General features: G+C 42.9%; 3 non-coding genes across 3 annotated transcripts; 1 reads left to right on the forward strand and 2 right to left on the reverse strand.

Annotated features, from left to right (window-relative positions):
- Positions 1–12147: 12147 nt before the first annotated feature.
- Trnap-agg lies at positions 12148–12219 on the forward strand. The gene has a single exon. It is a non-coding gene; the product is annotated as a tRNA-Pro (tRNA).
- A 13358-nt stretch (positions 12220–25577) lies between these two features.
- Trnav-aac lies at positions 25578–25650 on the reverse strand. Its single transcript has one exon. It is a non-coding gene; the product is annotated as a tRNA-Val (tRNA).
- A 158-nt stretch (positions 25651–25808) lies between these two features.
- On the reverse strand, positions 25809–25881 carry Trnav-cac. Its single transcript has one exon. It is a non-coding gene; the product is annotated as a tRNA-Val (tRNA).
- Between the last annotated feature and the right edge of the window lie 46208 nt (positions 25882–72089).

A 72089-nucleotide genomic window follows, 5' to 3' on the forward strand; every position in this document is an offset into this window, starting at 1 on the left:
ATAATTGCGATCCGTAACATGCAACTTACAGTTGATTTTCTTGTGAACATACAAATGCAAGAGATAGGTAAACTCTGCTTCGTTTATTGATTTTTCCCGTCATTCATTATTAATAGAATTTTGGTTAGCGTTTAGCTTGTATTATATTGTATCTAAATTTAGTAAAAGTCAGTTCAAAAAATGGTTCAAATGGCTCTGAGCACTATGCGACTTAACTTCTGAGGTCATCAGTCCCATAGACCTTAGAGCTAATTAAACCTAACTAACCTAAGGACATCACACACATCCATGCCCGAGGCAGGATTCGAACTTGCGACCGTAGCGGTCACGCGGTTCCAGACTGAAGCGCCTAGAACCGCACGGTCACACCGGCCGGCCAAAGTCAGTTCTTAGAGACTGGTAATTTGAAAAAAAGTATTTACATGTATAGTGTTAAAGAGTCTGCATTAGGCTTTACTGTAACTGTGATTATTTTACGCCGGCCACTGTGGCCGAGCGGTTCTAGGCGCTTCAGTCCGGAACCGCGCTGTTGCTACGGTCGCAGGTTCAAATCCTGCATCGGACATGGATGTGTATGATGAGCTTAAGTTAGTTAGGTTTAAGTAGTTCTAAGTCTAGGGGACTGATGACCTCAGATGTTAAGTCCCATAGTGCTTAGAGCCATTTGAACCATTTTTTTGATTATTTTACTCCTTGTAAATATGGTTGCAAATTTTTATACAGTTGTATGCCAAGAATAACATCGATCCAGTATTGATCTCTGTACTTCACACATACTGCTTAACTCCCACTCTGGAGACGCTAATTCACTACGTACACTGACCGAGTTTCGCAATCCAACGCTCTACATTCTTCTAGTTCAGGCCTGGCCAGGATTTGCGCTCCCACAGAACACTCGCGCTGCTAGAGCGCAGATGAGGCTGTTTGCTCAACACTCCGGCTTCCCCCACCACTGCGCTATTCCCAGCAGCTGCGTGAGTGAGACTCCCCTATGGGGAAGGATACACGCGCGCGGAACTTACGAAGACGTGTTTGCAATGCGATGCAACGCAACTACTTTTAAAAGGCGAATATTGCAGCACTCTTTTATAAGCAGGGGTTTATCATGTGTGTTTATTTTCAACTTTCGTTTTTTCTGCTAAAACAATAACTTTTATTACTTGATTAAATAAGAACAGTAGATAATGTTAATATGGTGATTGTAACTGCAAAACCCTACACATACAGGCATTTAACATTAAATTACGATGCTCATATATATACATTTCAATTTTAGAAATATGAAATATATCTGGAACTATGCTTCATGTTACAAAGAAATGGAGTTATGCAAATTACAATCTTAAAATCTGTTAAACCCTAACGTTAGCTGCGCTTTGTCAGTTTCGTAACAGAAAAAAATACCTTCGTACACATGTGTTGAAACAAACATTGAAATAAGTTTAGCAGTTTTTTTGTGCAGTCGAGGATTTTGCTCTTAGGGTCACATTTTATGAAAGTCTTGCAAATTCTTGGATTGGACAAACAGGTCATTTAGTTGGATGCTCAATTGTGTGTGTGTCAGCTCAAGATGGAAGTAATGAGGTACTTCAGCACCCAAAAGTGAGAACAGTCTGACAAATAAATTGAAATCCAGTCCCAGTCGTGCAGTGTGTTGGAATCTCTTTGACAAATCACGACGAAATGTTTCAGTTACTGAGAGATAGTCATGTCTGGCCCACAAATGTTTGATTCGAATTCCAGGAAACGTCCCATGTCATGAACTTGAAGCTGGGTTTTCTATAGGGTTACTTTTTGTTCGATAGCGTCACACTTATACGCCATATCTGCTACCAAATAGTTCTCCCGTTGGCCTAAGGCCCTTGATGAATTCATATAATTGATGATGTCGACCACAAAAGATTTGTCACCATTCTACTTGCTGTTCACTGAGATATTTCCCTAATGGCCACCTTTCTCTGTTGATCGTCAGAAAACAAGCGCGTATACCGTTTTTATGGCTGGTGTTGTAATGATTTTACAGTAAGTTTTCCAGATTGTAATGGTGTGATGGCATATTTAGCAGTTTTCATGCCATTTAAATGATACAGGATGCAAGGAAATTCCCGTTCTGCATTGAATTATGTGGCTGCTATTTTTTACTTTTTTTGGCCAAGTGTATAGACTCCATTCTGTTCCTAACGCAGAACGTAAATCTAATATAATACGTGTAGTATTGCCAGCAAACTGCTTTGAATGAGTCTGGCTGCAGCCTCCATTTGCCTGTTCCTCTTCAACCCTCAGCTGCAGTGGCCACTGCTCTCGGAGCCCTAGACAGGGGCGCGGCGGGGAGCCCCTGCGCTCGCGAAACGCTGTTTGGCCATGCCTGTTCTAGCTAGAATGGAATCAGTTAGTAACCAGGTTCCTAACACTATCTTATTTGATTTTCTCGCTGACATTACCGTGAATTACACAACTGAATGCCTTAGAAAAGTCCAGAAAATACACTTCACCATGACTGTGACATTTAAATTTTGATTTTTCCTATTTTAAACAAAAAATCGGATGTTCCAACTTTCTATCCGAAAATAAAATTGGGAGCAACTAAGTATCCCAGTTTGGCAGATGTTTGTTTCTGTTCTTCGGTACATTGTCTTGGAGAAAGGAATAAGCAACTACTGATTGAATCAAATATGTGTTTCACAAAATTGATTGTACAGGATCCTGTCATGCTCAACATATTTTGACAATTACAGCTTTGAAATGATCATATCTTATTATCCAGATTTGTGACGTTTCCAAACTCAGAACAGGACTCACACTTGGACTGCAACACGTGGAAGTGCCAAGCACAGTCATCACGAACAAGTAAGAACACGCTCTTAATCTAACGTTTTAGTGGTTCAAATGGCTCTGAGCACTATGGGACTCAACTGCTGAGGTCATTAGTCCCCTAGAACTTAGAACTAGTTAAACCTAACTAACCTAAAGACATCACACACATCCATGCCCGAGGCAGGATTCGAACCTGCGACCGTAGCGGTCTCGCGGTTTCAGACTGCAGCGCCTAGAACCGCACAGCCACTTCGGCCGGCTAGCGTTTTATTCAGCTCTCACTAACTCGCACTCTGTTCAAGGTACAAAGATGAAAGTAATATTAGTGCGTTCTTGCGGCAAAGCATTTGTAATGGCATTACCGGAATTCCTCCTGCTGTAAACTATACTAAAAGTAAGTGAATTCATCATTGTAATTATGTCTTAAGAATAAACCACATTTTCATCTGTTACAAAACGGAAGTCTGTTACATCTTTAATACAGTATGATTAGGATCCAAGCTTAAGCTAATGCTCTGTTTACGAGCTCAAGAGCTAGACGAACACGGGCACTGTTTTATTAAGCGAAAAAGATTGCTGGTGTTATTTACTAGTTCTTACTTTTTAATAAGACTGCTTATTTCTAAAGTAATAAATATTGCCTAAAATTTCAGTCTATTAATTAAAGGCAGACAAAGTATCTCTAAAGTTCTCAGCGATAAAAAGGCGAACAGCAACACAAAAGAGTACCACACAGTATATCAGCTGTGACGTTTCAAGCAGAGTGGGAGGTTTGTTTGGTTGTGCTTATGGTATAACACCAGGAGTAGTTTTCTGTCAACAATAGTCACGTGTGATCTTGAGTCTTCTCGCCGAACCAGCTGTTTGTGTTACTCTCGGGTGACGAGCCGGTTGACGTCGTCTGTGTAAAACGATAGTTCGACAGTGTACTTTGCATCATCTTCAAGTGACACCTGAAGTCTGAGTGTTTGTGCTAGATCGTGCCTCCATTAAGGCGTCCCACTCCTTCCCTCACCACGTGGCCGCACGGCGCCTTCGGGGGCGGCGCTTTCGCCGGAAGCCGGGCGCGAATTCCAGTCCCTCAGTGCTTCTGCCGCTGCTTCGGGCGCGGAAGTGTCTCCCGACCCACGATGTGATTTCAGGTGGCTACGTGCTGACTCTCACGCTTCACGGACAGTGAAGCAACTTACAGTGGAGCTACTGTCTACTGATCAGGCCATCGGCTACTCGTACTTCAGCAGTCTCCTTTAGAACACAATGTCAAAGCTACGAGATCTTTTGATCATACTTCACTGGTCCCCTGTAGCTATGCGATGCTCTGCGGTGGCGGAATTCATTGGACGCTTCAGTTTGGTGTGCCGCCTAAGCTCCTGGCACCTTTCTTCGACTGTCCAAACAATATGCCCGACGTATGCCTTACGGCATTTCCACGGAATACGGTAAACATCTCGTTTACGGAGGTCGAAGGCATCGTTCACTGTACCTAATAGTGCAACTGGTTTCGGAGGTTCAAATGGTTCAAATGGCTCTGAGCACTATGGGACTTAACATCTGTGGTCATCAGTCTCCTAGAACTTAGAACTATTTAAACCTAACCAACCTAAGGACATCATGCACATCCATGCCCGAGGCAAGATTCGAACCTGCGACCGTAGCGGTAACGCGGTTCCAGACTGAAGCGCCTAGAACCGCACGGCCACACCGGCCGGTGGTTTCGGAGGTGAACAAACAATGCGTTTAATGTCACATCTAACGAAGATTCTGCTGGTTTTGTTCAGTATTTTACTGTTGTATGACACGTTATTATCTTATCATCCTCGTAGTGTTCTACACTCCTGGAAATTGAAATAAGAACACCGTGAATTCATTGTCCCAGGAAGGGGAAACTTTATTGACACATTCCTGGGGTCAGATACATCACATGATCACACTGACAGAACCACAGGCACATAGGCACAGGCAACAGAGCATGCACAATGTCGGCACTAGTACAGTGTATATCCACCTTTCGCAGCAATGCAGGCTGCTATTCTCCCATGGAGACGATCGTAGAGATGCTGGATGTAGTCCTGTGGAACGGCTTGCCATGCCATTTCCACCTGGCGCCTCAGTTGGACCAGCGTTCGTGCTGGACGTGCAGACCGCGTGAGACGACGCTTCATCCAGTCCCAAACATGCTCAATGGGGGACAGATCCGGAGATCTTGCTGGCCAGGGTAGTTGACTTACACCTTCTAGAGCACGTTGGGTGGCACGGGATACATGCGGACGTGCATTGTCCTGTTGGAACAGCAAGTTCCCTTGCCGGTCTAGGAATGGTAGAACGATGGGTTCGATGACGGTTTGGATGTACCGTGCACTATTCAGTGTCCCCTCGACGATCACCAGTGGTGTACGGCCAGTGTAGGAGATCGCTCCCCACACCATGATGCTGGGTGTTGGCCCTGTGTGCCTCGGTCGTATGCAGTCCTGATTGTGGCGCTCACCTGCACGGCGCCAAACACGCATACGACGATCATTGGCACCAAGGCAGAAGCGACTCTCATCGCTGAAGAAGACACGTCTCCATTCGTCCCTCCATTCACGCCTGCCGCGACACCACTGGGGGCGGGCTGCACGATGTTGGGGCGTGAGCGGAAGACGGCCTAACGGTGTGCGGGACCGTAGCCCAGCTTCATGGAGACGGTTGCGAATGGTCCTCGCCGACACCCCAGGAGCAACAGTGTCCCTAATTTGCTGGGAAGTGGCGGTGCGGTCCCCTACGGCACTGCGTAGGATCCTACGGTCTTGGCGTGCATCCGTGCGTCGCTGCGGTCCGGTCCCAGGTCGACGGGCACGTGCACCTTCCGCCGACCACTGGCGACAACATCGATGTACTGTGGAGACCTCACGCCCCACGTGTTGAGCAATTCGGCGGTACGTCCACCTGGCCTCCCGCATGCCCACTATACGCCCTCGCTCAAAGTCCGTCAACTGCACATACGGTTCACGTCCACGCTGTCGCGGCATGCTACCAGTGTTAAAGACTGCGATGGAGCTCCGTATGCCACGGCAAACTGGCTGACACTGACGGCGGCGGTGCACAAATGCTGCGCAGCTAGCGCCATTCGACGGCCAACACCGCGGTTCCTGGTGTGTCCGCTGTGCCGTGCGTGTGATCATTGCTTGTACAGCCCTCTCGCAGTGTCCGGAGCAAGTATGGTGGGTCTGACACACCGGTGTCAATGTGTTCTTTTTTCCATTTCCAGGAGTGTATTTTCTGGACCTGTACCTTCCGCCTGAAAGCACATCGGGTTTGCCTCTCGTCGTATACGTTCCTCCTGAATAAGTCCTTAAGGTGATAGAGCTCCCTAGGTCCATTTGCCCAATTTTGCACGGCCTTGTGGACTAGGATAAGTGGCACACCCTCACGCTATGAACGATGAGGCAACTGAACACGTGGAGATACAAATCAGAGTGGGTGGATTTCCTGTACACTCTGTGTCCCATAGTGCCGTACGATTTGCACATGACTAGTACAGCTTAATGACAGGTAGAAGGGGAAGGCGGCCACAGTGATCGTCACTAAACTAACAACCAAATGTGACGAACGCAGTCAGTGGCCAGTGCAGCACATGCACTCCTCCTTCGTACATTTCCTCCTTTGTGTTAGCACAGATGACATGTACAGGACTATTACAAATGATTGAAGCGATTTCATAAATTCACTGTAGCTCCATTCATTGACATATGGTCACGACACACTACAGATACGTAGAAAAACTCATAAAGTTTTGTTCGGCTGAAGCCGCACTTAAGGTTTCTGCTGCCAGAGCGCTCGAGAGCGCAGTGAGACAAAATGGCGACAGGAGCCGAGAAAGCGTATGTCGTGCTGGAAATGCACTCACATCAGTCAGTCATAACAGTGCAACAACACTTCAGGACGAAGTTCAACAAAGATCCACCAACTGCTAACTCCATTCGGCGATAGCATCCGCAGTTTAAAGCTTCTGGATGCCTCTGTAAGGGGAAATCAACGGGTCGGCCTGCAGTGAGCGAAGAAACGGTTGAACGCGTGCGGGCAAGTTTCACGCGTAGCCCGCGGAAAATTGGCTCATGCCAGAACTGGAGACCGACAGCGCCGACTTCATCTTTCAACAGGATGGTGCTCCACCGCACTTCCATCATGATGTTCGGCATTTTTTAAACAGGAGTTTGGAAAACCGATGGATCGGTCGTGGTGGAGATCATGATCAGCAATTCATGTCATGGCTTCCACGCCCTCCCGACTTAACCCCATGCGATTTCTTTCTGTGGGGTTATGTGAAAGATTCAGTGTTTAAACCTCCTCTACCAAGAAACGTGCCAGAACTGCGAGCTCGCATCAACGATGTTTTCGAACTCATTGATGGGGACATGCTGCGCCGAGTGTGGGAGGAACTTGATTATCGGCTTGATGTCTGCCGAATCACTAAAGGGGCACATATCGAACATTTGTGAATCCCTAAAAAAAACTTTTTGAGCTTTTGTATGCGTGTGCAAAGCATTGTGAAAATATCTCAAATAATAAAGTTATTGTAGAGCTGTGAAATCGCTTCAATCATTTATAATAACCTGTAACTGTGCGCATTTCTACCGGAATGCATGCGAGGGGCCTATGTACATGCTGTGTGCCAAGTCAGAACACCGACATTCTGTAATAGTTTGAAATGGTTCAAATGGCTCTGAACACTGTGGGACTTAACATCTGAGGTCATCAGTCCCATAGACTTAGAACACCGACATTCTGTAATAGTTTGAAATGGTTCAAATGGCTCTGAACACTGTGGGACTTAACATCTGAGGTCATCAGTCCCATAGACTTAGAACTACTTAAACGTAACTAACCTATGGACATCACACACATCGATGCCCGAGACAGGATTCGAACCTGCGACCGTAGCAGCAGCGCGGTTCCGGCCTAGAACCGCTGGGCCACAGCGGCCGGCTGTAATGATTTCACCAACCCGATGTCTTGTAAAGATGTCCTTGTCCCAGTGCGGGTTTAGCCCTCAGGTCGTGAATAGGTTTTTCTTGAGATGAGACTGTAAGAAATTAATGAGATACCTAAGGCTCTGAACTCTAAGAAATAATCTGTCAAATTTCAGTTCAGGATATCATATGCTTTTCTATTTGTCACACGAATCACGTTGCATACAAAGTAACGAATTATAGACAATGTATTTTCAAAACGCGTAACTACAAAATCACATGTATCCTACTCCACACTAGAAACATTAATAAGTCTTGTACATTAAGTAACTTGGAGAAATTACAGCCACAAAAATAAGGTACTATGTACTCTGGTGTTCTCTGCTGTACACGCAAAGTCGCTATTATTTAATATCATTCTATACCTCGCGCGACTGAGTATTAATCGTGTGGAATACAACGCGAAATGTACCTTATGGCCCCTCCTGACATACTAAAGAGGTCAGCCCGGATCACTTTAGTTGACGCGAACTTTTGGCGGGAGCCGAAAATGCAGGAAGGGCTCCCTGAGAATATTGTTATTCTAAAGTTAATGAAAACCGTTTTACAAGTATCTGAAATGAGTGGATGATAGCTTATTACTGATAGGTCAGTTGGCACGATTGATAATTAAATTTGAATAATGCTTTATAGAAGGTTAATAAATGAGATAAAGAGATTTGGCATGCCGGCCGTTTTGGCCGAGCGGTTCTAGGCGCTTCAGTCTGGAACCGCGCTGCTGCTACGGCCGCAGGTTCGAATCCTGCCTCGGGCATGGATGTGTGTGATGTCCTTAGGTTAGTTAGGTTTAAGTAGTTCTAAGTCTAGGCGACTAATGACCTCAGATGTTAAATCCCATAGTGCTAAGAGCCATTTAAACCATTTGAAGATTTGGCAAACTGCTCTGTGGTGCCAGCCAGTCAGCTTATCCTCCTACTAAACAGGAGCAAATTCTCACGAATATGGTGTTCCATGTACCATATCCGTTGTCTGTCTCTCATTCCACTTCTGAAGTCGTACCTCAGCTGTTACACTTTCAACCCAACTATGAAGTGAAGCTTCGGATATAATCTTATGGCTCTAAACTAGAAATGTCACACTACTATATCCAAAAAGGGATTTCCCCAATTTCTTCGATCTCCATAGAGAAACTGATTCTGGGATACAGACAGTTCAGAGGTTAGAGAAACACTGGAAGTCTTTCAGTCCCTTGTAGGCACAGCTGAACTGTGTCATCACCATATCTGAAAATAGCATATGAGCCTCCGTACAACTTTCTCAGAGCTTTCTCTTCGAAATCCTACATGACTGAGTGTGCCACAACCAGTGACAGTGGGAATCTCATGCCGAAGAAAACCGTTTGCTCGTAACAGTCGGTATTGCCGAGAAAGAACGCAGATGTGAGGACGAATTCGAAGAGGTTAGTCACTGTTCGGTTGAATTTTTCCCTTATCAGCTAGAAGAATCAGCATGGGGCACCTTCGTGAAAAGGAAAACGACATTGAAGCTCCAGTTGAATGAAATGAGGTGCTGAGAACCATAAGGGCATAAAGTACACCATTATCGTTTTTAGATTGTAGTATGTATGCATACTCCTGACATTTGTTGGTCTGATGATGAACCAACTTGCTCTATATCTGTAGCCCCACACTGTACATATGAACATTAATGAAACGCTGTGTCATCAATTTCATGAATATTCATTTTCATATGGGCCCAAAGCACAAAGCATAATTTTGTTGCCCTGCTCAATTGTAATCTAGGTTTGACAGCATAATTTAGTGTCTACATCAGGTACGTAGCCCAAATATTTTATAATCGGAGGTGTAACGATAGTTTTATCTGAATCTCCAGCAGCCACAGAATGTTCTTAATGAAAAGGTGATAACGAGGACCATGAAGTGTTTCAATAGGTCATAACTGTGTGTGTGTGTGTGTGTGTGTGTGTGTGTGTGTGTGTGGCATCTAGTATCTGTTCTTTATGTTCTGCTTTAAGTTAATTACAAACTTTACAACTGTCAAAAGACACTATTTTCAACAGTCTTTATATGTAAATTTTGTGAATTAACATTGTTAATAAATACAGTTTAAATATTAATTAATATTTCATAACATAAAGTGAGAATATTATTTTTTCATAGTATCATAGTAATTATGGGACACAGACACTTCGCAAAAAAAAAAAAAAAAAAAAAGAAAGAAAGAAATAGGTTCAGGCGTATGGGGACGATGGTTTGTCTGTAAGTTTGATTTTCAAAAACATTTATTTTTCTCGAAACTTTCTGTGCTTTGAACCTTTATGGTTCTCAGTGCCTCAAATGTATAGAGTTTCTGATGTGGTGCTCACATTTTCACATTTGCCCAAGAGGCGTTAATACTGTCGCTAGATGTTTGACCAACTGGTACGTAGGTATGCATATTGCGGTTAAAATATACTGTGGTCGAAGCTTCTCTATGATTTCCTTCTGCAGGGACTAGCGTTGAAGCTCGATCGTCTTCCATTTTACACTGTTGTCCGGGTTTCCTTTTAACTACCTCTATGCTGTATCCTCGAGTAAGTTGTACATTTTGTGATTTTACTCCGACAGCGGAACTTCCTTCGTCCACAGGCAAAATACCTATTGCAGGATCATTCTGTAGTACTCGAATGGCAGTCCTTTCCGCTTTTAGGATGTGTATCTTCGGTAGAATGGAGGCGCATTTCCCGACATATCCCTTCCCCTCTCTGCTGCACCACCAAGGCTGTACGATTTGAAATGATAATTAAATGGACACCCTCGCTGCAAACAGGCGTTGATGTACTTCATTGGGGACATGTTGAAAATGTGTGCCCCGACAGGGACTCGAACCCGGTCGAGGCACACATTTTCAACACGTCCCCAATGAAGTACATCAACGCCTGTTTGCAGCGAGGGTGTACATTTAATTATCATTTCATTTCTAGCAAAGCTGCATGGTCATCCATGGTAACTGTTCTTTCGGGAACAGATACTACCGTCATATATAGCTGTACGATTTACCAAAAATTCGCAAATAACTTATCGCTCCACGGCCCATTGCTGCGTGGCCTACAGAGATGCATTGGCTTCAAATTGCAGTTTCATTCGCCGTTATCGGTTACCGATGAAGCGTCTCGTAAAGATAAAGGTAGGTATCTGTCTGTCAGTAATGGAGTTAATTAACTGCATTTATCAACACCGAAAAAGATGCACCACGATGTCTATATCTACATACAAAAGCGTAATCTGCAGACCACTGTTAACTGTATGGCAGAGAGTACTTAGCTCTTTAGCAGCATTTCTGTGTCGCTCCCTCGTGAATCAAACCTCTGAGCACTCGGACCGGCATTCTTTGTATTCATTCAGTATCCCTTGTTTTTCCTAGCTGTATCTGATGTGAGTCTATCACACTAGGGCAACATTCTAAGATAGGGCACACAGCTGTTTCATAAACAGTCTCCTTTAGAGACTACAAATTCCCAGTATCCTGCCAGTGACCTGAAGTCAACAGCTTACTTTACCTACATCTGAGCCTATGTGATCGTTTCATTATCCATATCAATTATTACATCCAAATATTTGTAGGAGTTGACTGGTTCCAACTATGAGTGATACTGTAGTCATAGGATACTACCTTTCCGTACTTTGTAAAGGGCACACTTTTACGTTTCTGTACATTTAAAGCAAGTTGCAAAACCTTAAGCATAGAATGTAGGCTTTCACAGCCGGTGTTTGCGTTATTGCTGATATTTGTTTTATGTGCATTACGCTGTAATCCAAGGCATAATTTTCTGCCAATCTTTGTACCACTTTGAAATCTACATGAACAACAAGGATACTAACACACTTCCTTCGAGCACGCCTAAATTTATTTCTACATCTGTCGTTGACTGTCTATCGAGGGTAACGGGCTGCGTCCTTCCTAGCAATATGTTGTCAGTCGAGTCACAAATTTTGTTTATTACGCCATATGACCATAGTTATGTTAATAAATGTTGGTGTGATAAAGAGTCAAGTGCTCTTAAGAAGTCAGGGAATGTTTCATACGCCTTAATCCATGACCTTCAGGATGTTCAGCGAGTTGGGAACCGCACAATTAACGTTTTCGGAGCTCATGCTGGTTGGCATGGGCTGTGCTACACTAGCCGCTCTGTGTCGAAATCTCGCTGATGTCCTTGCAACGTCGATCAACAAGGAGGCCCGGTGCTTTGGATAAGGCGCAGCGTGTCTCTCCGTGTAGCATGTGCAGCGAGCTTGGCTTTTATCGCCAGTAACACGTGCGGTCGACCAACCGGACTGAACCGGTTCCGCTGAGAAAACACTCAGCAAAAGCCCACCCACATCGTGGCTCGTTGGTCTAGGGGTATGATTCTCGCTTAGGGTGCGAGAGGTCCCGGGTTCAAATCCCGGACGAGCCCACTTTTTATTGAATCATACTTATGTTAAACAATTATAATGTATGTTACGTATTTCTTCTCGTATACGTATAATCATAAAACACCTTGTGACAGGAAATCTTTGTATATGGTTTCTTTAACTGTTTAGCCAGGATTGGTCTGACACAGTTGTAATATTCCAGGCGCTGATGAAAGCGTATTATCGCACGATACTGCACTTCGTTTTGGCTCCTCTGCGGTGTGCTACGGTACTGCGATACGTGGATTTAGGGGAGAGGTAGAAGTAGATAGATAGATAGAGAGAGAGAGAGAGAGAAACGGATGTTAGAAGTAACAGAGAGATGAGAGGAAGTTGATGCGTTAGAGGAAAAAGACACCGCCAGTATGGGTAAACTAGAAGCTACTTCGTAACTTCTGGTTTCAGGAACAGCATGGTTTTATTACAGAACGTTGTCGAACGAGCAGAGCTACCTTTCCTTCTCTGAGACCGTTTTGTTTCTGTTTTGTTAAGCATTTACATGTTGTTACAATGTGTTACTGTATTTCTACTGCATGACCTATCGTTGATTCAATATCCAGGATGATTCAAAATGAGCATACGGGTTTTAAGACTCTGTAGTGTTTATTACATTCAACTCGCAATTATAAATGTTACGTCAAATGAAAGAGCAACTAAAACAGCTTTTATGACAAGAGTTCAATGTGAGCACCATTCGCCACACATCGAATCGACGGGCTTGTTCAAAAATCTTGATCAGTGTGTCTGGAATAATTGTTGCAAGAATACTGTTTCTAAAGTCGGATTGCCCAATTCCTTGCGGAGGCACACACACGTGATCCTTTATGAAACCCCAAAGGCAGAAATTGCGTGGTGTCGGATCGTGTGTGAACATGGAGGTCATGCAAAACAAGCTCTGTCATCCGGCCCCTTGCTGCCAATACGGCGGTCGGGTGCAACATCGTTGCGTGTGTTCACGTTTCCACTTAGATGAAATGTCGATTCGTCACTGAAGACGATACGATCCAGTCAATCTTCATCGTCATGCAGCAACATTTCGTTTGCAAAGTTGGCACGGAAATTCTAGTGTGTATGCTTTACAGGTTGTAACAACTGGAAACAATAAGGGCGTAGTTGTAAGTGTATTCTTCAAAGTCTCTATACACATGTCACTGAAAGTACTAATTCACGACTCGCTTTCCGAACTTATTTCTTGGGGCTTAGCGTGCAAGACTTTCACTGCTTCAACACATTCTTCAGTCACTCTTGCTCGTTCCATATTCTTCCCTTTGCTTAAACAAAACTTTTTCAGTTGCTCTTTCATTTGATGTGTTATTTATAATCGTAAGTTCAATAGAATAAACGCTACAAAGCGTTAAAACCAGTAAATTCATTTGGTACACTCTAATATTGTCTTCTGACATTTTTTCCCCCGTAGGTACTTCGAGTGAAGTCGATCGGCGTATTTAAAGTTTTCTTCTTTCCTCACTGTACAGAGTATCCGCAATATACAGTGAGAGTATATAAGTTTTGTGTCTCACCGTATGTACAAGAGTTGCGGTTCGGGGACGGTACACAAGAGTAGTTTTGGATTATATTTTCAATAAATGTGTGGTCGATACGTATCTAATAAAACCACCCACATTTTAACTACTATTCCAAGCAACCTCCACAAGGTGACTCATGCCAGTAAGACGTTCAATTGGAAGTTGAACGAGAAGCTGGTTTCAGGGTTCTCGTAAACTGTAAGTCGTATCCAGAATGAGATTTTCAATCTGCAGCGGAGTGTGCACTGATATGAAACTTCCTGGCAGATTAAAACTGTGTGCCGGATCGAGACTCGAACTCGGGACATTTGCCTTTCGCGGGCAAGTGTTCTACCAACTGAGCTACCCAAGTACGACTCACGCCCCGTCCTCACAGCTTTACTTCTGCCAGTACCTCGCCTCCTACCTTCCAAACTTTACAGAAGCTCTCCTGCGGTTCGCATCGACGCCACGTAGAATATCAGCGAAGATTTTTAGGGAGCAGCGATTCTAGAGACCCTTACTCCTCCAACTCCTGGAATCAAAGTGCGAGGGGTTACTGGATGTGACTGATTTGGTAATTTTTGAAGGGCAGTGAATGCTCGCCAGTATGTCGTAAGAATGATAAACACTGTTGCTATACCCTTCATGACTGTGGTACCAAATGACGTGCTACAGCAGCATCATGTAAGATCCCATAGATGCCTTGACAATCATGAATTGGATTCACGTTTTGTGAAAATGTATTAGCGTCAGCTACTTCTGACAAGTGAAAATTCTTGTTGTATTAAATGCAGTTATTGTGTAAAGACAGACACTGTCGCTGTTAATGATTTAATCAGGCCTGGCAGGGCTTAAATGACGATACAAGAAATAACATTTGTCTTTCTATGCTTAGTATCACGATTGCGTGAACATTTGGTCTGTGGTTATGTGACATCGGAGGTTTCGACCCGCATTGGGTGTAACGGCCTAATTCCTGAAATATGTTTTTATCTTGCCTATCATCTTGAGAGGCGGTATATGCGTACTGTAGAGCATGTTTGGCCAACCTTGTATAAATTTATGCAAGATTGCATTTCATGGACTTTTATTTAAATGGTCATTTTTGTATATAAAGTTGCCACCCTTCCACCGTAAGACTTTTCTTAGAAGTTAAAATCAAGTTGCACCTTCGGTGGCAAGTTAATATCTTAATTTTAGTGTTTTGTACCATTTCCATCCCTCCTACAGGGTGCATAGTTGGTGTGCTTGTGTGAAATGTTAAAAGTATTACTTTAAGGTAATCTGATGTGTTGCAGATTTGCACCTGTGTAGTCTTTCAGAGGGTGTTGTGAGCGGTCCTCAGCCCGAAAACTCATAAACTCAAAAATTTGTTTCTTTCTGCTTCTGAATAAATTGTAACTTGATATTTAGAGGGTGCTTTCTGCTTATAATTTTAAATCTGTTTAAAAAAAAAGCCTTTAGGAATGAAATTCCCATTTGTTAAAAGCAATTTCATCAGTTACTCTCTGGCAACTACTTCCATGCCGGCCGAAGTGGCCGTGCGGTTAAAGGCGCTGCTGTCTGGAACCGCAAGACCGCTATGGTCGCAGGTTCGAATCCTGCCTCGGGCATGGATGTTTGTGATGTCCTTAGGTTAGTTAGGTTTAACTAGTTCTAAGTTCTAGGGGACTAATGACCTCAGCAGTTGAGTCCCATAGTGCTCAGAGCCATTTTTTGAACTACTTCCATGCTCACATAGTGTGATTAAATGTGTTAATGTTCTTGATGAATCGCTAGTAAATAAAGTAAATTCTTAAGAAAATGTTTTGAAAGTAAATTCACGGTTCAGGGCGTGTGCTCGGATAGCAGAAGGCAACCGCTGATGACAAGTGGGAAGTCCGCGTTCGAGTCCCAGTCCGGTACAAATTTTCATTTGTCACGAGTAGCTGACGCCAATACATGTTCACAAAATGTGAATCCATTTCATGATTTCCACAGCTGCAATTCTTCAAAGACAGTTTCTGTTCCTTCAGACGTGAAGGTATGTATTGCAATTATTGCAGTTCTTGCATAAACACAGACACTGTCGCCACTTATGCCTTTAGGAATGTTCGGGTCCTTGAATGGCACGGCCAATTCCATAGTTTCTGACCCATAGAGCATGTCAAGGCTGCGATGAGAGTAAGTATATTCTTATACGAGCTTCAGGATAGCAATCATCATAAACTGACACAGCATGTGTTTCAGAAATCGGAAGAAATTTTTCAAGATGGCTTTAGGATGTTTTGTACTTCCATGCCTCAACGAAGGAAAGAGTAATCGTGTACGTGCAAGATATACCTCATACTAATGTTGAAGACAGACACCAGTTCGGAAAGGAAATGAAATGAGCGTATGGCATTGTTGGCCTGGAGGCCCCATCCGGAGAAGTGCGGCTGCCAAGTGCAAGTGTTACTTCAGTCGACGCCGCATTGGGCGACTTGCGCGCCGGTGATGAGGTTGAAATGATGATAAGGACAACACAACACACAGTCCACGATCGGACAAAAATCTCCAGCCCGGCCAGGAACCGAACCCGGGCCCGCTGCATGGGAGGGTTAGCACGTTACCACCCTGCTAAGCAAACGGACACGAGTTCCGAAGGGAAAAGAGAGCTTTAAATACATAATGTCCGTTAAATGATGAACCTCTCCACAAAGTTTAATAACTTGTACTTTATGGTTGTAGAACTTTCCATTTCCGTCAGTGTATTTTTAAACTACGTTATTTACATAATCTGACTTAACTTTCTAAAATCCGAAGTCTATTTGGCATGTGAGAAAATGTAATAACTTTAAATCATGTTGCGGCGTGGCGGGTTAAAAGGCTCGTAACTGCGTACTGCGTAACTGACTCTCGGTGTACTGTCAATGACTTACAAATATTCCACCTACCTTAGCACAACGTCTAGTCACCAACCCGCTTCTTTGCAACGTAGATAATATTCAGACGATGTTAAAAGCAGCGTCGAAAAAAAGAAATCGTCAATACTTACGTTAGCACAGTCCGCATTATTTCTGTAGCTAAAAGCCCTGTAATCTCTTGTAACAAAATTCGGGTGGAGGGCGATTGTTTCATCTTTTTAGAAAAAATGTCAAAATACGGGAAAGAATTCTTTATTGCCTTTAGAAGCAAAACTAAACAGCCGGCCTTTTAAACTAACAGCTAATATCACTGTCCTTATTCCACAGTCCACACCATTTAGTACACACGCAAGACTGCCAGAAATGTGCTAAAGTCCAAGCCGAATTATACGTAATTTTACAGTCAATACTCTGCTACAACATGTGAGTTTCACACTCGTTCCTTTTCAGTGGATTTCTTTATCAGAAATTACTCGCCAAAAATGTTCCTTTATTGAATACTGTCCATGCCACGCGGAATTTCAGTACACAAAGGCCAAGAGTTCACACGCGTTTATCTCACCAACAAATTACTTCACAAAGCTTAAATTTTCTCGATATGTCCATAAATGCACATGCTTTCACGGCGTTATAAACCAAACGCGAAATAACACTGTATTCTTCATTTTACATATAACTTTTTCGGACACGTCCAACATGACCTGCTCGTCCGACAGCGAGCCTACGACTGCCTCTATGCCGTTGCTCACAGCGTGTATACTACTTGACAGGACACGGGAAAGACTTCACTGTGATTGGTTGATCAAATGAACAGCCAGTCAGATCAATCTTTCAAGACAATATTCGCCCCTAAACTGTTTTACTCCAGTCAACATTCACAGATGCATTTACGTCATTTCATGCTGCAAATATTAATAAAATGTTCCATCGAAGCAAACCAAACGTAAAATAATCTTGAAAAGACTTTAGAAAAACATCACTCTACAAATAACTATTCTGGCTGCCTTCTTACAAAACCAAACACACTTAGACATACCTCATCAGCAAATAAGGGGAATTACAGCTTTCGTTAGCCGGCCGAAGTGGCCGTGCGGTTAAAGGCGCTGCAGTCTGGAACCGGAAGACTGCTACGGTCGCAGGTTCGAATCCTGCCTCGGGCATGGATGTTTGTGATGTCCTTAGGTTAGTTAGGTTTAACTAGTTCTAAGTTCTAGGGGACTAATGACCTCAGCAGTTGAGTCCCATAGTGCTCAGAGCCATTTGAACCATTTGAACAGCTTTCGTTGCAACAGCTTGTTGCACACTTTCAGATGACCAAGTTACATAATGTTTAACAGGAGATAATATTGAATCTTTACGTATGTCCCGCATACACTCTCTTATTTACTCTCATTTACTCACACAATCAAACAGATAGTTATTAAATGAATACGAATTCTTACCGAATTCTCTATTACGAAAACGAAAAATAGTAAAATTCAAACATACTGACCTAACATTTTGTGAACTTCAGTAATGATTCTAACTGATAGCAAAGGACAAACTGTTATGCATCCGAACTGACTTTAATCTTACTAGTGTCGTGTTTTTGGTATTTTAGGTAATTTTCTATAATTCTGAAAATACCCCAGCCAGAAAGCTGACATTTTGCAACCAGCTTCTTTTTAATAACAAGAGGCTACATATTAAGTTTTATCAAAATTGAATAATATTTAGTATCGTTTATTTAGATTCTTGGGCGCTTGAATATTCTGTCACTGGAACTGACACATGTAGCACTTCCCACGACAGGTTCAAGTGAATCACGCCGAGATACAAGCGGCTGTCACCGCCACCGGCTCCTAGCTACGAGCCCGTACTGCATGGAATCACTATTGCGGATTGACTCGCGACGTTACAATGTGAAACATAATGTTAAGCGTTATGCTGGTAATTTTCGTAGAGTGCATGATCCTATAATTCACCTTTTTATTGTGTATTCAAGGGCACAATTTAAGTAAACTTGGTTCTGGAGATAAATTGTAATGAAAACCATACTGAAAAAATACACAAATCACAGTCGCTTTCTTAAATTTTCTTGAAACGACGTGGAACAAGCAGATTGTGCCGAATGATGCCTTCTCTGTTACTGTCTTATTGCCTCTGATTACTGAACGTAAAATGTCACTTTAGTGGGGTATTTGATGTGAATGAACATAATATAACATTATTATGTATTTGAAATTTCAGTCTTATAGACTGCTAGTACGGGAGTTCATTGATAAGGCATTAGTCTGAAACGAGGGCGTGTTGGTTTACAGGACGTGCATATTTACTTACTTACGCATTTGCAGAAAATACAAAAATAAAAGTTAATTAATAATCAATATGTCGTGGTCATATGTCTTGGTACATGTAAAAAAGGCACCATTTTTAAATGTTTCACGCGACACGCTAGACAGACAATTAAAGTGCTGCTACGTTTAGGCGCTTTAGTAATAATATTTAGAAGCTATTACTCGCTGTCCCGTTGAAACAGGAAGAGATTTTTCTTCCACGAGATACGTGGAAGAAACGGTGCGGAGTTAACAGCTACCTATTCCCACCTTTCGGGCAAGAGTGGCGGCAAACCCTGAGCTGTCTGAAGTTTGTTGCGGTAACTTGGCAGCCCTGCTGAGCGCGAACTTGTTCTAATGAAATAACAACTTGAGGTGGCCCCCTGTATCAGAGACGACAGCGGGGAGGATAAGGGGAAGGAAAACCTGGCGAAACTTGACAAACAGAGACCTTATTGAATTATAACTGAAATATGAGTAGCAATAACTGAGAGGTTACGTAGCGAAGGGACCCGTCGACAGCAGGAGACGCCCGTAATGGAAGGTCAGGGGAATGCAGTTGCCGATTTGTGACGTCAGTTCGTTAATCTTTCGTTTACCGAAATGGTTTGCCTTACGACTGAAACACTGGGGAAACATTTTATTTAATGCGCACTCATTTGAGCACAATTAGAACGACAATCTTCGAAGGGACAACTTTTCGTTGAGAGTTTCTGTGAAACTTCGCAAATTTACTGTTTCTTAAAGTGTAGATTCTTACATCTGTGACACACATTATTTGCTAAAATGATGTTCAATTATTTATTGGTGCACCTAAAGACTCTTAAAAAGTGTGTGAACGGACATTTTGGTAATGAAGATTGTCCGATACACGGTCAGTACGGACTGAAAAAAATGTTGTTGTTATGAAACACAGTTAGCTCTTTATACCGTTCCTCACTAGCAGCTTCTAATCTAATTGCGTGCCTATGGAGTACCGCTTCATCTGTGCGACAGTATTCGTGATGTCATGTCAGAAAGGTTCGCAATAACCGACGGAATGTCATCGTGTAAAACAGAAGTAATATATTGCGTCCTGACCTACAAAAATGATTTAGGAGACAATCTGAGCACACTACTAAGGTCGTTTGCGAATGATACAGTCATTTGCCATCTATTAAATGCATCAGAAAATCAAAACCAATTCCTAATGTTTCAGACAAAATATCTGTACGGAGCGAAACTTGTCAGTGGACAGTAAATCACGAAAAGTGTGAGGTAATCCACAGGAGTACTAAGTGGAACCTGTTAAATTTCGTTACACGACACATCAGACAAATCTAAAGGCAGTCAGTTCAGTTAAATACCTACGAATTACAGTAACGAAGAACTTAAATTGTAACGGTCGGAGAGATATTGTTACTGGTAAGGCAAACCAAAAACTGCGTTTTAATGTGAGAACACCTACAAGATGCATCAGAAGTACTAAAGAGACAGTCTACACCATGGCTGTCCGTCCTCCGCTAGAGTATTACTGTGCAGCAAGCAGAAAGGATTGACGGAGGATGTCGAAAAAGTCCAGTGAAGGGCAACTTGTTTTGTATCATTGTGAAATAGAGGAGAGAGTGTCGCGGATATGATATGCGATTAGGGGTGACAATCATTAAACCAAAGTCGCGACGAGGACTTTTCGCGAAATTTCAGTCTCCAACGTTCTACTCCGAATGCAATAATATTTTGTCGACAACCAAATGCAGTGGAAGAAACGATCATTGCAATAAAATAAAAAAATCATAGGTCGCACGGAAATATTTAAGTGTTCGCTTTGTCCGCGCGGTGTTGGAGAGTGTCTGATGTAAGGAATTATTATTATTATTATTATTAAGCATCAGACTGAGGAGGGGAAGCAAAATATACTTGCATGGCTCCCTTCCCCGTTTAGAAAGTGTCGCCTACCAATGCGGAACAGTGAGGCTTTGTGCGAACGATGTGCGGTTGGAGAAGTAAAGTATGCTAAGAAATTCCCAGACGTCAGTCGCACTGAAAATGTACCTAAGGGCCAGTTTAAAAGTGAGAATATTACAATGGAGTAATATAAGTAGTGTGTTAACGTCGGCCTCGACTGTTCTGTCCGCACAATGACACGTTGGGCACGGTTGGCTCCGTAAAAATAACTTGGCACATAGAAAATTTAGAGTAATTGACACTATAATTACGAACTTGACATTAAGTCCATATAACATGTTAACTCTTACGTCAATAACAATGACAGAGCTTGAGTGGTTTGAAAAGTTTAGAAATCACCTAGAAATGTCCATTCATTAACCACACTGCGTTTTTCACACATGCTAGTCCCACATGCAAAAAATGAAAGTATTTATCTGTAGGGTTTAAGAAATTACAAGTCTAATAATGGCGCCTACGTAATGGTGCGTCCGTATTATACAGGAGATAAAAAGAGAGTGACATCGTCCGGCAGTGGATGATGGGTTGCGCGCTTGTTTTTTGTAATATTCAAATGTCATCAGAGACTGTCTTTAATATCGAGGCTTTTACATGCGCGTTGAATTGGTCTATAGTTTCTTAGGGGTGTCGGTATCGCTGGATTCATTTCTCCTTGTAAATCGTCAAAATACATCATTACAGTGCGTAGTTTAATATTATACATTGACAAATAACTGGGTCTTGGCCTCTTACGTTACTCAAATCAGTGTTTTGCATGACGAGATGTGGCGGTGCGAAAATACAACATCTCATCGCCTCTCTTGTGGAGAGCGAGAACTCCTACTGGATTCTCGTGATCCACAAGTGGAACGGTAGAGAAATAGTCTGATGGTGGTTCGATGTACATTGTGACAGTACCTTAAGTGTGAATTGCAGAGTAGTCACGTAGACTTAGATGAAAGAGGACGTGCTTAAAAGTAATGCTTCCGAAATTTTTGTGGGAAAACTTATGAAAATTTTCTAATAAAACAAATGTTATTAACATTCTGCGTCTTTCTTCTTCATGTCTACATATTTACAGCCCTCTACCGCAAGAGGGCTCCGAATTATAGGGTATAACATGACGGAGTGTAACGTAACTATACCACTGCATGAAAAACAGCGTGCTGCAATCGAGTTTCATGTTCGAAGAGTACTTCAATACATGGAGCACACTTTCCTTCAACATGACAATGCCTGACCACACACTGAGCGCTGCGAAATCTGCATTAATCCTACGCGTTGGGTTCACTGTCATCATTCATCCCTGCACCCAGTCCCGACCTAGTCCCATCCGATTTTCATCTGTTTCCGAAACTTAAAAGATCACCTTCGACTACTTCATTTTGATAGCGATGACGCGGTGCAGTAGAGGTGAAGTTATTGCTCCACAACAGTCAAACATTCTATAGTGACGCTATCAGCAAATTGATTTCTCGTTTGGAGGGCGGTAAATATGAGACATGAAAAATAAATATGTACAATATTTATAAGTTTCTTTCATTTATAAACCTGTAAGAGTTTTCAAGTAACTAATTCGAAGGCATTGCTTTTCAACCCGCTATTTTATGTCTGCAAGGAGAACTTATGCACATGAACTCACAATTCTAAAACTTGATTGCTTACATAGCTTTATTGTACAGTTAAAGATAAAAAACAAACATACTCAAAGCGACGAAACAAAATAATAAAGCCACAATGATTACGCTCTTTCTATTTCTTGTGACGTGTGCATAATCTATGTACACACGGAATAAGGTGCTTTTTGTATTCTTATGAGATAACAACACAGCTGAAGATACTAGTTAGTGATTGTCCTTGATGAATACACACACACACACACACACACACACACACACACACACACACACACACGGGAAAATAATTGAGTGAGGTAGCACAGTGGAGTTGCATTTGGGAGGATGGAGGTTCAAATTCCACCCTGCCATACAGAGTTAGGTTGTTTTCCGTGCAACGATAAATAGATCACGGCAAACGACCGGAAGGTTGTTTGTAAAGGACGTGGGCGATATGCTGCCCCATCTTCCCTAAACACGAGCTTGTGCTCCGTTTCTGATGACCTCGTCGTCGACTAGACCTTAAATTCTAATCTTCCTTCCCTCCTTACTTACACTGCTGAACGAGCTGTTGACAGCCGGAACATATTCTTTCAGTTCCTTGTAGATGAATCATCCATCTATGCATTCAACAAAAACTGCTCTCAAAATTACTGTTAGAGAAATCCAGCTGGCGATCCGAAATTTTTCATTTGTTACAGTCACAATACCCAAGTGCTTCACATAGTATACTTACCCGATCACCTAACTGAGAGTTTAGATTACGAGGGATATCCGGAAGCCGGCCGTTGTGACCGAACGGTTCTAGGCGCTTCAGTCCGGAACTGCGATGCTGCTACGGTCGCAGGTTCGAATCCTGCCCCGGGCATGGATGTGTGTGATGTCCTTAGATTAATTAGGTTTAAGTAGTTCTAAGTCTAGTGGACTGATGACCTCAGATGTTAAGTCCCATAGTGCTTAGAGCCATTTGAACCATTTTTTTTTAATATCCGGAAAGTAAGTTCCGATCAGTCAAGAAATGGAAACCACTGTGAAAATGTAATAAAGCTTTGCACGTATGTGTTCTGCAGTGTCTCTAGTACGCCTGTCTGTTAAATCACTTCGCTCTTTTCAGTTCGGATCGCATGGTGAGCACATAGATATGCGTAGAAAATAGTGTCTCCCGCCAAGTATGAGGTCCTGTTGATAGATTTCGCCTGATGTTATTCAGTCCACTTTACAGAACTGTCATATGGTTCCTACTTTGTGACAATACTCGGTCGCAATCTGCAGGGACAATGAAAATGCTCCTGCAGCGTTTTCGATGGGATGTGTTTGATCACCTGCACTACAGTCCGTAATTGGCTCCCTCGTGTTTCATCTCTGCTCACATAAACTACTGGCTATGAAGACAAAATATTCGCACTAACAACCAGCTGTAGACGAGTGTAGATAATTGGCGGGAAGCACAGGCGGCTGCCTTCTTTCACGACGGTATTGGAAAATTGGTACAACGCTACGACAAATGTCTAAGTCGTAGTGGTGACTATGTAGAGCAGTGACTTGAAACTGTAGCTAACTGTTGCAGATAAAATACTTCTGATTTTCAAAGTGGTTTCCATTTCGCGATCAATCGGACCGTACTTTCCTAATAGCCCTAGTATATCTCAGGACAAACAACACTCATAGGCTGGTACTTTCACACAGTTTTTACAATGTCCGATTTTAAATTCATCGAGCTACACAGGCGCTCTGGTGGCCAAAGTTTAGTGAAGTTAGTCTGACAAAAAGCTACACTGAGGGGATCGAGGTCATGGGATAGAGATGTGAACATATGTAGATGACGGTAGTATCTCGTATTTAAGGTATGAAAGACCATTGCATTGGCGGAGCTGTCATTTGTTCTCAGGTGATTCATGTGAAAAGGTTTCCGACGTCATGATGGCCGCTCGAGTTGACAGACTTCGAACGGGGAGTGGTAGTTGGAGCTAGGCACATGGGCACTCGATTTCCGAGATCGTTAGGGAATTCAATATTCCGAGATCCACAATGTAAGAGTTAGCGAAGAATACCACATTTCAGGCATTACCTCTCACCACAGACAACGCAGCAGCCGACGGCCTTCACTTAACGACCGAGAGCAGTGGTGTTTGCGTAGAGTTATCAGTGCTAACAGACAAGCGACATTGCGTGAAATAGCTGCAGAAATCAATGTGGAACGTACGACGGACGCATACGTTGGGACAGTGCAGCGAAATTTTGCGTTAATAGGCTGTGGCAGAAGACGACCAGTACGAGTGCCTTCGCTAACGTCAAGGCAACGCCTACAGCGCCTTTTCTGGCTCGTGAATCGGTTGGACCCTAGAAAACTGGGAAACCATTGCCTGGTCATAAGAGCCGAAGTTTCAGTTGGCAAGACCTGACGGTATACTCAGAGAGTGGCGCACACCCCACGAAGCCATGGACCCGAGTTGTCAACAAGACACTATGCAAGCTGGTGGTGGCTCCATAATGGTGTGGGATGTGTTTCCATGGGATGGACTGGGTCCTCTGGTCCAACTACTCGGTACTCGGAGACCATTTTCAGCTAGATCTCCCAACTAGAATCGTAAATAACATTTAAGGGACAAAATCCTGCACAGTCAACGCTTTCGGAATTATGTACGGCTATGGAGGCAGCATGGCTCAGAATTTACGCAGGTGACTTCCTACGACTTGTTGAGTCCACGTCACGACGAGCTACTGTACTACTCGGGGCAAAAGGAAGTCCGACACGATATTAGGAGGTATCCCATGACTTTTGTCACCTCAAAATGGTTCAAATGGCTCTGAGCACTATGGGACTCAACTGCTGTGGTCATCAGTCCCCTAGAACTTAGAACTACTTAAACCTACCTAACCTAAGGACATCACACACATCCATGCCCGAGGCAGGATTCGAACCTGCGACCGTAGCAGCAGCGCGGCTCCGCACTGGAGCGCTTAGAACCGCACGGCCACCGCGGCCGGCTTTGTCACCTCAGTGTATACTTTCCATGGTTGTTCTTCAGATGTCCACTGATGGTAACAGTAAGTCTGGAGGAATGTTGGTTAGTCGCCATTCTTTATACCCAGTTGTTCCTTCCCATCGCTGTAATTTCCGCCCGGGATCGAACCGGGGACCTTCTGCGTGTTAGGCAGACGTGATAACCGCTACACCACGGAAACTACTGCTTTCGTTCTTGCTTCTCAGAGAACTTGTAGCAAGGTTGCCATCGTAACTTAAAAATTCAATAAATGCGGCACTTGCATGACGAAGGTACATGCAGCAGATCCACACACGACGTGGCTCACTGGAGTAGTATGCGACATAGGCAGGAAAATACTGTTCCCGCCCGGGATCGAACCGGGGACCTTCTGCGTGTGAAGCAGACGTGATAACCGCTACACTACGGAAACGACGGACACGCTCAGTCCATCCTTGTACACTCGAAGACGCCTCAACCTTGCTCCCGTCCGCGCATGCACGCACCATAGTTCATTTGACAGGCTGAAACCCATCGTAGCCGAGGGCTCAACAAGTATTCGGGGTGCTCGAGAGGGTGTCTGTCGTAGCATCCCGAACGAGATAGCGGCGTTTCGCGCAGTCGTTATTGCAAGTCACATCAGCAAAAACAATCACCTCCTTAGCAGCAGGCAGTGCGCATCCAGCGGCAGACAGCAGACAGAAACTTCCTACGATGTTTGTCGCGTGGATCTGTGCGATCCTCGTCTGCAGGTTCCGCAACCTCACCCAGATTTTTTATGGCGCTGGATCTTGACGTGAGATCGCTTCTGTCACACTTTATAATACCCAGTGTTCATTAGCCTACAATGTCAGCTTCTGATTATCTCCACATGTGCTCAGAAACGGAGTGCGCATCCAGCGGCAGACAGCAGACAGAAACTTCCTACGATTCTTGTCGCGTAGATCTGTGCGATCTTCGTCTGCAGGTTCCGCAACCTCACCCAGATTTTTTATGGCGCTGGATCTTGACGTGAGATCGTTTCTGTCACACTTTATAATACACCCAGTGTTCATTAGCCTACAATGTCAGCTTCTGATTATCTCCACATGTGCTCAGAAACGGAGTCCTTTCACACTTTGACACCACCTCTGCATCTGTTACTATGCCACTGGTCTTGTTCAGCTAGTAGTTTTTCACTATATCTTTCGCGAATGTATACTAAATCGAATAAATTTTAATAATACAAGAAACAAAATGTCTTGCGCTACCCACATAAATCAAGAATTTACGGCTGAGTAAATTATGCTAGTGTCTTGCAAAAATAGTTATCAATCACTACGTTTAACTGTACCTGTTTCATGTAAGCAGATTCGTTACGGTTTCGGACAGATGAGTTCACAGGCAGACAACAGAGCTCGTTATTTTACGAGTATTTTACGTTTTATTATGAACACTGAGATAGCGGAAGTTTCCTGCTGCGTGTAAAATTTTGGTGGAGATGTAGGACCCGACATCAAGGAAAAGGATTGTATTACACCAGGCAGTCGAGAAATAATGAAAATACAACACACTTTTTGAAGGATAAAAGGAATTATTGTACGTCTTAACAGAGCTAACTCCTTAAAACGGTGTCTTCAACATGTATATGTTTGACAACTGTACGCTTTTCTGCGTTAGAAACCAGGTTTCTTAATGAATATAGTTCCGTAGCACATCAGTTAAACGAAGTAAGTAGTCTGTTTCATCTTTACATACCTGTTGTTCCAAGTAGTTTGTGTTACGAAAATTGACTTGTCTATCGATGTATATTTCTCGGAAACTAAAGGTAATAAGCGCAAATATTTATATTTATATATATATATATATATATATATATATATATATATATTTGGAGCTTAATCTCTTAGCTAAATTTATCACCGGTACCTGTTGGAGAATACCGTTCGTTACCCTTCCCCTATACACGAAATGACACGAGAACGCGTAATGAGTTCATGATGAATGCGTTGCCAAATAGGTGACACTTTGGAATTGTGATATTCAAAATTTGAGAGTCTCTTAAATTACATGTAAAGCTTGAAAAGAACCAAGTACGACAAACATAACGACAATAAAGTCAATTTTTGCCTATCACTATTAACAAATATTGATACAACAGAGAAGATGGCAATGTCAACTATGGAGTGTCAGAGAGATGAGACATAAAGATAAGAATGGGTTGGATTACATACACTCATTGTTCCATAGGCTCATAGAGAGGAAGTACGTAAGGATGTGGGACACCACAGAAAAATAACACTAATGTTTACTAAATAACAAATACGCCAATGAACTTTCACATAGAACACTACTGAAACACTCCTAAGAGTGTGAAATGAATCGATCATTCTAAACAAATTTTCATTTACAAATCCATACATACGTTATCACAATCTTATGGTTTTCCACAGGTGTTTATTTCTATGTTGAAATTACACTACGCAGATATGACAGCAGCTGGCTTTCTTAACGACTCTGTTGGTCATCCATTCCATGTCAGTACCAGTGTTAAGCAAAGATGTGTGATTGACCCCATGTTTATTTCCTTGTATGTTGCCGTTGTTATGTAGTTAGTCAAAGACGATCTTTCTCCAGGTAAACAGTAACGTACAGAATGGATGGAAACTAGAAGCAAAGACTCCAACGTTTTATTCAGCTGAACTGCTGGTGTACTGATCATAATGCAGTTGCAGATAAGAACGAAGAAAAACCAGTGTTAATCTTGAAAGCCTTCTCTGCGGCATACAGAAATATTGGTGTAAAACTGAATACCATCAAAACACGTATCCATCACCAGCCAGCACCTGGCGAAGGACAAAGAAATGCCATTGTCACCATCGAAGGCGTGAGTCTTCAGGTACAAGGGTCAGTCCAAAAGAAATGTACACTATTTTTGTAAAAATACAGTTTTCATTCTGCACGTGTAAAGTTTTACAGTGTGTACATACATCCTTCCCGCTTAATCCTGTTCCCGTGAGTGGCGCCGTCACAGCATGCCTTCAAGATGGCTGCTACATTTGACGTTCGTCAGAAGCAACGGGCTGTCATAGAATTCCTGTGCTGTGAAAACTAGACAGTGGGAAACATCCATAAGAGGTTGAAAAAGGTGTATGGAGATGCTGCTGTCGATTGCAGTACAGTTAGTCGATGGACAAGTGGGTTACTTGATGAAAGTGGGCACGGCAATATTGAGGATTGTCCTCGCAGCGGCAGGCCTCGTACTGCACACACTCCAAACAATGTGCAGAGAGTTAACGAATTGGTGACTGCTGACAGACGCATCACAGTGAATGAATTGTCATGTTACGTTGGGACAGGGGAAGGAAGTGTTAGCAGAATACTGAAAGTGTTGGCGTTAAAAAAGGTTTGTGCCAGGTGTGTTCCCAGAATGTTGACAGTGGCTCACCAAGAAACAAGAGAAACGGTATGCAACAAACTTTTGGAACAGTACGAGAATGGTGGAAATGAATTTCTTGGAAGAATTGTGACAGGTAATGAAACATGGCTCCGTCATTTTTCACGAGAGACGAAGAGGCAATCAATGGAGTGACATCATGCAAATTCACACAAGAAAAAAAAATTTCAAAACCACACCTTCTGCTGGAAAAGTTATGGCTACTGTGTTTTTCGATTCCGAAGGACTCTTGCTTGTGGACATCATGCCAAGTGGAACCAACATAAATTCTGATGCTTATGTGACGACACTGAAGAAACTTCAAGCTCGACTAAGTCGTGTTCGACCACATCGGCAAAAGCAGGACGTTTTGCTGTTGCTCGACAATGCACGGCCACATGTCAGTCAAAAAACCATGGAAGCGATCACAAAACTCGTATGGACAACACTGAAACATCCGCCTTACAGTACTGACCTGGCTCCATGTGACTATCGTCTCTTTGGGAAACTGAAAGCCTCTCTTCGTGGAACAAGGTTCGAAGATGATGGTTCCCTTGTGCACGCTCCAACGGGTTGGTCCAGAATTTTACCGTGCGGGTATACAGGCACTTGTTCCTAAGATGGCGTAAGGCAGTTGAGAAGGATAGAAATTATATGGAGAAATGAAATTATTGTTCCTAATGGATGTATCTACACACTGTAAAACTTTCAAACATGCAGAATAAAAGATCGATTTAAAAAGAAATAGTGTGCGTTTCTTTTGGAGCGACCCTCGTAGTTAACACATTTCCTTATCTTGGGAGCATCCTCTCATCAGGGGCAAATATTTATTTGGAAATTTAATCCAGATTTAACCATGCTGGAGCATCCTTTTCCGGAATCAGGAGTATTTTACTACCAAATGTCGAGCATTCTAGTTGCACGATTAGAATACTGCAACAAAGGTCCTCGTATACCATTAAGTTGTAACTCCAACGCCTCTTTTTGGGTCTTTAACGTGGATACGTTACAGACGGCACGTTAATAATGTCGCCAGTGATGCCCTCAGGTGGATTAAGCTTGTACCATGACAAGATACACTGGCAAATTAATAGTGTGATCCCTGGTGTTTTGCCATTTTGATGTTTCCGGCTTAATTAAGAAGCCTACCGAAGTAAGGCGTCTGGAAATCTAATAAATAGGCACGTCGGTTTCAATTTAATTAACCCTTTAGGTTCGGCATTCAATTAATTAAGAGCTCACCGGCCGTCACATCCACTGAAGTTGGAAAACACTGAGAGAATTCGCGCCAGCTCTGAAAATCAAACGAGTGCCAAAGGGTGCAGTGAGCTTCTAGAGTCTAACACGGATGTAAATAGAGGCGTGAGGCCAACAATAGTTCACGTAGTGGTTGGAGTCCAGGAAGCGAATACACATAACAGCAAAACTTGCAGAACCTGAAGAAGATGACTATGTCGCTAGTCGAAATATTCTGCATAAAATGGAAACAACAACCTGTTAGAACACCCAAAATCTCTCTATTAATCACTCGCACTGAGAAAACCTAATACACTCACAAATGTCAGCATCGTTGAAGAGGCACATACAACCAGCGTAGAAATGATGGTTTTAAGACGCCTATTATGAAGTGCCGGGCGCATAACCAGTAATCATGTTTCCAAACAACTACTTTGAACGAAGCGAACGACAAACAGCAGAAAAGAAAAGAAAGTGCTGAGGCCAAATGGAAGGATAGACGCTGCTCGACTAGGGACCACACGTCATCGCTGCGTCAAGCCCTGTACCTTTCACATCGGACGCAGATGATAGGAAGAGAAACGTACTCGACTAAGAATGTTTGTTAGCAATCTACACGGTCCAGGCACAGTAACGTGACCACCACCTATGCCCGATATGAAGGTGCTATCTGTTCTTTCGGACATGCCCGAAAGAACAGATACCATCGGTGACCATGCAGCTCTCTAGAATGAAATGATAATTAAATCAAGACCCTAAGCTGTCGACAAGCGTTGATACACATCAACGGGTACAGTTGAAATTGTGTGTCCCGACCGGGACTCGAACCCGGAATCTCCTGCTTATATGGCAGATGCTTTATCCATCTGAGCCACCGTGGACACAGAGGATAGTGCGACTGCAGGGATTTATCCCTTGCACGCTCCCAGTGAGACCAACATTCCAAACTTAATGTCCACACACTACATTCGTAGTGCCCCTGCCCATGTAAGCAGGAGATGCCGGTTTCGAGTCCCGGTCGGGGCACACATTTTCAACTGTTGCCGTTGATGTATATCTACGTTTCTCGACAGCTTAGGCTCTTGATTTAATTATCATGTCGCCTATGCTCGCCGTCGACGTGCGCTAACCCCTTGCCGACGGCAGGTGGCAATGTTAGCAGCCGAGGGAATACAAAGAGTGGCGGGGGGACGCGGAAAACAGTACAGACATTGTCGTGATTCGGAAACGGAGCAATTATGTGATTTAGAAAAAGACATGAGCATTGGCTGCGGACCGAGAGTGGCGATGCCTAAGTTTGTAAACTGTTCGCCCGCTGTCTTGGCAAAATGGCGTTATCCAGATCCGGCTCCTATGCAACTGTGGTGCACCACGAGCCATAGATGACAGGAGACAACAACAGCTGTGGAGATGTGTACGGACGATTCGACGTGCAACTATTGGGCAACTGACCGCCCGGATGAACCAAGGAGTTACCAACAGTGTCTCCCATACGACTGTTCAGCAAACGTTGCTGCGTATGGGCCTCCGCAACAAGCATCTTGTTCCTGCACCCAGGCTGACCGCTGTTCGTCAGCGACGGAGGCTGGAACTTACGCGTTTCTACCGCACCTGGGCGTCCACTGAGTGGCGACAGCCGTCCTTTGCAGATTAATCACATGTCGTACATCATCGAAAAAACGGCCCTACATGCATTACGGTCTGGGGGATGTTTACGTGATGTTCCGCTGTTGATTACGTCATTCTGGAACGCACGATGGATCAACATAATTACGCATCTATTCTTGGGGACCGTGTCAGCCCCTACATGCCGTTCGTGTTTCCTCGCCACGATGGCATCTACGAGTAGGACGCAGCAACATGTCACTCAGCTCGCAATGTACGAGAGTGGATCGAAGAGCAAAAGGATGAGTTTAGTGTACTTCCCTGTCCACCAAACTCCCGTATTAAGCCACAGTCGGAAATCTGTGGGACTACCTCGATCCGGCTGTTCGCGCCTTGGATCCTAGAGCGAGAAACCTAGCGCTGCTGCCCACGACGATGAAGTCGACATGGATCCACATCTTCGCCTGTGTCTTCCAGAACGTCATTGACTCGTGCAGCTGTTCGTGCTGAAAGATGTGGTTGTTGAGCCTTCTGATAGGAGGTTACAGTAATGTGACTGGGCAGTGTATAAGTACTAAAGTACATGTATTAGTTTGTACGCTGCTCTTCCCAAACAACGAAAAATTAGTAATATAATGCGCATACATAGGGGCAGAAATCCATTCCAGTACGATTATGCCATAGGTGGTAAATCATTGGAAGCGGTGTCCGCCCCAGTAGCTGAGTGGTCAGCGTGACGGATTGCCGTCCTCTGGGCCCGGGTTCGATTCCCGGCTGGGTCGGAGATTTTCTCCGCTCAGGGACTGGGTGTTGTGTTGTGTTCATCATCATTTCATCCCCATCCGGCGTGCGGGTCGCCCAATGTGGCGACGAATGTAATAAGACCTGCGCCATGGCGGCCGGACCTGCCCCGCAAGGGGCCTCCCGGCCAATGACGCCAAACGCTCATCATCATCATTGGAAGCGGTAACGACCGTAAAATACTTAGGAGTTACTATCCAGAGCGATCTGAAGTGGAATGATCACATAAAACAAATAGTGGGAAAAGCAGGCGCCAGGTTGAGATTCATAGGAAGAATTCTAAGAAAATGTGACTCATCGACGAAAGAAGTAGCTTACAAAACGCTTGTTCGTCCGATTCTTGAGTATTGCTCATCAGTATGGGACCCTTACCAGCTTGGATTAATAGAAGAGATAGACATGATCCAGCGAAAAGCAGCGCGATTCGTCATGGGGACATTTAGTCAGCGCGAGAGCGTTACGGAGATGCTGAACAAGCTCCAGTGGCGGACACTTCAAGAAAGGCGTTACGCAATACGGAGAGGTTTATTATCGAAATTACGAGAGAGCACATTCCGGGAAGAGATGGGCAACATATTACTACCGCCCACATATATCTCGCGTAATGATCACAACGAAAAGATCCGAGAAATTAGAGCAAATACGGAGACTTACAAGCAGTCGTTCTTCCCACGCACAATTCGTGAATGGAACAGGGAAGGGGGGATCAGATAGTGGTACAATAAGTACCCTCCGCCACACACCGTAAGGTGGCTCGCGGAGTATAGATGTAGATGTAGATGTAGAGGACAGAACTCAACGCCGGCCGGTGTGGCCGCGCGATCGCAGGTTCGAATCCTGCCTCGGGCATGGATGTGTGTGATGTCCTTAGGTTAGTTAGGTTTAAGTAGCTCTAAGTTCTAGGAGGCTGATGACCGCAGATGTTAAGTCCCATAGTGCTCAGAGCCATTTGAACCATTTGAACCACTATGAGGATGCAAATCAGCTTTGCTTTAAATTACTCGCTGTAAAGGTCGTGAGCGTTAGTTACCTTTGAGAGTGAATGTGGTGAGTTGATGTTTGTCAAGAATGCAAACAGCTCACTGAGTTTGATGGAGTCATGTAATAGGGCTCCGAGAAGCTGGATATTCCTTATGAGAGACTGCAGTAAGACTTGGTAGGACTGTCACCGATGTGCGAAATGGAAGACCATCATGTCTGAGGTATGGCCCTGACGCATCGTATTGCATCTCCACTACAAACTGAGCAGCAATTATCACCACAGGACACCACACAGTGACACAGCGACTATTACAAATCGGTCACTTCGAGGACAGCTCTGAGCCAGACGCCCTGTAGCATGCTTTTCACTGACCCCAAATCACCGCCATTTGCGACTTCTGTGGTGTCAAGCAACAGCTCATTGGAGGACAGGGTGGAGGTCTGTTGCGTTCCCTGATGAAAGCTGGTTCTTGCTCGGTGCCAGTGATGGCCGTTTGTTGGTCAGAAGGAGGCCAGTTGAGGCCTGCAACCAACCTCCTGTGTACTATGCACACTGGACCTTGCGATGCCACTACCCGAATTTACTGTGTTATTATTATTAGACCATGCGGCACCGGACTTCCGGAAAGCGGTTCTCGCGTGTAATATGTCTGAATAGACACCCTATGATGATCGAACTACTACACGGAATTTTTGGAATAAATAATGATAATGGCACGTAACAAACTTATTTTTACGTCTATGTTTGATTATTAGTAGCACTGCTAATCTCTTTGAAGTGACTGAACAGGGAGCATTTAATTCTTTATGTTTGATATTGCCTAGCAGGAGAACATTATTCATTTAAAACACTACCACAGCCTGAAATCGTTTCACAATACATAAACACACATGATAAACACTTGAACTTGTTTTAGGTTAATGTAAACTACACAAATTATAATTACTGAATCTAATGTTATTGAGCTTGCATTGTGCTGAAGGCACAATATGTACTGTGGTGGCAGCAATTTCCATGAACGCTTAATTAAAGAACAATATAGATCTGATTGTTAATATAGTTACTGAAAACACTAATTGAAAATTACGTTTCTCGGACGGAACCGAGCAATTTTTGACTATGGCAATGTACTGAAGAGCCACCACATCGAACTGGATAGTAATTAAGATGGCACAGTACCTGGCATCTTCCCTCCGTTGCATGAAACGGCATCTGCTGGCAATTTCGGCGTTAATTCCGAATATTTTCTCTTGCAATATAGCTACGCCGATACTCATGCATCATAACTTTTCACTGATGTTGCAGCACATAGAAATCACTGGATATGGGGTAATAATGAGGTACATTTCCTTTATATAATTGATTGCACTCGGCGAATGCAATTTAAACCACAAAATTATTATTGCCTCCAAACTTTACACACTGTAGAAACTTGGTGTGACTCTTACACAAACTGATTCACAGAATATTAATGTACTGGTAATGGCGTCGGTATAACCACTACTGTTCATAATAATACTCCTGTAAGATAACTTCTAGTTCGTTGCTACCGAAGTGAGCTCACCAATGGACCTCATCAGTTATTGAGATCACAATAAAGCGTTGGATGCGGCTACTGGTCCATTCACACCTCGCCGTTGGCACAAGCAACTCGTCGCAATTCACGCAGCATTGCACCATGCAGTGCCATGTACGCCAGAGCGGGAAACCGTACTATTTTGCCGATCACAGCCCATCTCCGTCGAAATACCGCGTCTTACAAGCCTTAGTGCCCATATAGCTTGTAGCCATACGATAAACGAATTCCATATCTGTTTTCAGCTCACTTCTAAATGGTCTGTTAGCATCATTACCTTAGCACACACCGGCAGTCACTTCTACGCCACTTAACACTTGTTCTGCCTCAGAGCTACGCCAACTTACTTCTACGGCCAATAATACGCGCCAACCTGTACAATGTTCTCATTCTCGGGGATCGGGGATTCCCCCCCCACACTTAAACATCTTACATTACGCCAAGTTCTCTATTTACAATTAAACATACCATAGCATTACATTATTCAATTACAGTCATTTTCATATATTAAAGTAATATTACATTTATATTTTTACTACAAGTAACAATATTATGTAGTTTAATTCTTTTGTTATTTCGCTGTCAGAGTGCAGCACAAGCCAGACACTGTCTCCCGCATAGCGTTCTATAATTTAGCTGCCACCAGGCGGAAACACTTCCGCTTTGCCTTCGAGTCTGGCCCACAGATGACATAAGCGTCCACTTTCTCTACCGTTGCGCCTTGACTATGTCTGGCCTTCACTAAATGGCACGTTGTCACATTACAACCTGCACCCGAGTTATGGGCTGGACTGCGATTTTGTATGATAGCAAGAGCACTCTCGTTGTTATCCCACATGCCCTGACTATAAATTTGTACGTCACTCTGTAATTCGAGCTGTTACACTACCATTCGTGAACAGCATTCCATTGTATGTTTTCCAACAGGATAACGCTCGTCCACATACCGCTGTTTTAACTCAAGATGCTCTACAGAGTGTCGACATGTTGCCTTGGCCTTCTCGATCACCATATTTGTCTCGAATTTAGCAAATATGCCTCATCATCGACGACAATTCCAGCGTCATCCATAAACAGTATTAACGGTCCGTGTATTGGCCGGTCAGGTGCAACAGGTGTGGAACTCCATCCCACAAACTGACATCCGGCACCTGTACAACACAATGCATACAAGTTTACATGCTTGCATTCAACATTCTGACGGTTGCACCGGTTATTAATGTACCAGAGTTTCAAATTTGCTATGGCTTATCTCTTGCAAAGTTAATCTCCTACATACGTTACCTAGACAAATGTATTCCCGAATTCGTTACTATACATTAATTTTTTTCATTTTAGTGTTCTGATTTTATCCGTCATTGTAGAATTTAAAAAAAAATTAATAACACTAATGGGCTCAAAGAAAGAAACATCATTAACAGCTCTTTCTAAAATTACATTAGATTTCGTATTTGTCGTGATACATCATCTGTAAATCGGACAACGTTCACATCTCGCAAAATATAGTAAGAATTCAGCATAAAAAAGGAAGAATATTATCCAGCCCGTGATTGTGCCGTCACCTGCGAGTGAAGCGGAAGCGACTTCAAACGAAGTGTCATCGACATGTGAAATGCGCTCGATCCTGAACGGCAGTGAGAACTAGTCGATGGGCATTAATTCAGATTGAGTACCTGACACGCGCGCTTCAGCGGAGTACAGCGGACTTTATCTGCACGTCACGTCCGTTAGTCACACCACCACCGCAACTGGTAGACGCGTACTACACTTTTCGTATCACAGTCCTATATTAGATCGTGGATTCCGGTGACAAAGAGTAATTACGATATTTTAAAATTTCATACTCAAATTCAATGCTAGTGACAGCTGCGTATAATTACAAATAAAATTAATACATTACGTAATGATTTTAACTTCCCCCATCCATGACAGACGTTCTTACGCCAACCTTCCCGCCCCCTCCCACAAAGCAACCTCCCATTACTTATTCCAGTATGTGTAAAACTACTTCTGTTAAGTATCAGCTTTTAGCTTACTAAATGTAATCACTGGTATTTTACTATTTAATGTGCAGAACTGTGGGCACTATGTTTTTTTATTTGTTTGGGAACAGGAAGACTGAGATACCAATGGTACAGAATAAGTCAGTCATACATTGAAGACATTATTGTTGTATGCTTGTTAATTACGATCTGATTACGTGGCGTTGCCCCATTACTTGTTTATTCAGTCTTATATTACATAAAAGAAGGAACTAAATTAGTCTATAATTTAGAAATGAACTTAGCGTATTCTTATGTTTACGGAAGTATAAATACGATGTACAAGTTACAAACTAAAACAGTTTACAAATTCATTGCAAACTAACCATAGACCTTGTTAATGTAATGTGTCTTGCGTGCCTGTGCGATTCGTCAGTGTACAAACTTTCCTTTGCTGCCGAAGGCTCAGATTCGCAATAGGCTTTTGTCTCTTTAAGTTCGCCGATCTGTAACGTTGTTGGATGACGGTTCCAAACAGGAGTTTCTGGCCTGAATTTGTCCACAACCCACTTTCTATCGTTTTATCGTTATGTTGCACCATATACAACACTTACATAGGTTATTTAGAAGAAAAACAACCTTACAGTAAAGTCGGAAGGGGGTAGTGGTTGATGAATCAAGCAAAATTTTAAGATAACTGCAGGTTGGAAATATACCGTGGTGGAACTTCGGTCATAAAGCGACAGCCAATCAGCAGCAAGCATGCGGAGACGTGTGCGTTTAAACAAATTTGCCCCAGCTGACACTAGTAATGCTAAACAGCACAGATACTAATTACCTGATCGTAATGATTATATCTAGGCATATATAATTCCCTATCCATGGCTGACTAGATTAGATGCGACCTTTCCGTGATGTTTACTGGATGCAGTTTGGCAATTAAATCGACGACGCTTAAAGCAGGCTACAATAATGTCGTCAGCTACTTACAGTAATAAGCTATACATTTTGTAAGGTGTCAGGCAAATCCAACACCTTCCATGAAAACCCTGACATGATGAGCAAATCCAGTAGTATGTCACATAGCTCCGAATAAATCGTGACATTAAATTAACCAAAGTAATACGAGTAACGAGTGAGCAAATGGAATACCACAGACTAACACAAGAATGCCTAAATGCATGTCATACCTTCCCACCGTGAGACAGACGCAGTTCCGAGGGGAGAAACGAGAATAGAAGCCGAGAGCAGAACCGTGTTAAGCTGGAATGCCCTACGATAAGGGACGGACACCCACGTCGCCAGCTAACCGCTAGGACCACACACCACCCGCAAGTTTTAGCGTGAGACTTTTTCGCATCTCTGTTACGTTAGGACCACCCCCCAGCACATGTTAAAAGCTAGAGCCCTCCAGAAGAACAGTATAGATCTTACGATAACACAAAAAGGGCCACACCATCCGCAAGTTTTAGCGTGAGACTTTTTCGCATCTCTGTTACATCAGGACCACCCCCAGCACATGTTAAAAGATAGAGCCGTCCAGAAGAACAGTATAGATCTTACGATAACGCTAAAAGGACAATACCAGCTGCAAGTTTTAGCGTGAGACTTTTTCGCGTCTCTGTTATGTTACAAACTTTAAAAACATTGCCCCACCACGAAAAGTATAACGTTTCTCATTGGATAAACAGAATTTTTGTAGGTGGAGCTTAAGGTTAACATTGAGACCCTGATTGGTCAGATGAAAACACAGCCAGATAGTTTTTTTAAACCAACTTCGGAAAATTGTAGTAAGGAGAAGTTAGGAGAGAGTTGCTTCTGAGACGGTGAGTTGAGCAGAGCTGTGCTGCCCGCCGCCTCCTGACGAACACCGACAAGATAAGAATGCACACGATGCCGCATTTTTGAGTGCATAAGGCTTCACTCAGAACTGCAGAAGTCTCATCTGTTACATCCTCTTTTTGCGTAATACTAGTGTCGATCGTCAATTAAAGCTCATGGTGTTCACATTTGCCACTTGAAGTAAAAATCTGAAACGCGATGATTTTTCTGTTATAGTTATTGAGAAGCCACATCAGCCACAGTAATTTACCACAAGTTAGATAAGTAATTAAAGATAATTGAGGGTCACTGTAGACCATTTTGATAGTTTTCTCTTTTGTGAAACTTAATTTAAACCTAGATTATAGATGTGATATGGCATAGGTCATCCTTTGATCCATTTTAGAACTTGGAAACCCACTCAGGGAATATTCGTTCACATTTATGTTGAACGCAGTTGGTTTTTACCATCCTGTATTAAAACATTTCCTTTTATCAATAGTGCAATTTATAAACAATGTTTTGTGAGTAGAATAAAATTTCCAATGGTAAACTTAACTGCTTTTTCGACGTTATTTTACCAGCTAACTAAAAATAGGAAAGCCTTGAACCCCTTCCACTAAATTTAGTTAGTACTAAGATTCTTTTACAGGGAGTACAGTGGAGCTGACGCTGAAATCATTAATTATTTGGTTATATCATCGCTAGTCTCACTAAACTCTTCTGAATTCTACATGTCATGTGTGGTGTGGCATCTCCTTATCAGCAACGGGTCCCAGGTTCAAACTATCCAATTCCCTAAAAAACACGCTCAGAGCATCGTTGCGCGAAAGTGGTAGGGAGACACGATATAGAACAAACAGACACCACGCAGAATGTTTAGAATTTGTACAGTACGGATGGGGTAAGAAGTCACGTGATAAGAAGTTACAGTTTTGACAGTAACAGCTTTAATGTATTTGACTGCGATTTCAATCACAACTAGAAATTTCTTCTCATAGAAGAAACTTCTTCTATGAGAAGCACAACTGGATGTTACTATCCCTGTAAGGCCGTATTTCTAGTCGCATTACAAAGAATTGCTGAGTTTCATTACAATGTAAACAAACACACTTCAGGAGAATTTACTGTGCTTCAAGATGACTTGCAAAACAAAACGGAAAGCACAAAACGTAAGTGAAACACACGTGGTAAGCATGTTCAAGCCGAGAGCATGTAGCGATCTTACACATATGTGTGCAGCAGCATTATGAAACGGCAGACCAGCGCACGCTACAAAAATTTACGCAAAAAATGGTCCAATCCGACATGTCGAAAGGCACCATGAAATTTTTTACGCGTGAAAAATACAACGAAAGAAATGCACACCTAAAATTTTATCTAATAAGATGCACTGCAAGTATTTTTTGAAAATGGTGGAAGTTACTCGTTTCTGTTGCATGGGTAACTGATTATGACAGCGGTTTGTACAGTCCTTCCTGTCTAGCACACTGTCGGCCGTGACTAAAGAGTGTAGCGGGCGTAGCTCAAATATCCAAGGTAACACATGCAGATTTGAAACACCTAAGCTATCCAAAAAATGTGACGTTTTGTAAATTGTTTTAATAAGAGGCAGTTCATATCGAAAACTTAACTGTTTCAGATGTAATTCTTATTAAGGTAGAGTTATACAGTTCACAGCTAGATATTACGACGTAAAACCGTGTTTGCACACTACTTAACATTAAGACAAAGAACTCTAATTCAGTTTTACCTCCACTGAAACTTATGATACTGCAAAAGCAACTGATAAGTATTAGGGACATTAAATGAGATGCAAATTTGAGCGAACAGCCGCTGTCGACAATTGTTTAGGGAGACTGCCAACGGAAACTGCAATTCGCTTTACAAATCACGATCACCGCAAACTGTGTTATCTGTTTACTGACGTCACGTCGATCAAGGATATGCGGGGCCAACGAGATAAACGCGCCTTGTAACAAACTTGTGACGTCACACTGGTTGCCTTATCTGCAACACTTAGCGATCGCTCGGCTTCGTGCAGAGCCCACTGGGAGTCAATATTTAATTGAAAAGGTACACACTATAGGACTGAATTTTATCGTGTACTATCAAGAACTTGCATGCATTGAAACAAACAGTCAAGAATTATTAAACTAGTCTGAAATTGTTACTCACTGCTGGCACTCGTCAGACCTGCAGTGTCACATATTGTGACCTACGCTGTACGGCATGTCTTTCTCGTGGGCCTCGAGGATATGCTCCAGCCTCGTATAAGTATATACACAGCTTGCTATTGCTCCGCTAGGAGTGTACAAGTCTCCAGCCACCCTGCGAGCTACGAATTTGGTAATTTTCATCGTTGTTCTTTTTAAAAAAATAGTTACAATGCTTCTTAGCAGCAAAAATTTTGACAGTGTCTGTCTTTCGGTGTATTCTTCCTATATGAAGAATCTCAGTGTGTGTTTCGATATTGATTGGACCATTCCATTGTTAGCTCAGAAAGTGCGAACTAGACAGAGAGCCACTTGCGCCTCAACAGTGTCTCACGTAACTCTAGATCGTTGCAGTGCTCTGACCTGCGTGACACGTACTGTAAGTAGCCTGTTTAGATGTTTGTATGTTGGCAGCACTATAGACTGTATTAATACCACTGACAGCTCTCTGCACCCTCGGTATGAGTCTCTGTGGTTCGACGGACTTGCAGTTAGCAGTTGGCAGTTAGCGAACGGACGGTTTGGACGTGTGTCCTTCATGGAGATTCAGTGTTGGTAGGACTTGCATTGTAAAATGATGATTGATGTATTTGCTAATGTTTGGGAAGTGGAATTATTGACGATTATATAATTTTTGGAACTGGATGTCACATGATTAAGGTAAAATGTACTAAATACATTGTTTGCTCTGCAACAAAATCTTTATTTTGCTAACCATATGCCTATTAGTAGTTAGAGCCTACAGTAGTTAGAATCTTTTTATTCAGCTGGCTGTAGTTGCTGCATGCTGTAATTGCTCTAGTTCGCGTTAGGAAGATTTACTGTAAAGTAAGTGACTTATGAAAAAGTACGGGTTATTGTTAGGATTTCTTCCAATTTAGGGCAATTCTTTTGTGTTAATTATTTGAAGTCAGGTTGTCATTTTAGAGCAGTCAGACTGCGTTGCGCTTGTCCACTACTGGCCATTAAAATTGCTACACCGCGAAGATGACGTGTTACAGACGCGGAATTTAACCGACGGGTAGAAGATGTTGTGATATGCAAATGATTAGCTTTTCAGAGCATTCACACAAGGCTGGCGCCGGTGGCGACACCTACAACGTGCTGACATGAGGAAAGTTTCCAACCGATTTCTCATACACAAACACCAGTTGACCGGCGTTGACTGGTACAACATTGCTGCGATGCCTCGAGTAAGGAGGAGAAATGCGTACCATCATGTTTCCGACTTTGATAAAGGTCGGATTGTAGCCTATCGCGATTGCGCTTTATCGTGTCGCGACATTGCTGCTCGCGTTGGTCGAGATCCAATGACTGTTAGCAAAATATGGAATCGGTGGGTTCTGGAGGGCAATGAGAAACGCCGTGCTGGATCCCAACGGCCTCGTATCACTAGCAGTCGAGATGACAGGCATCTTATCCGCATGGCTGTAACGGGTCGTGCAGCCACGTCTCGATCCCTGAGTCAACAGATGGGGACTTTGCAAGACAACAACCATCTGCACGAACAATTCGATTCGACGACGTTTGCAGCAGCATGGACTATCAGCTTGGAGACCATGGCTGCGGTTACCCTTGACGCTGCATCACAGACAGGAGCGTCTGCGATGGTGCACTCAACGACGAACCTGGGTGCACGAATGGCAAAACGTCATCTTCTCGGATGAATCCAGGTTCTGTTTACAGCATCATGATGGTGGCATCCGTGTTTGGCGACATCGCGGTGAACGCACATTGGAAGCGTGTATTCGTCATCGTCATACTGGCGTATCACCCGGCGTGATGGTATGGGGTGCCATTGGTTACACGTCTCGGTCACCTCTTGTTCGCATTGACGGCACTTTCAACAATGGACGTTACATTTCATATGTGTTACGACCCGTGGCTCTACCCTCTAGTTTAAAGGCGCTGCAGTCTGGAACCGCAAGACCGCTACGGTCGCAGGTTCGAGTCCTGCCTCGGGCATGGATGTTTGTGATGTCCTTAGGTTAGTTAGGTTTAACTAGTTCTAAGTTCTAGGGGACTAATGACCTCATCAGTTGAGTCCCATAGTGCTCAGAGCCATTTAAACCATTTTTCTACCCTCTAATCGATCCCTGCGAAACCCTAAATTTCAGCAGGATAATGCACGACCACATGCTGCAGTTCCTGTACGGGTCTTTCTGGATACAGAAAATGTTAGACTGTTGCCCTGGCCAGCTCATTCTCCAGATCTCTCACTAATTGAAAAGTTCTGGTCAATGGTGGAAGAGCAACTGGCTCGTCACAACACGCCAGTCACTACTCTTTATGAACTGTGATATTATGTTGAAGCTTGCATGGGCAGCTGTACCTGTACACGCCATCCAAGCTCTGTTTGACTCAATGCCCAGGCGTGTCAAGCCGGTTATTACGGCCAGAGGTGCTTGTTCTGGGTACTGATTTCTCAGGATCTATGCACCCAAACTGCGTTAAAATGTAATCAGATGTCAGTTCTAGTATAATATATGTGTCCAATGAATACCCGTTTATCATCTGCATTTCTTCTTGGTTTAGCAATTTTAATGGTCGGTAGTGTAGATTGTGGATAATAAATGAATAGGTTAAGTTTGAGAGGTCCTTGTCAGGGAAAATTCTGTAGGTCGGTGTTGTAATGATAAAAATGAATAAGAGACAGTAGGTTTAGTTGCACGCTGTTCTTTCAGTAGTCGCAAACAAACTAAGAAGTTTCAATACCACCCGCAACGAGATGTTGGAGCAGCTGGGCAGAATATTGCCGTGCGCCAGAAGTACGTGATTCTTTGGCATGAAACAGCAGAACTGGAAGTTGTGCGGTCACACATATATGAAACAATCAGCACGAATGGTTGAAGTATTTTAATTCATGGTAGGAAAATACTGCGTAATGAATTAAACTGCTTTAAACATTCAGAATCTGAATATCTTACAGGAATCCTAAAAGATAATTCCAGAAGAATTGAATTGGATCAATGGAATCATTACATAGTAAAGAATAGAAATCCACATTATATAAAATTTTTGATTAGGTTCGAAGAGTTTTGTATGCTATTGCGATCGATTTTACTTAGATAATCGATTATGAAATCATACAGAATGGACAAAAGTCCTCCTAATATCGTGTCGGACTTCCTTTTGTCCGGCGTAGTGCAGCAACTTTACGCAGCATGGACTCAACATATCGTTGGTCGTCCCGTGCAGAAATATTGAGCCATGCTGCCCCTGTAGCCGTCCATAATTGTAGAAGAGTTGTCAGTGCAACATTTTGCGCATGAACTGAGCTCTCGATTACGGTCCATAACTGTTCGATGGCATTCATGCCGGGCGATCTAGGTGGGCAAATAGTTTGTTCGAATTTTCCAGAACGTCCTTCAAACCAACCGCGAATAATTGTGGCCCCTTTACATGGCCCATTGTCATGCACAAAAATCCCATCGATGTTTGGGAACATGGCTGAAAATGTCCTCCATGTAGCCGAAAATCAGCATTTCCAGTCAATGAACGGTTCAGTTGATCTACAGGACCCAGTCCATTCCATGTAAACGCAGAACACACCATTGTGGAGCTACCACGAGATTGTTCACAACTTTAGTCCATGGCTTCGTGGGGTCTGCACCACAGTCGAACCTTAGCATCAGCTCTTTCCCACTGAATTCGGAACTCACCTGACTATGCCACGGTTTTCCTATCGTCTAGGGTCCAACCGATACGGTCGCAAGTCGAGAAGTGGCGCTGCAGGCGCTGTACTGTTAGCAAAGGCAGTCGCTTCGGTTGCCTGCTGCGACAGCCCTTTAACGCCAAATTTCTCTGCACTGTCCTAACAGATACATTAGCGGTACTTCGCACATCGATTTCTGTTTTTATTTCACAAATTGTTGCTTTTCTGTTAACACTGGCAACTAAACGCCAACGCTGCTGCACTCGGTCGTTAAGTGAAGGCCGCCGGGCACTGCGTTGTCCGTGGAGAGAAGAAATGCCTGAAATCTGGTATTCTCGGAACACTCTTGACACTGTGCCGGCCGCTGTGGCCGAGCGGTTCTAGGGGCTTCAGTCTGGAACCGCGCGACCGCTATGGTCGCAGGTTCGAATCCTGCCTCGGGCATGGATGTATATGATGTTCTTAGGTTAGTTAGGTTTCAGTAGTTATGAGTTCTAGGGGACTGATGACCTCAGATGTTAAGTCCCATAGTGCTCGGAGCCATGTGAACCATCTTGACACTGTGGATCTAGGAATGTTGAATTCTCTAACGATTTCCGAAATGGAACGTCACATGCATCGGGCACCAACTAACATTCCGCGTTCAAAGTGCGTTAGTTCCCGTCGTGCTGTCATAATCACGTCGGAAACCTTTTCACATGAGCTATCTGAGTACAAATGACAGCACGGCCAATGCGGTGCCCTTTTATACGGCGTGTACGCGAAACTGCCGCCATCTATATATGTGCATACCACTATCCCGTGACTTTTGCCAGCTCCTTGTACATCACAATTTCATATGATTGATTGGAAAAATTTGCTCGATTCGGCGGAACGTATCCTGCTCTTTCCTCATTATCAGCTTGTTTTTCTGCACCCTGTGTATGAGAATAGCAGCCGATCCCGTTCCTGCGCTGACCTGATGCCAGACTTTTGGCCTCACTTGCTGCCATCTCTCGGTCCGGTCCCTCCGGCGGGCCATTGCTGCTGGAGGCACTTCTCTTTCCTGGAGACTTCAGAGAGCGCGCTTGCAGATGCCACGGCGTCGCAGCACTGCACTGCTCTAAAAGTCGCCGCGCTTTTCAAGTTACGCTTAATAGCATGAATAAAAGATAGTTTCCGCTGGCGTTCAGAGGAGGGACCGCGCTGCGCCAGTAGGGAGATGTGTATCGCGCGTAATGAGCGGGCCCGCAGCAGCAGCAGCAGCAGCAGCAGCTGCGTGGGCGGCCACTCCACTGCACTGCGCGTGCCGGCGCTAAAAGCAGCGGCAGCTGCTCCTGTGGAGGCGTCTCGCAGAACGCGACGCCAGCTCCGCCTTCCGCCACGTTCATTCCTTAACGTTGCTCTTCAGCGTCTGCATTACGTCGAGTAATTACGAACGCTGGCGCGCGGTTGTCTCGCTCTAAACATGCCTGGATCGTAAAGAGTGGAGAATGCTAGGACAGCGGAAAAAGGCTAAGCGTTTAGTTAAGAACGTGCCTTCATTAATATTAAACGAGGTGTTTCCATGAAACACCTCCTTCAACTAGCATAGGAGGTCATTACATTTGCTATTAACACTGGGTTTACACTATGTAATCAAAAATATCTGGACACCTGCCTGAAAATGACTTACAAGTTCCTGGTGCCTTCCATCGGTAATGCTGGAATTCAAAATGGCGTTGGTCCACTCTTAGATTTGATGACAGCTTCCACTCTCGCAGGTATACAATCAGTCAGGTGATGGAAGGTTTCTTGCGGAATGAGAGCCCATTCTTCAAAGACTGCTGCACTTAGGAGAGGTATCGATGTCAGTCGATGAGGCCTGGCACTAGGTCGGCGTTCCAAAACATCCCGAAGGTGTTCTTTAGGATTCAGGTCAGTACTCTGTGCAGGCCAGTCCATTACAGGTATGGTATTGTGTAACCACTCCGCCACAGGCCGTTCATTATGAACAGGTGTTCTATCGTGTTGAAAGACGCAATCGCCATCCCCGAATTGCTCTTCAACAGTGGGAAGCAAGATGGTGCTTAAAACTTCAACGTAGACCTGTGCTGTGATAGTGCCGTGCAAAACAACAAGGGGTGCAAGCCCCCTTTGTGAAAAACACGACCTCACCATAACACCATCGTCTCCGAATTTTACTGTTGGCACTACACATGCTGGCAGATAACATACAGCGGTCATTCACGATACCCACACCCTTCCATCGTATCGTCACATTTTGTACCATGATTCGTCACTCCACACAAAGTTTTTCCACTGTTCAATCGTCCAATGTTTACGCTCCTCACACCAAGCGAGGCGTCGTTTGGCATTTACTGGCATGGTCTGTGGCTTATGAGCAGCCTCTCGATCGTAAAATCCAAGTTTTCTCACCTCCTGCCTAACTGTCATAGTACTTGCAGTGGATCGCGATGCAGTTTGGAATTCCTGTGTGATGGTCTGGATAGATGTCTGCCTATTTCACATTACGACCCTCTTCAGCTGTCGGCTGAGCAAGTTCAATAGCGTCAAGTGGCAGTGCCAAGTGATACAGCGGTATTTGGTAGCATTTCTTTATTCAAATAATTTGCAGTGTTTTGATGAGTCCAGCGGAGCTGAAGTGTGCCGCCCGCACGCTGTTCCGCGAGTCCAGCCGGATCAGCAAATCCTGGTATGCTGACGCTATGCCAACGCCGCTGTTGGTGTCAACATGGCCACTCAGTTGTAAGTCGGCCGTGCTCTGTCCGGTCGCCGCCCGGTGAGCATTGTGCCTTGTACCGTGCTGGTGCCCGTGATTTCGGAGACTGCTACAGTCCCCAGTCCTCACTGCCCTTTACCCCATTTGGTGTGCTGAGTCCGACCATGGGACGAAGGTAGATGTACTGGTCACTGACTCCCGCTGCTCCCAGGACAGGACGGGCCTCGAACCCGCGCCCTCCTGGATGCGGTGCCGCAACTTGCTGCTAGCGGTGCTTGCTGGATGGCAACAATCACCGCCTTCTCCAGCGCTGTTCAGCGCTGCTGAGCATCCTGCAGCGTGCGCCTTGCCTGGACCTCAGTACACCAGGTGGGAAACGAACATGGTCCGTCCTGGACCGACTGCAGACCACTGTCACTGCCAACCTTCAGGCAGACTGTGCACTATCCACGTACCCGGCTGCTATTCCATCCCGTCCCAGTGATGTGTCCCCGGAGGTGGAATACAGCCCTAACAAGTACATAGAAATAAAGAACAGGTTACACAGAACATTTACATCACTGCCAGACTGGCCCCTACAAGCGTAGATCAGAACAGGTCCCACCCGATTCTCGCGCGACATGGCACACCCCCCTCAAGGTAAAAGTACCTGACTATTTAAACTGCTTTTCCCCTCGCTTCTGACATAGTGTCAGAGAGAGACAGAAACTATGGCAGGGATAAATTCCCACACGCCAGCCATCTACAAATCGCCACTTGGCTCTAGCCTAGTACCTCGCCTCACATCGCAATAACTTCAAGCAACGCTGCGGTTTGCTGCCTCGTTGCCGCTTCACAGAAAGCAAATCGTGCACGCAATAGCGTCGTCGCAGCACCACTCTCGCGAGTGCCATGTTTGCATTGCTTGGCCTACTAGCTCTCGACTGTTACAACACTCCACCAGCGGCCCCAGATTTCATCGTCCAACCGCGCGTTCATTGACTTTTAATAAGATTTCCTCTTTCCTACGCCTAATACTAGCGCAGCAGTGTCACGCAAAATAACAAAGGGTGCAAGCCCTCTACATGGAAAACACGACCACACCATAACACCACCGCCTCCGAATTTTACAGTTGGCACTACACACGCTGGTTGATGACATTCACTGCACATTCGCCACACTCGCACATTGCCATCGGATCGCCACATTGTGTACCGTGTTTCGTCACCTCACACAACGTTTTTCCACTGTTCAGTCGTCCAGTGTTTACGCTCCGTACACCGAACGCGGCATCGTTTGGCAATTACCGGCATGATGTGTGGCTTATGAGCAGCCACTCGACCATGAAATCAAAGTTTTCCAAGTTTTCTCACCTCCCGTCCAACTGTCATAGTACTTGCAGTGGGTCTTGATGCAGTTTGGAATTCCTGTGTGATGGTCTGGACAGACCCATACCTATTACATATTACGACCCTCTTCAACTGTCAGGGGTCTCTGTCATTCAACAGACGAGGTCAGCCTGTACGCTTTTGTGCTGTACGTGTCCCTTCACGTTTCCACTTCACTATCACATCGGAAACAGTGGACCTAGGTATGTTTAGGAGTGTGACAATCTCGCCTACAGACGTATGACACAAGTGACACCCAATCACCTGACCAAATCCGAAGTCCATGATTCCGCTGAGGCGCCGTTCTGCTCTCTCACGATATCTAATGACCTAGGAGGTCACTGATATGGAGTAACTGGCATCACAATGCACATAATATGAAAAACGTATGTTTTGGGGGTGTCCGGATACTTTTGATCACATAGTGTATACCTGGCAGCCATGCAGCCATGGTGGATTTCAGTCTAAATTACCGTATCTAAATTGTATTTAATATTTAAATCATTTTCCACCGCAGCTCGTACATATCAAGAGTTTAATCTGATACAGAAAAGCAGTCATCATACACTGCATTTTCACGCTATGTCTTCCTTGTTTCATACATCTGGTTGTCTGCTTGGAAGTGTGTTTAATAGCCTGGTGGAGTGTCTGTATGTCTTTAGACTTGGAGTAAGTTTCTCTGAATGTAGAGACGGCTTAGCCAACTCATGTGTACAGCAAAAGGGAATTCTTCTTGGTCAGAGAGGCAACGGCGAGTGTTGATCCGTTGCGTTTGTTAAGGTGGTACAGTTAGAAAGTCCATATTGTCTGTACGCCAACTTCGGGTCCGCAGAAGGGACAGTGGGTGAGTAGCTAGCTGCCTCAATGCGCTGGGAATCGTTGAAGAGGTAACATCTAGTCTTAGTCCTTAGTGCAGTAATTTTGTACGGGTAGGTTTCATCTTAACTGAGTCCTTAATTCATTTCTTAGTAGTTTTCAGGTTTTATGGAATAACTCTGAATACCTTGCGTCGGCAGGAATTGAGAATTATTTTGCGATTTTTGGAATTTATAGCAGTGTTTTCTTTGTTCTCTATAAATTTGGGATTATGGGGCATGAGCCCACGTGGATCTGTGACTGTGACTAGACTGCTAAATAAATGGTATAACTGATTATGGACAATGCCTATGGTTTTAACTTTAGGTAGTCATGTTACTACAAGGCCACAGTCTTTTGTACAGATTTTTGTGAGTTTTCTATGCGTATGTTGGTAGTCATGTACTTTGCTCGTGGGATTGTAGCTTGGCATTGTATGCTTGCGAATGAAAAAGTTTCCTTGTTTAAATAAATTCCCATAATTTAATGTTGATTTTGTGATATTTCTTGTAGTAATTTTTTGTATATTTTATCGTATCTTTTTAGTGGGTAGCCACATGGTTACTTGTGATTTTCGGTGGCTCCTACATTTCGGAAGAATTATTCACAGGACTTAGTTCGTATTCATGCTCTTAATTTTAATCCTGCGTAGTTCTTCATAATTCTTTTTAATAAATCGACCGTCAAGGCTGGTGTCTAACTAACCCAATTTAGATTTTGTTTCGTTTATTAAATCATTGAGCAACTTCTTCTGTGTGATGAATGGTTAGCTTGAATGAGTGCGTGTACAGTCTATCTGTCCCACACCACTCAGATTTCAGATGATCGTGTAATTCATGTATGCATTTCAGTCCGTTTTTACCAATAATATTCAGTACCATCACTTCATGGTACGCTAAGGTTTTTCTTTTACATATACTTTTATTCATGTGCTTCCATTTTAAAGAATTAATCTTGAAATAAATTAAAAGGCATTCCTGATGTTCAGTATCTCACCCTGTATTTATCCAGTTTCCTATCGAGGCTCATCTACATAAGAAAGTGTATAATTTTTACCATATAAAAGAGCATTTCTCAAGCTATTACCGAAAAAAATTAATCGATGAGTATGAAGGTATGTCAAAATCTCATTAATTTTTCCTGAATTGAAACCTATCCATCAACTGCTTCTCTCTTTCCCAGCAAATGTTCAGGCTAATTAAGTGGTAGATCAGTTCAGGTGGTGACACGAGATATCTTCTGTAATAAAATCTCAGTTTAAATTCACAAAATAATGCACCAGGCTACGTAACAGAAAAATTTCCATCAACCAGCCTAATGTATAATTAAACATATACATTACACCTGGTCATTTTCTGTATTTTTTGGGAAATATCACCATTGTTTTAAAGAAGTGTGTCACAATTTAAAACCTCAACGTTGTTAACTCTGCTCATGAACTATGACTGGTGTGTCACACACTGCAGAAATTTAAACTTTACACCCCACAGAACAGAACATTTTATTGAGCCTTGGTGAATATCATCAGTATAGTCCTTCACAAGGAGAACATTGTTTCCAATCGTGAGCTGTGTCAAGTGTGATAAATTGAAGTTGCTGTAGCCATGTTGCGACCTTGTTTCATAATCTGGACTAGCAGCTGGAACCATGAGTTCTCTTTCTAAAATATTCTTTTTACCACACGTTTATTAGGTTGCTCTCTTGTCTTTGTCTGTTCAATAAAATTTTGCAACTGATTTTAAACTAACTTTCTGCTGAGCTAGGCACTTAAAGTTTTAGTCATAGATAACAGTTGGATGACAATGCAATATTAATTCACTTTCTTGTCGGTCTATTCGGCAGGGGTGGGGGTGTGGTGAAAAAAGTTGGTAACACTTGACGTGTAGGCTACCTTGCATGACCAGCATCTTATGTGGGTAGTATCAGAATTTGAAGTCGTATATATGCAGCAGCACAAAGATGAGCAGAGAGAGTGGGGAAGAGGAGGTGGGCAGTGGGGTAGGGGAGGATGAGATGGACAAATACAAGGGGAAGAAGAAGATAGGCAGGTAGGGGTGAATGGAGGAGAGAGATAGAGAGAGAGATGTGAGGAGGAGATGGACAAACAGAGAGAGAGAGAGGCAGAAATAGATGGAGAGAGAGGGAAGGAGCAGTGGGACAGAGAGAGGGGAAGAAAGAGATGGGTGCAATATGTGTACTGGGGCAAAACTGCAGGTATAACGACAGCACTGAAATGAAATTCCTATAAAATTCATATACGATTAATTTGGCTTGCTTTTTTATTTTTTGTTTAGGAAAACAACAGTTAAACAGACTGATGGATTATTAGTGGGTATGTATAACGCTATTCTATTTCAGATGTTAGTAGGTGAACAGAAACTGAAATATATCTGAAATTTAAGTCATGTCTCTCTTATAATCTCATCAATATGTTCAAAATCCACTGAAAAATTTCACACTCACACAACTAAAAGGCAGTAAATTGTTATATAAAGAAAAATAAATTTTTAGTGTACCACGTTTCTAAATCATACTAAAAAGTATAAAATAATAGCTCCTAGCCCTATACAGCTTCAAAACAGTATATAGGTAGTAACGAAAATTTGTGAGTGTGAAATTTTAATAAATATGAAAATACTTGTAAGATTTAAAACAAGAAATGTGGGGTGCATGCACTACCTAACTGATGCATGAGTAGTTTATGTCCTTACTGTTGTATTATTTACTAATTGGTACATGAATAGTTCATCTCCTTACTATTATCTGTTGTAAACACAGACGTTTTTCGTTTTAAATTGTAAAATATTTTCATATCCATTAAAAATTCACAATAAAAATTTGCAGCACTATCTGTATGGGGTTAAAGATTTGAAATTAATTTATACTTTTTAGTCCGATTTAAAAACCTGCTATATTAAAAATTAATTTTTATTCAAGTAATTACTTTTCTTTTCGGTGCTATTTTATTCCCTTCGCCTTGAAGGCGAAGTCTAAAACTTTAAAATATACAAAAAGTTGAAACAGATGTTATTAAAAACTGAGAAATTTACAAATATTTTTAAAACTGTAAAATTGTAACTTTTAATGTTATTTATATAAAATAAATCCGATGATATTCTTTTTTTGTCTACAACAAAAGACTAAAGGATAAAAATAAAAACATAATATATGTTTAAAACACGTTTCAGAAACGCTGACATCCTTTAAAATGGAATTGTGTGTATTCATAAAGGCGTTGAAGGACCCGCATTGGGTAAAATATGTCTTTGCCTAGGAGAAACATTAGGTGTTGGGTGTTATGTAAGGCTGAAGGGAACCGCTAGGTACCATCTATCGAAAAGAAGGTCAGTGTTGAGGTGGATAGTGGGATATCAGAAAGGGGAAGGAGTCTGATATGTGGACAGGGACATAGAATGAAGCGAAGAAGTGCCAGGGAAAGACGGAGAGGGGAGAGGATGTAGAGTGGAATAGGTAGGACTCATTATAGTTGACATGATAGGTTAATATCGAAGCGGATTTCGCTGTCTGGAAGGAGGAATCGGTTGAAGCTCCTTTGGGATAGGATACACTCGTTGTGTGTGTGTGTTTGTTTGTTTGTGTAGGGATGGTGCGATGTGTTGGTACAGGTGCGGCAGCTTATCCAGAATTGGTGGCAGGGGGGAATCTATTTTGCAGACAGATGTTCAGTATAGCTAATGAGGGGTGCAAATTTAATGAGATTGTGAAGGATCCAATTGGGGGAAAGTAAACTAATGCGGAAAACAAGGCCAAGAATTTGGAGGGAGCGGCAAAGCTTTGCTCGAATGGATAGCCAGGCAACATTGACACGGGGGAAGGCAGGGCGGATCTACGTTTTGTGAGAATTACAGTGGTTTTCCAAGATGCCCTTTGTGCATCTCAACGTAACGTGAACGCTATACTAGGCGTGAGCGAGGTATGGCAGTTGTTAAGACAGTTGACTCTTTATTTCCTAAGACAAAGCGCATATCAGACTCCGTGGGTTCTCTAAATAACTCCATGAAAATGATGAGGCAGATCTTTTAAAAAATACAGTCCGTTTTACTTCTCAGCCCGTGTCCCTACTGGAACGCTAAACTTCTTTCTTTCCGAAAGAGAAAATATGCACTGATTAATTGTCCGCCAAAAAGAAGAGTTGAATGTGTGAAGAAAACAGATCTTGAATAAGAAATATGGAACTACATTAAAATCCAAAAAGATATTTATAAACATAACCAGCAGTATAGACACGTTTTGCGACGCATTTGAGTTCATGTGAATCGTTCAAAGTAATGACGATAGTTGCGTTGTTTTCGTCGTTTATCAGATGTTGTTGAGAAAACCTTCCTCCAGTTCGGATTACTTTGTGCCTACGTATTTCTTTCTTGTAATTCACAGAATATAATGACAGTATATGGACAATCCGAAACAGAGGAGTGTAACTTTTAGTACAGCCACACCATATCTTAGGCACAGTTTTAGAGTGTCGGAAATCGGGAGTGAAAAGCAGATAAATTAAGAGGCATAACTGGTACGGTTGTGTATGTACACAGGTGGTGTCCAGCATTACAGTTTGTCCGTACGCGATGAATAACTTTCCTGAATTTCTGATATCAGCGTGTGTTTCCATGTTTAGAAACCGAAAGAGGAGATCATTTCGTGTCGGCAGTATTAGTAAATTCAATCACCTGAGATTAGCTGAAAATATAGACAGATACTTGGTACAACGGAAACATTCACTAAAAAGGCTGGACCAAAAACATAGAATATGTTATCACTATCGGCCAGCGCATTAAGCCATCGTTAGTTCATCATTGCCAAGAAATTATTTTTCATAAAAAGGTTGGGTACGTCGGGAATTGAACGTGGAATCTCTTGTACCTGAAGCGAGAATCAAGCCGTTGACCAACGACTCACTTGCCTATAACTAAACCTTCTACTGAACAATAATTACAAGGTTTTACAAATACTGATGCGTAGCGTAACCATTATCATAAGTATATCCTTCAAATTATTTGCAGTAAACAAGGTAATAATAATAACAATAATATGATGATTTGATGCAACATGTGCCTGTAATGAATAGAAGTTCACAGGAAATGCTTTGCACAGCTGGCTGCCAACTGGATTTAGTGTCAGAGAGAGCGACACTCCGTTCTCGGAACAGTCTTAAGCAGTGTGGCTATGCCTGGATACGGTTGAATACATAGGCGAATTGCGTTTAACGAATGTATTAGCTCAGTTCTGAGAGGGACACCGTTCATCAGCGAACAGTGGTTCATGGAATGCAACAGATATTAGTCGGTGCAGAATAGACCATGCGCTCAGCACCAGCAGTTCAGACGCATTGTTTTTTACAATCACTAAAAATGTGTATTAAGTGGTGTACCTAAGTATAAAAAATATAGAACATAAAAGAAAGACTAAAGAAGACCTACGAAAGTGCTACCTGTAGTGAGTTCAAAGTACAGTGTAAGTATAAAGTCAAAAGCATTGTAAAGAAAAGAAATGTGTTTCGAAAACCACAATAGTAATGATAGCAATAATAATTAAACATTTCTGCAGGAAGTACCCATCGTGCGGTATTTTAAATTAGCAAACTTTGTTCTATGTTGAAGTAGGAGTCACACGGAATTTCTATTCATATGATTCAAGGATGCCGAAAAATTACAAAAGTAAAATTGACTACCAAAATATTGCCTTCTGTTATCAAGTGTTTTAGTTCAGACTACATGCGAAACGCATTTCCTCAGCTTAATCGTCGCTCTCCAACAACAGACAAGATATTAAAAGCAAACAACTCCACGAGACTCTATAAGCACCTGTGTAAATTTTTCTGCCCAATCCGCAGATGAATTATCGGGGCTGCTTGCAATAAATTATTGCATAATCTGTGAGAAAATGTTAGTCTAATAAATGGGAGAGAGCTTAGTTAACAAGGAAAGTAAAAGAATTGATCCTAAAAAGAAGTGTAACAATCTTTTTTGTGAAACTCGACATAATGTACTTTGTGGCGATATCCTCAGCTATCGATCTAACTTCTGCTATAATCTAATCCACAGTCCTAATTACATACAATCTCTATATACATAAGGCATTGTCCTAACTGACTGACTGATGGTCGCCCAGCCCAAACCGCTAAGGATAGAAACTTGAAATTCGGGTCCAGTGTGGATCCTATACTATAGACGTCGCTTAAGAAGGAATTTTTCTAAATTCCAACTCTATTGGAGTAACGGAGTTAAATAGAGGATTAAGATTCTTTTAAATGTCGCTATTAAGGAATTAAGCTAGATTACGAAAATTGGTATTTGGTTTCTCGGTCAGAAATAAAGAAATACGCGTTTCAAGTTTCATTATTTTTGGTAATTCAATTACTAAGGAGATAAAATAGGGCATGAAAATTTTTTTGAATGTAAATGATTACTAAAGAACTACTAAAGGATTTTTAACGCTACATCTGTGATAATTTGTGCTGACTTCTTGATAAGAAATTTTAAAAAAAGTTGCTTCAGTGTTTCTAGAAATTTAAACCCTAAGGGATTGCAATAGGGGCGAAAATCTTCAAGAAAATGATGTTTGGTTTTGTGGGGCGCTGAACTGCGCGGTCATCGGCTCCCGTAAAAAGTCCCAATTTTTTTCACTGTCCAATTTTTTACACAGTCCAGTCTAGCCACTGTCACGAATGATGATGGTAATGATGAAGTGAGGAGGACAACACAGACATTCAGACCCCAGGCAGAGAAAATCCCCAACCCGGCCAGGAATCGAAACCGGGACCCCTTGATCCAGAGGGAGCAACGCTAGCCACTAGACCACTAGCTGCGGACTTTTAAGAAAATGTTTCGTTACATTAAAAAAAATTAAAGCTTTATTTATGTCGACTGGTATTTCACTTCTCGATTAGATATAAAGAAATGTTTGTTGGGGGTGAGAGATGCTATAGAAATATTTACAACGACGCAGAAGGCGTGATTAACAAAAAGTCTGGACTGCAGCTACAAGAATCGCGTTTTGGTCAGAAGTACATTCGGAAAATATCATGCTTATATAGCCCTAATTGGCGTGAAAAGCTTGTATGGTGTTGCAATTGTGAACAACTTAAAAATTGGATTAAATAAAAGCAAGAACGAAAAATCTTTCCAGGTCGGACAATCTCCACGAGCGAAGCTCGGGCGCTAAGATAACTATATGACTGGTTTCGATGTTGTAAATCCATCATTGGATCTTGTCGTTGATGTCGTTGCTTCACAGCTGAAATACAGGACATCTTTTAGTGTCGACCGTAATACCTTGTCTTGAGTAGAACGCACTATCTCATTACAGTGGACATGGATTTCCAGCTTAGCAATTACTCGAAAACTGTTTCCGTGCCGTTTACACACTCTAGATGTCCTTGATGTAGACAACGAGACGATTCCTTAATTCTGAAAAGAAATTTGATTCAGAACATCTACACGTACATGATTAAAATTTTCGTATTGTGGTTGCGCTGAAGGCTGACAAGAATCGGTTTCCAACATGCTATTCTAGACAGAGGAATATCACACAAACGGAGATACGTGTGGATGGGAAATACAATACTGAAATGTGTAGCACAATTATAACGAAACCACCATTGTTCTAAAAAAAACACGTAGTAATGTTTTTGAATATGTTGTAGGCTGTCAGGATAAATCTTTCTTTCTACAGAGCCGTGTGCGATGTTAGGATGCTGTGTGAGCGATGTGGTGTTGGTGACTTTTATTCGAAAACTGCGGACGTCTGAATATGAACTAAAAAGGGTGTGCTGTGATTGTCAAGTTATACATTTTATACCATATGGCGTGTAACTGATTGATATACTGAATAAAAAATTCGCATGCAGAAGCATCTTGTTCAAGTAGTTGTTAAAAGCCTGACAGTAGTCGTTTAAAATAAATGTATAGTTCTTCGAAGAGTATCTAGATATAAACAGCCATTAAATCGACCGGATACTTGCTTTTTTCCTGATATAGTACCTACGCGTAAGTGCAAGTATGACGAGGGAGAAGAGAAAACATTTTCCATGTGCGAAGAGTTGGTTCCACGCCTCTTTCACGGCGGTGTAGTGGGGATAACTCTGTAATTAGGTACCACGCTGCTGTTGTAAATAATTTTCCTTTACTGTACTGGGACAAGGATGAATGAACGCACTGCATGACTCCGTGTTTAGTTTTAGATGTGGTTGACCTGCTAGTCACTTGTGCAGCGCAGTCGAATTTTTAATGAAGGGGATTTGATATATGTGAACCTGAAAGAAAATATCTGGAATACTTTGCTACCAAGATGAAGACATGTTTGTAAAAGAACGTAATCGTTTCTTTTGATGGAGACGATTTTTGAAGGAATTTTTCAAGGTAACCAACGCATGCGGAAGAATGAAATAGCTGTTTGTCAGAACTATTAACTGAAGGAAGTCTTTGTTCCTTAGATAACTAATAACATTCTGTTTTAGTGTTAATTTCATCTGTATTCATTATGTCGTAGTTAACGCAACTGTTTGAGAAGTTTGTAGATTTTGTAATGAGATAATTTTGTAATTGTTAGAATCTTCGTATGTTGTGCAGTCTATTTGTCAATAATCGGAGTTTGATTTTTCAAGATCGATTTTCTTTACAGTAAACTCCATTTCCATAATTGGAGATGAAGTTTTGAATATTTTGTGGTGTGTTTAGTGTACTTTACTCCACACGAAGTCACAGGTTGTTTCTGACAAGCCAAAAAAAAGTGGTAGTGAGTAGTTTTTAGTAATGAGTGGTTTATTTTCGTTTAGCTGCTGCAACTGCTGGCTTGTATTCGCTTTAGAGAATGTCAGTATTTCAGACACAAAACAGGTAAGTCAGTCTCAATTCAGGGTAGAGCTCACCTTGCATTTTTGAGCAAGCAATGTGGAGTCAGGATTGTCAGGTGTCTTGTTAGCAAGCGGATTAATCTTCAGTAAACAGTGTTGCAAATTTCAAACAGTTATTTTCTTCCGAGTAGAGCAGTAATTTATTTTCGTGGGTATTCCAAGTCGAACATTGCATTTCATATTATGCCACGTCCTTAATGTTCTTCGGTACTGAATTTTAGTTATATAGGTTTCGTTGAGCACATAATTAGTTTCTTCTGGCATTTAATTAGATTCGTTTCCTTTATTTCAAATTTTGTATTTCATGAAGTGTGAAGTTTCATTTGACAACACTGTTTACAATCATTGCGATATCTTGATTTTTGAAATCCATGTATTCAGTTTCGTCACACGCAGACAACTTTTTTTATAGAGAGCTTTCACAGGCTGTGGTGATTCTGTGAGTGATTTGCAGGACGGTGGATTCGTGGTGCCATGTAGATATCCTCTGAATAATTACAGAAGTAGAATTCACATTCGTTTATTTATTCCTCCGGTTACAGCAACTGTGTTGTTGCAGTTATCGGTCAGGAATGGACGCGGGTCCTGGAATGCGGAGGGCCTTCTGAACTAAGCATGTGGTGGCCTTCGAAGTCACGACCATCTCACAGCGATAAGCAGGCTGCAGCGGGGCAGAGTCGTGTCGCCAGCACTCGGGCAGACGAAATAGATCAGCGTCAGAGCCGAAGCAGGGGAGCCTTTCCGTTAATGGCTGTCTCTGCAGATATCGGCCTCGTTGACTGATGCAGATGAACGGTTCAGTTCAAGAACCACTCGCAGTTTTGGCCATTGAACATATTCGCGTTTTTAACACAGAACGTTCAAAATATCTTTACCCAGTCTCTCTTTGTAGCTATGTCCTCATACTCACCATCTGCCTCACTGCCACTGTCTACATATGTCTCTCTCCTTAACTGCTGCTTAACGCTCTGCTACTTAACTTCTGAGGTCATCTGTCGCTAGAACATAGAACTAATTAAACCTAACTAACCTAAGGACGTCACACACATCCATGCCCGAGGCAGGATTCGAACCTGCGAACCTGTAAAATTTGGTCCTGCCTTGCCCCCTTAATAAGATGTTGCGAAATGTGATGTCACTCCCCAAAGAATATTTTTTAAAATTTGTTTTTAACTTTGATTAAAACACTTTAAAACCCTTTTTATTTATAAAATGAGTGAAAGAGAGATTGAAAACAATTTATTTTAAACATGCCAGCTTTGAGTAGTACTCGGACGGGCAGACAGACGGATCAAAAGGCTCCACGGAACGCCGGCCGCTGTAGCCGAACGGTTGTCGGCGCTTCAGTTCGGAACCGCGCTGCTGCTACGGTCGCAGGTTCGAATCCTGCCTCGGGCATGGATGTGTGTGATGTCCTTAGGTTAGTTAGGTTTAAGTAGTTCTAAGTCTAGGGGACTGATGACCTCAGATGTTAAGTCCCATAGTGCTTAGAGCCATTTGCACCATTTGATGCTCCACGGAAATGGTATTAACCGTTTTGATGGACCCGTAAGGAATTGACTTTTTATTGGTATATTGTGTATACATTAAATGACATTTTACTTATACTTTATTTATAGATCAAAGACAACGTTGATTGTAACTTCCTTTGAACCATATGATTCTACAGCTTTTAAGTCTCTTGATTTACAGCATATGGTCACTAAGAGAGTTCTTGTCAGTGAACTTCAGCTTAGCTTAATTTCTTGCTGGCACGTGTGTTTCGACTTGTCGGCATTCAACTTAACATACACATTGTAAAAGTTTTGACCCAAATTCAAGTTGAACACAGTAACATCGGCTTTATACGCTTTATAGAATATCCGACTGACTGATTGACTCATAGCAATTTCGACCGGTGAGGCAAAGAACTTCCCGAATGAAATTTAGCACATGTGAGAACTTGGTTCAAATCGGGAAATGTAAGGCATGGCCAAATGTAAAGCGTTCAGTTCGGTTCAGAGAGATTATAAAGACTATTGGGCACTTTAATACAGTATGTGCTCGTGATTAATCATGTAAAACAAAATTTCATCGGTTGTGATAATATATATTCTCTAAACTAAAAACTTGACGCGAGATTTTCGTTGCCTCCCCTCCCCCCCCCCCTTTTGAAATGAGAATTTGAGAGATATTGGTGAGATTTTTTCGAACCCGCAAATTTTGAGCTCACATAATTAATGCACGTCCTCTTACACTGTCTCCACCATACTTCGGTAGCTTTTAATTCTGATGAGTCCAACCTACTTTTTCCCCTATACCAACGTGTTTAAAATGTCTCCCCCAAATGTGCCCTCCACCAAGTGTTTTAAGTTCGCCAGGCTGGAAGAGTCCAGACCCCTCCGAAGCCTCTGTATGGCCTCCACTCATTTCATTTCCATTGTATCTTCTCTCTTTTGCTCCCACTGCTTCTACCTCCATCAATCTCTCTTTCCCCTTTATTTCCATTGTCTCTGACTATCAATGTCTCCTCTCTCTTTGGCTCCAATTGCTATGTCTTTTCTACCTGTCTTTCTCTTTCACTCCCACCTTCTCTATCACGCCATCAATGTCTCTTCTCTCTTTCTCTCCCACTGACACTGTCTCTCTGCTACTCTCTTTCGCGATAAAAAGCGCGAATATATTCGGTGAGAAAGGCGGAATGATGGAGCTGGTGCCCCACTTTTCTGTCAGTCATTTAAAGTGGAACATATTCGCCTTTTCTGTGCACCGACGGGATCGTTTTTCCGCTGGTTCCCTTCTTCTCCCTGCTGCAGCAGGATGTGCTGCTTGTATAAAACTTATCTAGTAAGTCAGAAAATTTGTTACGGTTTACTTATATACTTCGACATCTTATATACTTTGAGACACACCAATAACAAATAGGCGTAGTATAACGTTAACCCAAAATCGTCTGCTATGCATTTTTTCTAGATACTTTGCTCATCGATCGCAATTCATCGAAACCTCCAGGCTTCTAATAAACATCTTAAAAGAATAAAAATGTTATCAGAAATCTGTATTTGCAGTCTTCCCGGTTCGACGCAATTTTTGGCATTCGTTTTAAGTTCTTTTCAGGCACGTTAAGACCCTTTTGACCCCTTTTTTATCACTGAAGTACCATTTTCGGCATATTTGTGTAGGTATGAACTGCCCATTCTACAGAAAGAAAGAAAAAAAGAAAAATAAAGGAAGAAAGAATGCTGACTAAAAACATAGTTTTATGACCTCAAAACTCTTGCGATGACCCTAGAACCCTTACTATGTGTTCACTACGTCACCTAAAACTACATTTACGCCTTACACAGGGTATTACGTACGTATTTTACATGCATAAGTGAGGTAAATTCGAAGCTCCGGATCTCAGTAACGCGTAATGACGATAAAAAAAAGTTTCGAAGTTCTCAGAAAATATCATTTTAAGAATACATGGTAAAAATTTCGAATATGAGTCTTGAATAAAAATTATACACATTTAGTACTTTGTATCCAAAATTCAAGGATTTTCGAGGTTTTATCAGGAAGCATAAATGGTGCTTTTATAAGCCGCTTAAGTCCACACTGTATCTTACCTAATGCAAAAGAACTAAGGGATTTGCTAAATTTCCGTGGGCTGGGGGAAGAGTGTAGTGTTTAAATTTTGATCCTGTGCTGTAGGATAGCTACAGTATATTCGTTCTTCCGATTGGTATATAAATTGTCGCTAGGTCAAGGATCATGGCAAATAACCGACCTATTATCTGTGTGATCTGTTGACCTGTACAATTGCATTTTCGTGTGCGGCTTTTATGAGCATGTTAGTAGGAACTCTGCTGAAATTTCCAAATTTTCTCATTCGGGGTGGACGCTACCGGGCATCCTGATTTAGGTTTTCCGTGATTTCCCAAAATCGCTTCCAGCAAATGCCTAGTTGATTGCTTTGAAAGAGCACGGCCGACTTCCTTCCCCATCCTTCCCTAGTCCTATGGCACCGATGACCTCGCTGTTTGGTCCTCTCCCGCAAACTAAACAACAACCACTCCACTCAAGATTTATTGTTGCAATAGTTCATATAGAGTATATGAAGTATATTTAAAGATCAACAGCACAAGCGGTTCTGAGGTAACAGGTATCGACCCAAGCTGAAACACCCATATCAGTACGTGGAGTAGCCTCCACGGGCGGCGGTGCAGCCGTTGACTGGCATCCAGTCGTTCATACAGGCGCTGAATACTGTGTTGGGATACGTTATGCCATGTCTCTCCATCTGTTCACGTAGTTCTGCAAGAGTTGTTGGCTGACAAGTCACACGAGTCCCTTCACATCCCATCATATCCCACACGTGCTAGAATCTAGAAAAGCTGCTGCACGTCTTGCAGCGCACGTTCAGTTTCACCGGCAGTATGTGGGCGAGAATTACCATTTTGGAACAACACATCACTTTCCTATTACAAAAGCGGCAAAAGACCGATGCTAACAGCATTCTGCACGTACCGAACATTGGTTAGTGTTCCCTCCAGAGAGTTGTAGCATATCACATCCCAGACCATACAGCGCTCGCCAGGTTTATGTCGTACGACCATCACAAGTGTGCAGCAGAGTCTGATTTCATTGCTGAAGACCACTGCGCGCCATTCCTTCTTCCAAGCGATTCTCTGTCGGCACCAGTAGAGCCGTGCATGTCGATGTTGTGGAGTGAATGGATAACGCGCTAGAGGTGTACATGTCCGTAGTCCTACCGCTAATAACCGGTTCGGAACAATTCGTGTTGACATGTCTGGGCTGTGGTAGTTGTACGATCCGCAACTGCTGCCTATATAATACGACGATTCAGGCGGGCGTCTGTGCTGAGTGGACCTCCAGGACCTCGCCTATAGCTGTGAGAATCTTCACGTGACCACTGATACCAGTGTTGTTGCACATCTGGAGAAACACGTCCGACTTGTGTGGCAATTCTCGAAAAATGACCATTCCGCCATTGGGAAGGTACCAATTTGAGCCCTTTCAAATACGTTCAGTTGGCTGTATGAATCATGACTGCGCTCCAGTGGCATGGCTGCCTGCCTGCCCTGCTTGCCTCCTTGACATATTTACACCACATTGAGCCTTCTGGCTCTGAGCATTCCCAGTTAAAAGGTGGACACAGATGGTGCTCTGGTAGCTATACCGCTATGGCTATCTGTTGGCGGACGACGTTTAAACTATTATCAGTACCTCTACTGTCGTCTAGGTGGCATTCACCGCCATCGGATCAAATCGACGTTGTCTTTCCAGGTGTACTAATTTCTTTTTTACGTCGGTGTAGTAATCGGTGTAGTAACTACTTATCTTTGAACACTGTAGCCAAACATTTCCAACTACAGCGCTACATCGTTTTAATTCAGAAAATATCTTCCCCGGTACCTGTGTAGTACACTGTCTGTGATACGTCCCAGTTTACGACAAGGTTCCCATATTCTCCTGTTCACCCCTGAATTTTAGCTGCTGGCCGTTGTGATTGTTTCTAAATATTTACTAATCAAATTTGTTTTCTATATTTCCTAACTTTTCTTTTAAACATTTGAAATCAATGAAGGTAAGGTCGCTAAATCCCAGTTCGATGTTTAGTTAAAGGGATAAAGACAGGGTGGTCAGAAACAGTCTGAAAAGCTTGAAAGGATGCTGCAGGGGAGGTTGCGCTCGGAAATAATTATTAGAAAAGTTTCGATCCGTTGCGCCGTTTCCGAGTCATTTAGCATTGAAGTTGGCCAATCAGGCCGTCCCGTGCGCAAATTCAAGCAGCCTGCCAGAGGTGTTGTTCCCAAACGTCGTCTTCGTTTAGCTTCCTCAAACCGAACAAACGTAGCTTTTGCTCGCCTAGGTTAAATTTATCACTTCAGAAAAAGACACAATTTAAATGACATGAGTAAGCATTTAAACAGGTGGTAGCTCACGGATCCGCATATGTCTGTGCATTACTGCATTTTGACGCTTGCAGATGGTTGATTCTGCGCGCAAAACGGCTTAATAGGCTAACGTCAATGTTAAATAAGCCGGAAACGGCGCAACGTATAGAATTTTTTCCTTGACAGTTATTTGTCAGCACGACCTCCAATGCAGTACCATTACAAACCTTTCAGACTGTTTCCGATCACCAGGCACCAGGTATACAATCTTACCTTCAAAGTCGCAGTTATTGTATGACACCATTTGGTCGATTCGTTGTCATTTCGTACCCTCAGCCAGTGCTGGAGAGTCTGGGAGGGTAGCAGACCAATATGCCAATTTTCGGAGATGGATTTTAAGTAGACATTTCTTTATAAAATACCAAGAAACGGTAATGGCTATATGCTGACGACGATGTGCATTGTTCCATGACACGTGGGGATGATGTGAAGAGTGCTTCTGGTATATGTAGGATAGGAATTTTGACGGAAATAGCACTGGTGCAGGCATTTTTTGTAGGTGACTCTTTTTTGAGTGTGTGTGTGTGTGTGTGTGTGTGTGTGTGTGTGTGTGTGTGTGTGTTTCTAAGTGGGCAGGGAGAGAGAGAGAGAGAGAGAGAGAGAGAGAGAGAGAGAGAGACTGTACGTCATACGTTTTATTGAACATGCTGTTGCGAACAAACTCTTTCCGCGATGAATATTAGCAAAGAAAAAAATATGAACCGGTGGACCAGTATCAATTTAGAAGGAATTTTGCGCTTGGCTACGACAGAAATCGAGCCACACATCACAGCAATTGTGAAATCCATAGAGTATTTGAAATTAGACAATGAAAAATAACATCTCGTTTGTTAAATAAAATCAATATTTGTAAAACAAAAGAATTTTTCTTGCGATCCTTACGTTGGTCACACTGAACTTTTGCAGACCTCGGTCCTAGCAACTTACATCCCTGCCGCTCACTAATAATGCAGCTGCCCACTTGACAACGTGTACCAACACTGTGCACGAAGGGCGATGGACGATGCATTGACATACCCAACGGCAGCATGAGGCTCCCTAGTGGGTATCAAAGCGCACGCTGAAGCAAGGTCGGGGGGGGGGGGGGGGGGGGAGTCGCGTGTGCCTAGACGCGTCACGAACCGCACATAAATAGACCCAACTGTATGAACAGAAGGAAACCTATGATGCCGTCCAGTGGTGAAAGTAAATTCAAATGGCTCTGAGCACTATGGGACGTAACTTCTGAGGTCATCAGTCCCCTAGAACTTAGAACTACTTAAACCTAACTAACCTAAGGACATCACACACATCCATGCACGAGGCAGGATTCGAACCTGCGACCGTAGCGCCTAGAACCGCTCGGCCACTCCAGCCACCGGTGAAAGTAAACCAGTATTTCTTGCTTTCTCTGCGTCTGCTGCATTGCATACTGTGGCAGTGAACACGAAAAGATGTAAACTAACATTTTGGACGAAAAACGGGTGAGGGACTGGAGTAAAGAGGACACTTGACATTGCTTCATAGATAACTTAGAGGACAAGTATTCGTTTCGAAGTTAATTGACGATAAGCGAAGATAATTATCGATCACAACTGGACATCATACAACAGAAACTAACTTGCTCGACAGTGTGATGAAGAAAGCAATTATTTCTTAGAGAGGTTATTGTCTAGAGTAAGATTCCACGGCACTGGTGGGTCGAAGTATGTCCAAAAACTATATTTTCGGCACGTAAATGTCCACAGTGGAACTCTTCTTCGTGATGACAATGACTCCTCTTTCTCTGCTGTACTGTCAGCGCAGAGTTTTCGTTTTCCTTTACTACCTCTATCCTTGTCTACAGCTTACGCTCTTGTAATGTACAGGATGTTTCACTTACTGCTATACCATGTCTGTTTCTGTTGTGTTCTACATGTCTGTTTCTTCACTCCTGGCCTGAGTTCATATTCCCAGATAGAACAGTAGTTTGCTCTTTGCACCAACTTGCCTTACTCTATCTGGATTCTTCTGGAAATCACTGTGTGAGCTGTGACGTGCACAGCTGCAGACTTCATCACCGTTACAGAGCACGCCTGTGAATGAAGGCTTCGGCATTTATCGGGAACATTCGTGTACCGTTGTAATCATCGTATGTGCTTCCAAGCACGAATCGAGACTTGCCTTCGGTTCGGTGCTACATGCACCAGCATCGAAAGAGGGGGGGGGGGGGGGAGGGGGAGGACGGGAAGATAGAAAGTTTAAACTGTCTGCGAAAGCAGTGGAACGTTAAAAGGAATGCTTAAATGTGCAAGATTCACATTTTAGTCAGTGTAAAGTTTATAGCGGAGCTTCACTAGGCAACTTACACGGCTGCTAAAGTGAGCCGGAAATGAATCTCTGCGCCTCTCGTGTGATGGGACCCGTAAGATTCAATGTAAAGCGAGCCGCATCTGCATCTGGAGGTACGTCCTTCCGTGTAAAATGGGCCCAAGATGTTCACACTGGAAGCGTGGCTAAAGTGGCACATTTCTGGCGGCCCCTCCCTGCTGGAGGACGCGTCCATATTGCGCTGCCTCCAGCCGCTGACGCTCTGGAGAGCTGGAGCTGGAGATGGCTGGGATAATTCCCGGGGGCGTTGCCGGGCCTCATAAGGGCGTCTCGTAAAAACGGCGTCGGGCTGTCAAACTACCTGCTGCTGCCGCAGAGGGCGCGGCCCGCCCTCGTTACGGGCCATACTGCTGCTGCTGCTGCTGCTGCTGCTACTCCCATCTTCCCGCTTCCTTCCGGGAAACCAGATTCCTCCCTCCCAGCTGGACGGCTTTTAAAATGCACGCACTCAAAGAATCAACAGTAACTACACCTTTACTGGCGTGTGAGATGACTCACTGGCTGTAGACGTTAATAAGGACTTCGGCTGGTGATTTGGAATGTATATCTGTAACTGGAGGTCTGGAGAAATACATATCAGACGGTGATATTTCTGAACTCCACCTAAAATTACTATAAAATTGTTAGCTGCGGTGGAAGTAGTGGAGTGAAAGTGACGGGAAGCACGACGGAAACCGGCAAATCCCATGGAAACTTGCGGCAGCAGCGACATTCCACGATTGCCAAACCGTCAACCCCACTACTATAACACTTACCTCTTACACTATGCTTTAGTTTCGAGCAGCTTGTTGTACTGTGAATCCGTTTGCTGTAAGTTTCTTTTCATTTCTTACGGTTGCAGGAGTTGTAATTTTGTTCGTTACCAGCTTTGCGCCTGCTGTTTCACTAGCGTAGACTGTGTGTTCTGCAAAAATTTTTCATTTGTTTTTCTTTAATCGAATTTTTATGTTATTCACAAATTATAAAATCATCTAAACTTTTCACGCCAAATAAAGCCACAGAAGTATAGCGTTTTCCGAAGTTAATTCTGACCAAAAAGTTATTCTGTTAGCTTGAGTAAGAGATCTTTGTTAATTATGACATTTGAGTACTTGTGATAATAATACTTCCATAACAACTTTCATCCGCTAACATATATTTCTTTCGACAACAAATACTAATTTTCGTAGATTTAGCTTTAAATATGTTTTAATGTAACGAAACCCTTAGGTGTGGAATTTTGAAATTTCCCTTCGTAAACGACGTATACAGTATAACACCCACCCCAAATTTCAACGTCAATCCTTGGTGATGTGGACTGAGCGATGATGAATTAGTCACTGAGGACATTTCCTTCATACATTATAAAGGTTATTGATGTCTGTTGTATCATACACTGAAGGGCCAAATAAACTGGTATAGACATGCGTATTCAAATACAGAGATATGTGAACTGGCAGAATACGGCGCTGCGGTCGGCAACGTCTGTATAGAGCAACAAATGTCTGGCGCAGTTGTTAGATTTGGTTACTGCTGTTACAATGGCAACTTATCAAGATTTAAGTGAGTTTGAACGTGGTGCTATAGACGGCGCATGAGTGATGTGACACAGCATACCTGAGGTAGCAATAAAGTGGAGATTTTCCGGTACGACCGTTTCACGAGTGTCCTGTGAATATCAGGAATCTGGCAAAACATCAAATCTCCGACATTCCTGCGACCAGAAAAATGTGCTGCAGGAACTGGACCAACGACGACTGAAGAGACTCGTTGAACGGGACAGAAAAGCAACCCTTCCTCAAATTGCTGCACATTTCAATGCTGGGCCATCAACAAGTGTGAGCGCGCGAACCATTCGACGAAACGTCATCGAGATGGGCTTTCGGAGCCGAAGGCAGAGTCGTGTACCCTTTCTGACTGCACGACACAAATCTTTACGCCTCGCCTGGGCACGTCAACGCCGACACTGGACTATTGATGAGTGGAAGCATATTGCCTGGTCGGACGAGTCTCGTTTCAAATTGTATCGGGCGGATGGACGTGTACGGGCATGGAGACATCCTGATGAATCAATGGACCCAGCATATCAGCAGCGAACTGTTCAAGCTGGTGGAGGCTCTTTAATGGTGTGGTGCGTGTGGATTTGGAGTGATATGGGACCTCTGATACGTCTAGTTAAGACTCCGAGAGCTGACACGTACGTAAGCATCCTGTCGGATCACCTGCATCCATTCATGCCCATTGTGCATTCCGACGGACTTGGACAATTCCAGCAGGACAATTTGACACCCCACACGCCCAGAATTGCTACTGAGTGGCTCCAGGAACACTCTTGTGAGTTTAACACCTCCGCTGGCCACCAGACACCCAGACGTGAACATTATTGAGCTATCTGTGATGCCTTGCAACGTGCTGTTCAGGTGAGATCTCCACCCCCTCGTACTCTTACGAATTTATGGCCAGCCCTGCAGGATTCATGGTGTCAATTCCCTCCACACTCCAGTCGATGCCACGTCGTCTTGCGGCACTTCTGCGTGCTCGCGGGGCCTATACGATATTAAGGAATTGTACCAGTTTCTATAGCTCCTCAGTGTAATAACATGTTAATTTTAAAGCTAGTGATATGTTTCTCGTAATAAACCTAAACTGGTGTCGGATTAGCTCTTGAAGCACCAGCGGAACATCACGCGTATCATTGGCTCTAATTATGTAGTATTAGGAATCACTGACGGAGCTCGCGTTTGCAGCAGATAAAAATACGATTTCTTATGTTTGTTCGCATAATGTTGTCTACTATCTTCTAAGCCAAAACAGTTCCACCCTTATCGAAATTTCGATAGCTTCATCAAGAAATACGTTTTCGTAAACTCAAGAAAGAATAGGCAGTCTCGGTTTCCAAATTGTTTTCTATTTATTTAATATGTGACGCGTTTCACTCTCATGGGAACATCGTCAGACGTCGGGGGGAAATTCAAGATTCCTCAGTACAAATTTATGAGCCAGGAATTAGCTATAAAGCTACATTGTCAGTTAAATAAATCAACTGGGGGAAACCACGACCAGAGTTGTGAAAAGAGCGTAACCAAAGGTAAATTCACCGGATAAAGACACTCGAGGAGCACTGACAAATGTACGGAAAGTCTCGCAAATACCAAAAATGGCACAGCACCCAACAAAATTTACAGGACACATCTAGCTTGCAAAAACATCGAAGATCACTGGGAAGAGTACAGAACGTCCCGCAATGACCAGAAATGGCAGTCATCCAATAAAATATACAGGACGCATCCACTAAAGAAATAAATAAGAATATGCTTCAAGGCGAAGAGCGGTACGCGGAACAAACATAAGAAATCGTGTAAATAAGGGTGGAGATAAAGGACAAAAAAAGGGCTACTAAACCTTTGCTCACAGGATATGTGAGTAATATAATGAATAAAATCGTACAAGAGTTCCACGTTACCGGTGTTTACGCCTACTCGCTCTTAACACAACGCAGGCTATGTTTACAATATTGTCCAAGTGAATAAAGTATCCTTATGGCACACGTTTACGTCTCCTACTGCAGAGCTATAAATCAAACAGACCGACGCCATACCGGGTGGCGGCGCCAGACGGGAAAACAGAGAATGTGATTACAGAGAAATGATAAGCTTAGTTCCATCGTATAAGATAAAAACAAGAAAGCACAACAAAACAATATTAATGTATAATTCAAATCCACCACGATGTAGCCCTGGTTGTGAAAGGTCAGTTGTTGATTGAGCAAGCATTGGCTCTTAAAACATACGCTTTTCGAAATTTCAGATTCTTCGAGGATGTTCATTTCCTTGCTTTTTGTACAATATGCAAAATACCGACATCATTTATGGATGGCAGACAGTAGCGAGAAGTTTTCAAACGTTTCCTGAGGGGACAATATTTTTTAAGTTGCCCCTTTTTTGTTAAAAGGTTCTCATTGAAACGGCCTAGAAAGGACCTCCCCGTTTGGCTGCTATAGTGTGCGTTACAATTAAGACACTTAATTTTGTATACTCCTGATCTCGAGATGGGGAAGACTTAGGATTCTCATTATGAGGAAGCAGGAACTTTGTTCCCATATTTCTATAGAACACAATTTGTACTTTAGTATTCCTAACCAGTTTGGCCAAGTCATAACAAGAGGGGCCCATAAAGAGGATAGCTAAACGCACATCTGCGCCAACTGTTTGTGGGTATGAAAGTGTTGCCTTAAGCTCCACTCGTTCCTGCTATTTGTTGTATAAACGACGGACCAATCACGCACTAAAACCATTTTTGTATGCTACGAAACATTGCCAATTTCTCTACGGTCGCAGGTTCGAATCCTGCCTCGGGCATGGATGTGTGTGATGTCCTTAGGTTAGTTAGGTTTAATTAGTTCTAAGTTCTAGGTGACTGATGACCTCAGAAGTTAAGTCGCATAGTGCTCAGAGCCATTGCCAATTTCTTTTTCAATAGATTCCAAGGGGTACTTCAAATATTTGAGCAATCGCCGGCCTAAAAAAGCTTAACTTACACTGCCTTGGGTGGGTTGATGTAGCGTGAATCACTGAAGAGATAGTGGTAGGGTTTCCTATAAATATGGGAACATACCTTATTGGAGGTATAAATTTAAGTAATTTAGCACACGCTGTTCATCCATGGTTTCATGGATAAAAGGTAGTACTGGGTGAAGACAGCTATATTCGAATAAAAGGGCATCAATATCCGCTTCTTAGCCTTTAACAACGATCAGTATGTCATCGACATACCTTCTATAAAAAAGCATCTGAAAGTCCGAAGCTCCTAGACGGGAAAAATGCCCGTTTTCGAGATTGCTTAAAAATACACCGGCGAAAAACCTTATAAATATTATTATCAAAGGAAAAATAGTTATGTAAAGTAAGTAACTCCAGAAGGGACATTATGTCATCCGCTTCCCCACTGATGACAGACGGATTATTGAGCAGGGAGTCCCGCACTGTACCGATCGTTTCTGCAAGAGGAACATTAGTAGAGGTTTTTTATATCAAGTGAAAGTGAACACAATAGTCCGGAAATGTACAATTTTGCAGCAGCACCACTAGATGCTTCCTCTGTGTCACGAAAATGAGTCAGTAAAAATAACTCTAGCTTTCAACACTTAGAGTAAAAACTTTGAAGCATGATATCCTGGCTTTATAATTGCGTTAACTATGACGCGGACAGGAAGGCCAGGTTTGTGAGTCTTAGCTTGTGCACGCAAAAAGGGGCGTCTAGGATTCATCATTTTGAATCTATGTAGGTCAT

This window comes from Schistocerca piceifrons, chromosome 2 (assembly GCF_021461385.2).
Source record: "Schistocerca piceifrons isolate TAMUIC-IGC-003096 chromosome 2, iqSchPice1.1, whole genome shotgun sequence".
Classification (NCBI taxonomy): Eukaryota; Metazoa; Arthropoda; class Insecta; order Orthoptera; family Acrididae; genus Schistocerca; species Schistocerca piceifrons.